This window comes from Lissotriton vulgaris, chromosome 3_1 (genome assembly GCF_964263255.1).
Source record: "Lissotriton vulgaris chromosome 3_1, aLisVul1.2, whole genome shotgun sequence".
Classification (NCBI taxonomy): Eukaryota; Metazoa; Chordata; class Amphibia; order Caudata; family Salamandridae; genus Lissotriton; species Lissotriton vulgaris.
Window position 1 is genome coordinate 624971556 of NC_141689.1, and position 72089 is coordinate 625043644.

Genomic DNA, 72089 nt, shown 5'->3' on the forward strand with positions numbered 1-72089 from the left:
CCACTCAAAATTGGAGAATACAGCACACTGCTGAAACAGCTGTAGGCAACCCAGCTCAAGGGGAACACTGGTGGGACTCACTGGCTACTAACCTGGAGAAGGGCCCAGACTGCCATCTTCCCAATGCCTTAGCTTTCCAGCTTCTCTAGAAGAAGTGGAGGCTTTAGGAGGTACAGGGCCTAGCTCGAACTCTAGGTAACGTGACAAAAGAGCTATTGAGCCATGTGACAATCTCTAATCATGCCCCAATGTCCTCATCAACGAATTTACAACCCTCTGTATCTTCATCTCTATTGGACCTCATTTTATTAATGCAGAAATTGTTGCACTGAATTCTGGAGTTTCTTATGGTGGTCAGTTCCATCAAGTTCAGCAATCCAACCATCTGAAGGAAATCCATTCTGAACTTTGTACGGTTAACAACTGTTTGCCATCTGTAATGGGCCCTGCAAAGCCTAATCTGGAAGCCGTAAGTACCCCGGTCTCCGGTCTACACCCCTGAGCTCTTCTTGCCAGGTTCATTGCAACACCCCTAACTTAGTTTTCATTTTTAAATGTCCTGTGCTTGTTAGGAAAATATCTTATGCTTACAGTTGTTTGAAATTTGTTGTAAGCTCTGATTGGATTACTGACAGTGATTTCAGTATTAAAATATGTACACACGTGTTCAAAGTTGAGCAATATGAGGCTATTATAATGCTTCCAGAATGCTCTCTGATTTGATGCAAAAATTTGCAGAAGCTTGAAAGCAAGATTGATAATTCTCTGCATTTCTATTGGGTGCTGTTTATTCTACTTACCACATGTTATATTTCTGCAGGTTTAATTGCTCTGATTTATGTTGCTTGTTAAGTGCTTGCCCATATTTTGTTAATGTTTTGACTTTGCTGACTGGGAAACACACGTGTTTTCATTGAATTGCATTCTTTTTTTGTTACATTGCTTTTATTGAGAATTCCTAAATTTAGACTAAAATCCTTTACTAATTTTTCATGACATATGGTATACATCTCGGGTTGTGGACTGGAAAAAGGAGGACATATTACTGAAAATAATATTGTTGTAATAAAGCGCAGGTGGGTATACTTCTATTATCTAATAAAGATAATGTTAGACTAATGTTCTGATTTGTTACCTTTGCCTCAAATTGTAAAGTCCTTCGGGATCAAGTTCGCGCTATATAAAACTTTATAAATAAATAAATAAATGAATCTTTTGTCTGTCACTGTGTAGGAGGACACGTAAAAGAGTTAGGAAGTCGGGTAAGAGGGCTAGCTATAGGGACACACAGAAGGCTGAAGAGAGACAGCTGCAGTTGAGCTCTGGGAGACATAATTGGGTTTATCCTCAGCTTGATTGTATCCCTCCCCTAATTGCAAACCGGGTGGTGGAAGCAGAACAAGATCTATCTGGGGTTGGGGTAGGAATAAAGACCCCATCAAATGGTAGGTGTACTAAAAGTGGTATTGGCTCTACTTCTAGCCCCAGCATCCATAGAAGGAGGTAGGGATAGTCAGTGGGTGTTAATTTCGCCCCTTTGACCATGGAGTACCCCAGAGGCTGGCACGCAGGAATTTGGAACAACTTTTTAGCATATGGATCATTTGAGAATTGTATTTATGAATGACAGGGCTTTAGAGCAAATAGAACCTTCCCATAGAATTACACTAAATAACCGATGTACTCCTTTGTTACACTTTCAGGGTTTGCTAGATGGGGAAAGCTGGGTAAATGATTTATGGAATGAGGAATCCTCTTGTAGTCTGAGAATCCTAATTTGGAATTTTCATGGGTTTGACCGACTTTTGAAATTAGGCTACTTGATTGGGTAATTAAGACAGCACTAAATAGTGTTTCTACAGCAGTCCTGGTTACGAGCGAGAGAACAAAGCTATTGATTGCTTTATTGCAGTTATTTGTATGGGTAGTAAATGGGGTAAGCGTAGGGTCACTGATGGAGTCCCTACTAAGATAGTTAAGAAAGGTTTGGTTACGATTTCTCCCATCAGTAGAGTACAAATCCTTGCAGCTGAGCTATGGGTGAAGATGAACGTTTATAGGCAGTTTGTTTTGATCAATGTATATATGCATAAAGAGGAGCAGCACAAAATGAATAATTGGGTTGAAACCCTTGATTGCTCCTTTAGGAAAGTGATGGGGAAATTATCAAACGGTATGTTAAATACCTTTTGGGATTTTAAAAACTCATCTATATCCAAACTACACAGATGAACTATTGTATGAGGTTTTAGAGCACTACAATATGCCCATTGTTTTTTTTCTATAGGCCCACTCAAGAAAGAGCTACAGATAATGTGTAACTGATTAGTAGATAATGGAGTTTTGTGTTTGAGTGGAAGCTTTGAGAAGAATACGTCAGCTGCCCAGGCATTTTGTTTTGGTTTCCATGGTTGCCTGATCAATTATATGTTCGTTTCAGCATGGCAGTTTGGTCTTTCAGGGAATTGATCATTGGTCTCTTTCTGCTCTCTATGCTGTTAGGAATCGGCAGGGGCTTACAGGTTTTTACCTCTGGGCATAGGTTATCCGCAAAGGTTCATCACATGCTTGGACCCACCCTATCTAAGCCATCAGGCTGTGTACCAAGTGTTAGATACTGCTGTTGTATTGGATGAGTCAATTCAGCTATCCATATATACTATTTTGGTATAATAGGGTTTTAGAAAATGTGCTAACATGTATCTGAGTGAATTTGAACAATCATTGGGCATGGGGGGAAGTCCATGTTAGAGCTGTAGTTTGGGGTGATGCATCCAGTTAGAATTTGAAATCTCACCTGAGAAAGATTACTCATCAGCATGAATTACGGTTTACAGCTCTTTCCATGGAAGATTTGAGGTGACTAAGGAACCAGTGTAGACAACTGGTGAGAGAGAAATAAACTTACTTTTTCCATAAGCATTGATCAGGTATGCTTGAGATATTTCAGCAAGGGGACCACCAGAGAGCCTTCTGGCAAAAGGTTAACAAACTCAGTAATGTGCTACATGGAGCGCTTCCCTGTATGATCTTTGAAGATGTCTGGATATCTTACTTGGAAGACCTTTATGGCTCATACCAACGCCAACAAATTCAGAACTCTGCCCAAATTTTTGTTTGGTCTGCCATTGGTTTTCAGCTAAAGAGATCCAGCTGACAATTGATTGCCTTAAATTAATTAGGGCTGCAAGGCCAGACAACATTCCCACAGTGCTGATTAAGATAAACAGCGACTGGTGTGCAACGGTCTATGCACACCTATTGGGTTGGATAGTTACAACAGGGTCCTGTCCTCTTTCATGGAAAGCATCGGTAGTGAAGCCTATTCGAAAAACAGGAAATGGTAATCTCCCCTCGAATTATAGACTAATGAGCCTCCTTGATATCTCACAGAAGGTTTTTTCTAAAATACTTTTAACACATTTGGAAGAATGGGCCCAAGTAAATAGGATCATTCCCATCGAGCGGGGGGGTTTGGGAAGCTAACTCCACAGTGGATCACTGCTTTGCCTTATTGGCCATTATTAAGAAATCTGTGGTGATAAATATAGGGCTATGTTGCTGTCTCATAGATTTTCTTACAGCCTTTGACACAGTTGATAAGGGAATACTTTTGGGAAAAGGTCACTGCTTGGAAAATGCCAAGTGAGCTTCTTTGTATGATCCAGTCATTACATAATAATAATTTGGCACAGGTTGATCTGGTTAGCTCTGGGAATTTGCCCAGGGGTGTGTTTTGGCCCCAACTTTATTTAGCCTATTTGTAGTGGATTTACCCTCAATCTTAAAATCATCTAATTTATTTTCTGCTAATGTAGGGGTCATATACATCCCTTCTCTGCTGCATGCAGGAGAATTAATTTTGTTAGACTACACACCGTTGAAGTGGTAGATAAATATCAATATCTGTAGCTTATATTTTCTCAGGTGCACAGACAGAATATCGATGAAAAAATATCGAGTTGCACAAATATCAAGTTGCAAATATTGTGGGTCAGAAATATGGACATACAGATTCTCGTGGCCAAGAATATTGATGTTAGGTATGTAATATCAATGTTAAAAAAATCGAAGTGTTATATATTGTTTGCAAAAATATGTTTGTTAAAAATATTGTTTGTTTATTAATGTTATGTATTTTAGTATATATTTTATATGTATGTGTTGTATGTTTTTTGTATAAAATGATTTGTATATTAATATATGTTTTAAATTGTTAGTAGTTATTAATTATTTTTTTTAATTAGAATTTTGCATTTTTAGTTTTGTAGCGGGTTGTGGGTTTATAGGGTGTGAAGTAATTTAACTATATTAAATGTTTGATTTTTTTAAAATGTATTAATACTTGTTTAACTGAGATGCATTAGTGTTAAATGTGTGAAGTAATGTATTATTAACTAATTAATTGATTGGTGATTTATTATGGTAATTGTGTAATTATTTTTAGGCGTCTGTTTTGGTGTTTATAGGAGTAAAGGGTGTGAAGTAATTTGTATTTAATTAATTGATATATAGTTCTAATTAATTGTTTATTTTTTGTCTGTTTTTACTTTTAAAGGGGTAAAGGGTGGATATTAAATACATTTTAATTACTTTATTATTATTTGTTAAAAGTAATCGTTTTTAATTTATAAATACGTTTTAATTGTGTTTTATTATTTTAGAGTTCAATTTAGATGTAGGTTGTGGATATCATAGTGGTAAAGTATATGTAGTCAATTAATGTTTATTAGATTTTTGTATTAATAATATTTTTTACATTGATTATTAATTATGTTCATTTTGGAAAAAAATATAATTTAAAATGTTGAAGTGTTTTGTTATTGGTGTGGTGTTATACAATAAATACATTTATGTATTAATTAGTTAATTTATTTGTACATATTCTCTAGTTTAAAATACTTTTATTTTAAAAATTTATTTATTATTTTCTATATTATTTGTAGTTTTTTTCTATGCAATTAATATTATAATATTTTTAATTTAATATTACATTGATTTCCATTTCTAAAGATTGTTTTTTGATTTTTTATAATTTTTAATGCTTTTTATTTTTGTTTTAACTCTTTGAGTGTGAATAGTAATTGCTGTCTCTTAACTATCTAACACTTTCCCTACTGTTGCACTCACTGGGGTGGGAATAGTAAGTTTTACCCCTCCGCTATCCAACATTTTCCCTACTGTTGCACTGATTGGAGTGGGAATTGTCATTTTTACGCATCCACTAAAATACTTTCCCTACTGTTGTACTCACGGGAGATGGAATAGTAATTTTTACACCTCCGCTAGCCAACACTTTCCCTACCGTTGCATTTACTGGAGTGGGAATAACATTTTTACCCCTCTGCTATCCAATAGTTATTCTACTGTTGCATTCTGTGCAGTGGGGATAGTAATTTTTACCCCTCTTCAATCCAACACTTTCCCTACTGTTGCACTAATAGTTAATATATTTAATATATCTTTTTTTTATTTTATTTTATATATATATTTAAATATTTTTTACATCTATATTTTTACATTGATATTTTTGATTCAATATTTGAAATCTAAAGAGGGATGCTCATATGAGGAGCATAAGATCCACAGCTCTGTAACAAACCAAGTGTTTGGTTACGTTTAATAAGATGTATGTGGGCATGTCTTTTGCTCCCCTCATGACAACTTATGAAGGGAAAACTGCACCTCTTACCCTGAACTGTGATGAAATTCATGGACTTGGCCCTTCCCTCAATTGTAATGTGTGGAAAGTACAGTCTTTAAGGGTCTGAAATGGTCCAGGGTATAAGAAGCTAATTAAATTTGGTCCCCTGGTATGTATTGGGCCATTTACAGTTTGTTGAAGCTTTTAAATAAGTTAGGGCAGGATGGAGATGTATTGAAAATATCTAAATTATGCTGAGAAGAGATCCTTGCCAGTGCAGGGGAGTGGACCTGGGACGTTCCTCATAGGATACAGGATCTTAAATCCCCTTTACATATCATAGGGCATAACCAAAAGTTGGTCACCCTTTCCTACCAAACAGGCACTGAGAGAATAGGCTCTAAAAATTGGATACATGAGGTATATGACCTTCCTACTGGAGAAACCCTCAATAACATTTATGTTGCACGTTAGATCGGGGTGATGTATTCCCATATCTGTCTCAGTTCTCGGATCCCAAGTTTCATGTGGAAGTTTTGAATATTAGACTGGGATGCAACCCCATCTTCTCTAGCCCTGATTGGTATAATGAGGCATGAAGGGAAAATGGTGTTTGTGCATGCCCTCTTCATGTAAATTGCTCTATATGTCATACCTTCTTGGATTGTACGTTTTATAGGTCAACTTGTGTTAGGTTCTTAAGACCCTTATTTTTAAAATATCAGATACGCCACAGGCGGAAGTGAATGGCTCTATTGTCTAACATGTGGTTGTGTAGCGTTGCATTCGGAACTGCCCGTTTTTATATTATTGATTAAGTAGGGCTTTTAATAACCTTATTGTTACTATAAAAAATTGCAATATTAGATTGCGATAATCTGGTGTGCAGATGTCAAAAGCGCACACTTTCGAGGTCAGACAAACGGACACGTGGCTACTCTAAGTCCATGTTGATTGGGGAAAATGGGGCATTGGAGCATGCACTATTGTTTTTCGTTTGCAGTTTTTTTGCTGTATTAATTTGAAAAAGATGTGGACTCTGCAACGACTTTGGCTGCTCTTGTTATGCTGTTTGCAGAACCTCTGCTGCACGCCTTAATGGATACAAATCTCTCCAACTTTCTTAAGTTCCACGTCAGTATCAATTGCAAAGCTTACTGAGCTGAGCTTGTCAGATATTAAAATAGGTTTTGACAAGTGCTGTGCTTCCCAGAAATCACTTCTTTCAGAGTCCTTTTCATTTGTTGTCAGAGTTTTTTTTTACTAGTATTATTTTTTTAAGGAGCATTCTCCCATATAATGGGCATGTAGAGAAATCCTCAGGGTATACTGCATTGCTGCCAATTGACCCTGCAATGCCTGTTTGCTGGGGACGCTATTAGCATCCCCTGGAGTCAGAGAAGGAAAACGTATGTTTCAGCACCCACTTTGAAAAAGCCTTGAGCATTTTCTCACTCATAATGATGTCTTCAGCTAGAATGCTAAAGCATTTCCACATCTCTTTTTTGACAGGCAAGCTGGCTATAAAATATACATAAAATTAAAGGAAGAGCAACATTAAAACAAAGATTTAAAATCTGATGACATCTGTTTTTTAACTATCACCAAATGCACATGAATCTAAATACAGATGAAGATGCATTAGGAAATGAAATGAGAGCTCCTCCCATCCAAACAAAGCCACTAAATATATTTAGGTTTATGCTGGCTGGCTTTTAAAAATAGAAAAATCCCCTGTTCATGATTGACTGAGCTAATTTTGATTAGCCACAGATATTTTAAGTGTCGAGACATTAAATTGTCTGCCATATCAGTTTGATTGTAGTAAAACATGAAAACATTGACTTTTGTCTAGTTAGAGAAATTTATTTTTCCCTGAATGACAATTCTTTAAGTAGAACCAGGCACTCTGCCAACATCTCATGTCATACATTTCAGTTTGCAAATGCAGCCCATATTTTCTAGTGTTTTCTTTTTTTAGGATCGCTGAATGCTGCATGGGTCTTTTGAAATCCTGTTGTAATATACAGGATTCTGTGCATTGGTGTAGGCTTTTCTAAGCCGTGTAGAATAGTTTTCACTTAGTTCGAACAAATGAATGCCATTTAGCAGGCTGCATTCAAGTGTCTGTGTTCAGTCAGCTCCATTCATTTATGCAGCATATTTCTTTTATGCAAAGAAACAGTAGCCTTCTTTGGACCGTGGCTTTCTGAGCAAGTTTGATTAATGTGTTTTACAAGCCTGAAGTAAATGTTCATCAAAACTGTCAGCGGTCTGACAGCTCTCAAAAAGGCTCTTTGTTCCCAGAATGAGTAATTTGTGTGATCCTCTTTAAGATACTATATTCAAAACCATAGCTGGAGAAGTTACAGTATTACAACATTCAAGGGAATTCCACTCAGAATGTAATAGCAGCCGAGGCAGCTCTGAGTTCTGCAATCGTAATAGCTAGAATAGCTTGGAGATCCTTAGAAGCAGAGGAGGGAAAATAATGATGTGTGCATCTCTTAATTGGGCTATAAGACACTTGACGTCTGGTGGTGATGAGAAATATGGCAGTGCTCTCCAGTAAAAGCAATAGGGCAAAGTAGGGTGCTAAAGCAATGCCAAAGTGCAAGACTATTTATAATTATTTCCTATTTTCTTAAAGGAATCTCATTTTTCTCACTAAGATATAAAAAAAATGAGGAGATGAGCAGTGTAGCTGGAAAGATCAGCATTTGCTTAGAAGGCGGGTTCTTTCCATCCTGCTCTGTGGATGCATGCCGTCATAAATCTTCCAAAGAATAAAATCATTAATACTTCACCTTTTTGCATTTTTATAATGTGCACAAAATTTAAATGTAAGGCTAGTGATCATGTTGTAGCACAAAATAACTATTTATGGCATCCTAGCAATCAATCAGCCTTCTCTACACACCAGAGATGCCTGCAGGAATAAAGAAAGTCCAGAAATGAAAATGGATTTAATGTAATGGATAATGCATAGTATCAGTGGTACAGAGACTGTGCCCTATGGGACCAAGATGTTTTCATTATGTACTTCCTACTTTCCTACTGTATATCAGACAGTTTACGCTTCCACACATCTTTTATTTTGATTGGCTCTTAGCCAGTCGATAAACACACAGGAGCTTCATGGCTAGCACCTGAAACAAATGCAGAACAATGTCATACATTCACCCCAGTGCACAGATCTGGGCCTAAATCCATTGTATGTTTGCTCCTCATGCCATTTGTTGTGTTTGCATTGTGCCCCCTCAGTTTGCAAGGGTATTCCCAGACATGTGTTTCTTGCTCACTTTGTCACTAGATTCAAGCTAGCTTGGTTGATGAGGGGTGTTCCCCAAAACCGGTCCCAGGATGCTTGTTTCCGGTTCAGGGCAGACCTGGCTTGGCAGTTCAGGCTGGACTGATCCCATGAAGCACAGGTTCAAGACTGATTTGTAAATAGCTGGGTATGAACTGAGGTGACAAAGTGAGTTAAAGAATGATGATGGATTCAACCCAGATCTGTGACTGGGGGGAAGTTTCAGCGCTCCATCCATCATCTCCTTGTGTTTGCTAGCACATGAGACAAGGCACATTAGAAAACTGCAATGTTGAGTGCTCCATTGAATACAAGGCTTATAATGGGTGATATGAGCCCGCCGCTCCAACATTCCAATGTTCATCTTCATGTTGCTCCATTTTTTATTTAGAACATTCTGCCCTTAGTGGGTGGAATGTTCTAATAGCGTTATAGCCCTTCTGCCTCGAACTATACCGGTTGTTAAAGGCCCTCCCCTAGTTATAAGGCCTCGCCTGCAGCTCAGGCCTACAACTCTGGTTCAGGGCCTTTAACAACCGGTAGAGCTATTTTGTTGTTAGATGTATAGCCTTATAGCCCATAAGGCTACACATCAGACAACAAAATAGAATGTTCACCCTGCTGACAGAAAGTGCCTCACTGGGAGACATGCTACTGGAGAAAGAAGTTTTAGAATCATTCAGTGACCAGTGCAGGAGCCTGAATATGTACATAAAGTGTTTCTTACTTCCGCTGTTATACGTTTCTGGTACAGGTACATCAAAACTAGTCCTTTCCATGCATTTATATGTTTAAACGTTTCTCAGTCTCTGAAAATTGTGAAGTCCATGATAGTTTTCACTGTTTTAAAATTGGATCTTCATTTTTCTGATTACAGGTACCTAGAAAGGCAAGAAATATCAAAGGAAATAAAACATTTCTAGGGGAAGGTCTTATGTTTCTCCAAGAAGAAAAACTCAAGGGAATTCTGGCAGTTAGTTAATGGCTTGAATCAAGCACCAGCCCCAGTAATCAGCTCAAACCTAAAAGAGGCCAGCTGGGTAAAGTACTTGAAGGAGCACTTTAAACTCTCTTCTAAACTAACTAAATCCCACACACAGAGTTATGGAACAAGGGAACTGCCTCGCATACAGGAACATGCCCCATATCAGGTCTCGGAGGACCAAACATGTAAGGTAATACAAAGATGCAGGAAGGATTTGCCCCCCCCCCCCCGACTGAACGGGCTACCGGAAGCTCTTTTTTAGTCAGATTTATTAAATAAGCTAATTCCGGTATACAACTGTGCGCTCTATCTGTGCTACATGGATTATAAGTTTGCCTTTGACTGCGTGAGTCATAACCTTTTGTGGCTAAAGCTATCACTCTGGGGTATCCCGGTCTATCTTCTGAAACCAATCCAGTTGCTGTATATGAATACCTGGGTGAGGGTAAGAATTGAAATGGATGTATGCGATCAATGAAAATACTAACATTTCAGAGACTAAAGCAAGGTTGTGTTCTTGCGCCATATTTATTTAGATTGTTTTTAGCTGATCCTTCGACTGAGCTGGATGTAGTAAATTCTCATGCATCAAAAATAGGATCCATGGTCAATTTGAATGTACTTTATGCGGACAGTGTTATATTGATTAGCCAGACAAAGAAAGACAGACTTTGCGCATTTTGTCAACAAACGGCATGACAATCAACTCAAAGAAAACAAAGGTTATGGAAGTGAGCTGTAGAATATACAAAAGGCATAAATGACAGAAGTAATGAGTTTAGATATCAACCATGGGGTTAAGTGGATATCTAATGTCAAGAAACTAATGGCAACTCTCAGCCTAAAAGACTCTTGGGAGAACCAACCACCCCCCCAACCCCCCTCGAGCAAGTCTGAGTTAAAACATTTCTATTGGGCCTGGATTGACACCACAGATCTTAGTAACCCAAATGTGGGAAGGCTAATGGAAGAGTTCTTCCAGCATAAACAATGTAGAAGCCTTGAACCATATTAGGATACAATCTAGATACCAAGAGATAGGGCGCTCTATAGCCAATTCTTATTTAGGTCGCTCCCGGTCCACGAACTGACTGCTAAATGGCGCCCCCCAAAACAGACAACAGAAGACTGTCTTTGCTGTAGGGCATCGAAGGAGAGTATCGCTCACTTCATGTTTGCCTGTCCGGCGTACGTAAGGGCAAGGTCTAGATGGTTAACCCCAATCTGCAAGCAATTAGGTACTCTCGATCATCATATTGCTCTACGCATTTTAAAATCTGATGTGAAAACCAACTTCTTGAGCTGTGCCTGGATAGTCAGACATAAAGCTCTTTGTAGTGAGACCTAACTTCACAATACAAGCTGTATGAAGAACACATTAAAGCATAAGATGAATGACTAAGTATTGCTCGAACTAATATGTTTGCACTGCCACCCATGCAATGTATTTTGGGTTTTTACTCTTTAACACAAAAATTTCTATCTTAAATCTTATTTTTATCATATTGAAATACTTTTATCATGATAAAATGATGTGTCATTAAGTCTTGATGCTCAAATATTATGTACTTGTCATGTCTTTTTATGATAATTTTTATCTGTGTATAGCCCATCTTTATAATGGTTTTCTAATTCTTTTATGATATCTGTTTTCGAAATAAAGCAATTTTGACTTGACTTAAATGATAACTAGGCGAATAACCTGAAATAGATAACAACTTAGAGATACCTGGGTGTTCTTTTAAATGACAGGGACAATTTTAAATAGCACAGGAAGGATTTGAAGAATTTCCTTGACCCTGGCCTTGTGTACTTTACAAAAAACTCTGGATGGTCCAACCTTCACACCTCTACTGAAAGTTATTGCAGCAAGACTTATTCTGAGTGTTTCATATGGTAGTGTACTACTTCGTGGCAGAGATGCAGCACTCATAAACATATTCTCATCGAACATGTTCAGATCACTGTTCTACCTTCCTCCAAATGCATCTTCAGCCCAAATAAGATTGGAGTTTGGTGCTTGTTGGCCAATCGCTAGTGAGGAAAGGGGCCTATGTAAAAACCTGGAACAGAATACGGTCAGCTCCTGAAAGTCAGCTATGCAAAGCTCGGTGGCAGGGGATAGAAAGGAATGAAGCAGTGCCTGCCCTCCTTTATCTTTATTCAGCAATTAAAGATCTAGGAATCTAGGCAATATAGGCAAACTTCCCTTTTCAGTAGCTTTTTAAAAATGTGTTACTATTACAGTAAAGAAATTATCCCTTCTCAACTATAAAAAGACGTCAGCTTGCATGCCTGGTCTGTGATCAATGAATATAAAATACTCAAGTGTCAATGGAATTTAGAGGCTGCGTGGTCAAGCAATTTAAAAGAGTCCATTAATTACGGATTTGACCTTAAGTGGAGTAAGGTGCCCACAAAAGACCTTTGTAGGCTGTGTAACTTTGGGGAAGAAAACATTACACAAATTGCATGTTTATGCCCGGCCTTACTACAAGAAAGAAGGTGGCTGAAAGCTTCATTTAATGAGCGGGTAAAACTGACCTGAAGGCAGGCAGTTATTACACGTTTAAAAACTACTGATCCTAAGATAAACTGTTGATACCCAAAATTTCTAGGGAGTGCTGTGAAAAAACTATTCAAGATGGCTGTTTGCTAGTGATAACTAGAAACTTCTAGATTCAGGTAAGTGACATTGTATAGATCCAGGCTGGTTTAATCCACTGCATTTTGTGCACACTATACAGCAAAAAGTTTTATGTTAAGAATGTGTTTTTTTAGAAATAGTAGGAAAAAGTGTCCCAGAATGCCAGAATTTATTTTATCCTGAATGTCTGAAATAATACTGTATAAAAAAAATTGGATAGCGAGGTGGAAGAATTTTTATGTAGGTGCACTGAGTTAACCTTTCAAATTTATTGGAGTTCATGGCGGAATTGTGCACGGCATGTGTGCACTTTAGAAAACACACAGGATAAAGAGGTCGTGAGAGGTTGGCAATGTTCCTGTCTTTCATATATGGAATGGGACCTCTTATTTTATAATATTATAATGCTACTTTGTAAAATTTTAACCCTGAGCAAAGCCAGACACACCATACTGCATAGATGGTTATTTCTCATCCTTCTTATCTTTTTTTAATGTTTATACTTGTAATTATTTTATGATAGTAACGTGTATCAATTGCAATGTAAAAACACTGATTTGATTTTAATTAACTATGCATGAATAAACTTACTTACTAATTTGTCTATTTTACAACGTCACCTATTTTAGAATCTGTTTTAATACATTAATCTTGAATGCAGTCAATCATAAGTTATCAGATCAACATTTTTGTAGACAACAAATATATATTTTTAAATGTGTCTTAAAATGTAACTCACAATATTTTGAAGCCAGTGCAAAGTCATGCAGGTAACTGCAACTGCTGACACGAAGCAATGGGGTAAAGCTAAAAGGAAAAAATTAAATGTCCAAAGAGCAACTCATTTGGAGGGGCTCACTACCCACTGGAGTACAAATCTATTTGTTTCCAATATGAACACTGTTGCTGGTAACTAGCTTACAGTGCTTCTAAAAAGTCTACTAACATACATTTAAATAGAAGATTAAATAAACCTTTCATATCTACCACCAAAATGTTGTCATTTTAAATTTTGGGGTTATTAAGTGACAGAGAATATGAGTAGCCTGAGTAAACATATGTGGAAAGGGGATGGTGGGCGTAGGTATGATCTCTCTCTCTCTCTCTCTCTCTCTCTCTCTGTGTCAGAAAAAAACAACTGCTGGTAAGAGAACTAAGGAGTTTTTTAAAACAGTATTTGGAAAAATGAAAAGTATGGAAAAATATGTCAATAAAAAGAAATCTTTACCAACAACTCGGAAACGAATAGAAGTGAGTGATGTTCAAAGTGAAAAATGACCTCTTAAAGCACAGCTCATCTGACAACAAGGCAAAAACTATTCAAAGAAATAATAAGAAGAATTTTTACATGCAGGGTAAATAAGAATGTGGTAAGCAATATAAAGCCGTATAAGAGAAGAACAGCAGCATTTAAGCAAAATGTACACATAGAAAGTGTAGTAGATAAAGCATTTGCCTCAAAGTATAAAGTATTTATCTTAATACTAAACAGAATGAGAACACTGGATAAAACAGTGCTGACTACGAAGAGAAAAAGACAGAAAAAATGACTTGTTAATTAAACACTTTTTAATAAAATCTACAGAGATAAATTGAAACATACATCTAGTACAGAGGCTTTCTTTAATAAAGAAACTACTTCCAAAAGAACATATTAGTGCATGCAGTTGAAACAACTGATGATGCTATGAGGTAAAGATGATGCTCCCATCGCAAAAGAGGAGATGGTTTATAGAAATATACAGGAGAAAATAGCTGAAGAGGATCAGTGGAGGTATAGACATGCTCCTGTGTATAACTGTGACTGCAATAGTATTTGTAATGTTCGCCAGCAATCAATTGATATATTAAGAACTTTTCTACATGAATTTCCAGGTAAAATTGTGAAGCGAAAAATTGCAATGTTGCAGGGTTTGGATCCATGCAAATTGAGGACACTGACTAATTTACAAGGACACTCTTTGGTGTGTCTATCCAGAAACACCTTTCACCATTTTTGAATGTTAGTTGTTTATCATTATAAAATGTGAAATTTAGTTAGAAAACTTTAAAAATGTAACTCCTGCATTGTGTTTAGGGCAATTAAACCAACCACTTTTGTACGGTACAGTATCAGAGGTTGAAAAAGTTTGTGATGGCATTCAAATCCTATTCTTTGGTCCTGAATAAAAGTCTGGAGAAAATGAGAAGTTGGTGTGTCCAGGCGTGGAAGAACAGAACACAGATATTAGTACTATTAAGTTTGCACAAGAAATAATGTTTACTGCAGGTCCTACAGAGAAACCAAACTTTCTTAATAAATTTTTCCGAAACTCTCAAATTCAAAAAGTAGATGTATTCTCAAAAACTGAGTAAGACAACAGTGATAAGTGGCTAGAATTTGCTGTGCATTTATTTGTGGAGGAACGGTTTGATTTGTCAATCCGACAGTTTATCTGTAAACATTGCTATGATAAATTAGAGGACTACAAATTGACAGGGAGAGCAATACATAAAAAGTTAGAATTTATTCGAATTCCAGAGGAACTTCATCATCTAAATGTTCAAGAAACAATACTAATAAAATCTATACACCCATTTCAAGCAATAGTATGTATGGAACCAAAAACTGGAAAACTGCAGACTGAGCTGCAGATAGGTAGAGTTGTGTGGGGGCGTGGCCGAACAGCCACAATGGCTAACGGCTTCTTCTAGAGCTCCGTGCCCGGCCGGGCTTTATCCTGAAAAATACAGTCTTGCGGGGTCCATCGGACTGTGGAGAGAGGTGGCATGGAGGCGGAATCCTGTGAGGAATAAGAGACAAGAGGCGGCGGCGGGATAACGCACTGGAAAGGCTCCCGGAGCAGAGTGAGTCGGAGATCCGGCGGCGGCCCTCCGGGACTTGCGTCCTGTCCGGAGGTGGGCGCCGGGTTTTCTGGGCAGGGTCGATGCCCGGAGGACACTGACGGCGGAGGCCTGGGAAACAGCTCAGGGAGGGGGAAACGGTCCTAAAAGTCAAGCGCACCATGGTCCGGAAGGGCCTGAGACACGTGGAAGGCCCGGGGGAGCTGACGGGGGCCGGGCCACAGCCGGGTGCGGGAGCAAGCGGTGGCGACCCTGGCCTGGGCGACCGGATGGGATCGAGTGCCCAACAACCTGATAAACTGGACCTTATCCTTCAGGAGATCCGAGACTCCTGACAAGCGCTGGAACACCAGTTGGGAACCCTCACTAATAACCTATCCCTCCTAAAAGCGGACCACGGTAAGCTGGCGGACAAGGTCAAGGACCACGGGCTTGCTATCGCGGACCTCACACCCAAGGTGACTGAACACAAACACATCCATCCGGGACATCCAGGGTCAGGTGACAGCGTTGGTGGAGCGAGTTGAGGACGCGGAGGGCCGCAATCGGAGGAACAATATACGGGTCATCGGTCTTCCGGAGATTTGTGAGGAACCGCGGGCCGAGGAGTTCATGGAGCAGTGGTTCAGAGAACATGTGGCGACAGCTGGACTCTCCCCGTACTTCTGTGTGGAACGAGCGCATAGGATCCCGACGGGACAACCTCGGCCGGGGCGCCCTCCTCGCCCTCTCATTGTCCGTATCCTCAACTACCGAGATAGGGACGCACTACTGAGGAAAGCCCGAGAGAGGTCCACCATCCATTTCGAAAACCAGAGGGTATCACTCTATCCAGACTACACGAACATGGTGCAGAAACAGAGAGCCTCCTATATGGAGGTGAAGAAGAAACTGAGAAGCGCGCAACTGAAATATGCCTTGCTCTTGCCGGCCCGCCTGAAAGTCATCCACGGGAAGAAATCTCACTTCTTTGAGAGCCCAGCGGACGCCGAAGAATGGCTAGAGGTGATGGGACTGGACGGCAGCCAAGAGGCATCCCAGGAAGAGATGGGGAGAGCATTGGACGGAAATTCGAGAGGCAGCCGCCACTCCTCGTCTGGATCTGGAAAGGGAAGCACGGAACACGGTCCGTCGCGGACTCACCAGCGGGATGAACGACGGGAGGCCATCCCCCTCGCCGGCGCCTTCAGGGACGACCCGACGAGAATAACCACAGACTCTGAGGATGCCACAGGACACTCAGACTCTGAAAACAGTGTGGTACTCTTCCCAACAATCACTCCTAGAGCTGCGGACGATCTCATAGACACCGATGCAGCAGTTCACACATGGTATCCTTTTTGTTATGCTGGCTTATAGCCCTGGACACCGGGGTGGGGAGGGAGCGGGGGTGAGGGGCGATAAACAGACACTGGCCCAACCCCCGAAACGCCCCATATTCATTGCAAACAACACTGTATTGGATGCCACGGGGTGTGGATTGAGGCTGCCTATTGACAAGTATATTAGCTCTGTATGTCACTACACTGCACTTCCCTTTTAGAATTAAGCGCCCAGCCAGGCTACCGTTGAGCCGGTGGAGACCGGACCTAGTAACACAATGACTACAAGTGTGCTGGACCTACCCCCCCACGGCGAAGGCACAAATGTTTGGTTTTTTTGTTCATAATGTTAACGTTAGGCTCTGCTATGTCCTATGGCTGCGCCAAGTTTGTTTTAGAAATGTTAAAAGTCTTTCTAGGTGCACTCTCCTTGGTTCAGCTCCCTGGTGTTCTAGACACGAGACCACCCCTGGGAATGGCTCTATCGCCCGATGATCATGGCTGAACACTCTGGAACGTACAGGGTTATCACCTGGAATGTGTGAGGGCTGGGAGCGGTGCAGAAAAGACATAGGGTCCACTCTTACCTCCTCAGGCAGCAGACACACGTCGCCTTCTTACAAGAAATGCACCTCACGGCCTCGGAGGCACAAAAGCTGCGGAAGAAGTGGAGAGGGGCTGTATATTCCACGTCATACTCAGCATTTTTCAGAGGGGCCACTATCTGGGTGCGTCACGGGACTCCATTTACTGCAAAAGAGCAGAAAATAGATGAACAGGGCAGATATATCCTGGTCAAAGGGACCCTAGACGGCCAACTGATTGTTCTGGGCTGTATCTACGCCCCGAATTACGATCAGGAATCATTCATACGGACAGTTGGTAGAGCCATATCCCCGTGGGCGGACATACCATGGGTGCTCGGAGGGGACTGGAACGCGGTGTTAGACGTGGCCCTGGATAGATCACAACCACCCCTACAGGCCGCCGGCGCAGCCAAGCTCACTGAAACATTCGGGCGTGGGTGGAAGGCTGGAGACTTAGTGACATATGGCGAGAGGTACACCCCACACACAAAGAGTACTCCTTTTACTCCCCCTTACACGGCTTGCACACACGTGTTGACCGTTTCCTATCCACCCGCTCGCTGACCCCACTGATGAGTGCCCCAGAATACTTAGCAAAGACTTTCTTGGACCACAGGCCCCTCAAATGCACGATTACTTGGGGTAGAGTCCCGACCCCAGTACCTACGTTGCGGCTCGACCCCCAGCACTTGGAAGACGGCCCATTCAAGGCGACTATCCTGGAGGCCCTGACACAATACTGGGAGGTTAACTGGGACACTGCCTCTTCCAACTTGGTGGTTTGGGATGCAATGAAAGTGGTTGTACGGGGAGTAGCGATTGGGAAGCTGGTGGGCGCTAGGCAGGAGATCCACCGGAAACTGTGTGAGGTAGAGAACCGTCTAGCAGAGCTTGAGCGGGAGGCGGTGGAAGATCCAGGGAAAAAACAGGCTCTACAAGAACAGAATATCACACACGCCGAGACGCTAGAAACACTGCGCAACATTGATTATAAGGCCTACTTACAACGGCAACACACAGAGGCGGACCGTTCTGGGGCATTGCTGGCCCGAATAATCCGCGACAAGCCGGACGCCCCAGTCATTACCCAAATCCGAAACCACAGAGGTGACCTAGTGAATATCCAATCTGACATTAATCGGGCATTCCACGACCACTTACAGGCTCTGTACGCCCATAAGGAGACGGACGACCCTACACATACACCTGACTTCATGAGGGACCTCTCCTTCCCCCAATTGACTGCGGAGGTACAGGAATCTATAGAGGGCCCCATCACCCAACACGAGATACACGCGGCGATCACACACCTAAATAAAAACAAGACTCCGGGCATGGATGGACTCCCGGTGGAGTTCTATTCAACTTATGCCGACATACTAGTACCGGTACTGGAACGGATCTACAGGGAGGCCTTCGAGAGGGGTCATCTGCCGCACACAACCATGCAAGCCATAGTAATTTTGATCCCTAAGCCAGACAGAGACAACCTGGAGATTGAACTATAGACCCTTATCTATGCTGGCCACGGAATATATATATATTTATTTCTTTATTTCGGCCAGTTGGCCATAAAAGACACACATATACACATACATAAAAAAGAGGATCATAGCAATATACATACATCAATACTTTTAAAAACAATTGAGTTTTTAAAATACAGTACAGAATTAATTTTTAGTCAACCTCTTTAAAACATATTTCATTTAGCAGCAGAAGTATAAGCTTGTAAAGGAGTCCTACTCAAAGCATCTGACCAGATTTCCTGCGAACAATATACACAGAATGGAGGAACCTACTGATACTGAATACAATAAACTGGGCAGTATTAGTTTTTAAGATCCTATATGCTGTCAGACAAGATCTAGTTCCTAGGAGCGCACACATGGGTTTTAGCCATCTTTTTCGGGCTTTCGAATACGCTTTGCATATAAATAACATGTGGACCTCGTTCTCCGTACAAAAAACTGAGCACATAGGACATCTCCCACTTTTGCTATTCAGACATTCCAATTTTTTCTTTGACCAACGTTTGACCAACGTTCTATATTAGAGTTCAACATAAGATTCCCATACCTGAATTTCAGAAAAAGAGACTTCGCAACAGGGGGCTCTATTTCGTCCAAAAAGGATTCAAAACAGGGTTCATCTTTAAAAGATAAGAATTCTTGTATTAGGGTCCCAGTTCTACTTTCATGTGAAAGCCTATTAGTCATGTAAGACCAAAAGGCTCTCTTTACTATGGATTTGTAATGTAAATGTAATGTATGTAATGTATAGGCATTTATATAGCGCACTACTTACCCGTAGGGTCCCAAGGCGCTTCGACCGCTGCGAAACCCTTCCTGGCTTCCCTGAGAGATGGTCCCTTAATGGGTATCTCCAGGGTGAGACCAGGCATCCCCGGCGGTCTGGTGGGGCCGTTAGTGAAGATGAGGCAAGCTAATGCCCAGAGTTGCCGAGTGTGATCACTGATCAGAGTGGGCACCGAGGCGAGAGAATTATCGAGTCCGCTGACCCTGGTCCAGAAACCTGCCGCGCCGGGAATCGAACCCTGGTCCCGGGCCGTCCTCTGCTCTCGGGTCTGCCGCCTCTAACCAGTGAGCCACACTACCTTGGCAAAGGGTGGTAGATTCTCTGGATTTTCCCACAACGAATACAAGCCCAGCTTTGTGAGCCATTTTCTAATATGCCCAAACCATAGGATGGAGTTAAAAGAGTCTAGATTCAGTAACTCTCGAAGGCCATTCCTGTAATCTAGCAATTCTGGGGTGGACCAAATCCTTATCCAAAACATTAATGGTCTTAAGATGGTCAGATAATCAGTTCGTTTAAAATTCAGATCAAGTTGGAGGGGAATTAATGGTGTACTGGTGGGAACCCTTACAATTGTTCTCATGAATTTGTTGTCCAGGCCTTGAAAGCTCTCCCTTGCCCAAGGTCCCCATATCTAAGCCCCATATAGGGCGGCAGATTGGATTTTAAATTTAAAGAGTTCAAGCACAGGGGTTACGCTCTTACTTGTACTGGCATTCAATTTATTAATTATTGGTTTGACATTGTGGGCGTATAACACCTTCATTTTCTCGATTTGGGCCTTCCATGTTAGTTTTGAATCGAGTACTACCCCCAGATAGGAAAAATTGTCCACAGTTCCTAAAGTTTGGCCATTCAAGGTCAAATTCCCTCTGTCCGGTCTACTAGGGTTCAATGCCATACATTTAGTTTTGTCAACGTTTATTTCTAGTCCTTTGGTCACACAGTAGCTACTAAAGGAGTTTAAGAGTGCCTAGAGGCCCTTCTTGGTTTGGGATATTAAGATGGTATCATCCGCGAAGAGCAACGCAGGCACCCTCTCTCCATTAAGCTGTGATGAGTCATTGCTACAAGCATTCAAGTGATCAGGAACATCATTGACAAATATAGAAAATAGGGTAGGGGCCAAGACGCATCCTTGCCGGACACCACGCTCAATTGGAATGTTACGCGTCAGTTCACCATTTGGACCCCATCTAATGTTGGCATGATTTCTAGCGTGCAACTCAATTATTTGTACCAAGAGACTCCCTGGCAGGCCGGCTTCATTTAAGGATCTCCAGAGCAGGCTGCGAGGGACAAGGTCAAATGCCGCTCTCAAGTCAACGAAAGCTACATACAAATGACCTTTCCTGATGTGCACATATTTCCAATATATACAGCAAAATCTGAAGACCTGATCTATGGTACTGGTCTTGCTCCTAAAGCCTGCTTGAAATTTAGAAAGTATTGTTGACTCCTCTAGCCAATCATTTATCCGAAATAGTAAATGTTTGGCATAGAGTTTTTGCAGGGTGTCCATTAAAGTAATAGGTCTGTAATTTGAAGGAACAGATCTATTTCCCTTTTTGAAAATTAAAACAACTTCTGCTGCACGCCAGCTATCAGGGAATTAACAATTTTTGGACAAAGCATTAAACAAGCGATTTATATAAGGAGCCCAAACTTCAATTTCGTGCTTGTTGAGGTCGCCCGGTATTTTATCAGGGCCAGGAGCTTTACTATTTTTTTGGTTCATTGATTGCCCTTTTTGTTTCGTCCAGAGTGAAATCAAGACATTCAGAAGGTGGAGGTAGCCATGGAATCTCATCGACACCACTATCATATTGTTTGTACAGAGATGTAAAGTGTGTCACCCATGTCAATTCATCTAGGAACGTGTCCTTCACAGCTCTGCCTGCGTGCCCCCCATTTGCAACCAACCTCCAAAAGCCAACATTATCATTTAATTTAGCAGCAGTCAACATATCAGCCCAGATCGACTCTTCCCATGATTTTTTCGAGATTTTTGGGACATGTTTATACTCTTCCCTTGCAAGTCTGACATCTTCTTTTGAATTGTTTTTAATAGCATTTAAGAGCTTCCTCTTAGCCATCCTGCATGAGTGGTCGTACCAGAGTTTTCCGTGGCATCCCACTCGTACATTTTGTTGCTTTTTCCAGGGCATTTTGGACATATAGGTTCTTAGTTCATTAAAAAAATCCTTATGTAGTTCAACAAAATGATCATAGTGATCAGGTGAGAAGGGTTGTCCAACTATAGGAGCGAACATCGTACCAAAAAGTGAGTAGACCGATGCTAAGGTCTTACCTTCAGATAAGATGTGCGGCCATTTTAAGGCGCGTCTATTATTATTAATGTGTACCTGTTCGCACATTTTACCAGAGGCAATCTCAGTCGATATAGGGGCAGGGATGTCGCTGAGCATGTATGCATCAATATAAAGTTCCAGAGGATAGTGATCACTTTCATCCCTGTTTACCACTTTAAAATCAATCATAAAGTGCCAAATACTTAATGAGACAAGAATGAAGTCTAAACAACTTTTGGATTTCGCAAAGGTTGGCTGTTTGGTTAGGTCGGATGGAAGGCGGCCGTTACATGCTCTGAGACCGTGATCAGCAGTTAGCCTCAGTAATTGGACCGCCAGAGTAGTGCATTGAACGTAGTTTGAAGAATCAAGCTGGGGAATATTATATGCTTGATCTTCATCCTCAAAGACATCAGTAATCCCAAGGATCGGTTCAAAATTACAATTTAAATCGCCTCCCAGAATTACAGGGACGTCACCAACCACCCTTTTCAGGAAGGAGTCCAAGGTTTCCAGAGTGGGTGAAACCTTGGAACGACCAAGAGGTCTATTGTAAACATTAACAATATAATATTCATCCCCCTTTACGGTTACAATTTTTAAGGCCAAAATATCAGGGGTTCCTGTATCTATAGGTTCAACCCTTATTGCTAAGGTGATTTTGAGCCATATGATCAATCCCCCGGATGGTCTCCCCCTGTTGGACTGAGCTGCCTCGTTACCAAAGGTTTTATATCCCATCCTGTGTGGAATGTCCATTGCCCATGTTTCTTGCAATAGGCAGAAATCACTGGAGTCTACATAATCTGCCCATTCTGGGTCTTTCAGATTTTTGCCTACTCCAGCAATGTTCCATGACATGAAAAGCAACTTTTGAGTTGGCCTACTACCAGAAAAATTACAATCAACAATGGGCGACACTGGTACCGACAGAGGATCTACTCTTTCTAGCTGTAGGTTGGCTGTTTGTTTCCCTTCTTCACTGATCAAAGCCCCTACTACAGTACTAGTTTCTTCACCAAAACAGCCCTCATGCATGTCGTGGCATACTAGATTTGCTACTGAAAAGCTTTCCATGTTCTGAGTGCTATTTCTAGAACTAGGATAAATGCACCCAACACCCAGTGTACAATAGGTGTCATATAACTTTGAGATACAGGTTGGCATGGTCTCAAGTCAGTCAACTGCATCTAGGCAGCTGAACCTGTTGAGAGTGGGAATTCCCATCCACATATTTCGGTCAACCTGTCTGGCCGGATTTGGCGCATAACCATAGTGTTGTTTAACAGTATTCCAGTTAGACCCGTAGTTTAAAGGCCTGGGTGGGGGGTAAAAAAACGATAAGGGTCTAGCTACAATAGATGATGTGTCTCCATATGATTTCCATGCGCAAATCTGGTCAGCACTATGGGGTTCCTCGAATGAAATGACTATACAGTCACCCGGAATTGACTTTCCTATGGGACCGACCCATGGTACCCTGCGAACCATAAGAATTTTACTTTTCATATGGTTTGGAATTGGTTTGTTTGAGTTTAACCAGTAGATCACCTTATTTTTTAGGGATGAAAAGTTCTCTTCATATTGGTTTTCCAATTCAGGTACCCCAGTAAGAACAATTACAAAAGGACTGGCATCAGGGGGCAGGTCAATATATCCTCCCTTGAAGTTGTTGTAAGCGTGGGCTGATTGATAGTTATGTGTATTTGTTCTGTTGGCAAAAGATCTATCAGCCAAGGGTTTATTGAAGCCCTGGGTAGTGTGGTTGTTAGGAGGTATATTAGATGAGAACTTCTGCAAGACGGGAGTCTTGGGGGCAGAAGAATGAGTGACAGCAACATTTGCTAACTGTGATTTTTTACTTTGTACAGGACCTTTCGACAAAGGTTTACTAGTGGTGTTGACAGATGGCAGGTTCGAAGGTGTAGCATTAGGTTTTATTTGGGTATTTGCTGTCAAATTTGTACTTATGTTTTTTACTACTCCCTCTTTTTGATGCTGTACACTAGGTGGATTTGTGTTCGAGGATACCACAGAGGCCATGATCGGAGCATGTGTGGGGATGTCACTACCATTAAGGCTTAAGCTTGCTAACGTTATAACACTTTTTTCCACCTCAAGTAGTTGATTTTCAATGCCAGTTAGCCTAACTTCTAACGGCCTGAGAAGTTTTTTAAGCGTTTCCCATACTAATTTCAAAAACTCTTCCCTGTCCCCTTGTAGGTCATCCATGGATATGGAAGTTTTCTCACCCTCATCTACAGAATGGTCGGCCCTTAAATCCGAGTTAAGTGCCTCTATATTGTCATTACTACTTTGTGCATTTCGGAGCGTCTGAATAGACCCATTAGTAGCAATAGCAATAGATTGTTGAGGGGCCCCCCCTGAGATGCATTGGCTTGAGGCTACCTTAGCCTTTTTCCTAGCGTACACAGATAGATGTTTAAGTTTTCTCTTTTGTTTGGGTATTGCCTTAGCGGCTACCTGAATCTTATTCAGAGCCGCTTCCCCCGACACCTTTTCCCCCTCAATGATCTCAATCAGTGGATCCGAAGATGGAATACTTTCAGATACAACACTGACGGATAGCCTTGAGGGGTCTACTTCATGGTTGACCGCGGGAGCTGACTCCTCGGGAATAGGATGTACCTCGGCCAAGGTGATAATTGATACGGGGCCAGAGGTGCGCTCAGGAGTTTTCGAAGAGGCAATGCTACCTAACGAGGATTTTTTCCTTAGTGCTAGTTCAGTTGACAGCCTTCTTGCAGACTCTAACTCCAGGCAGACTCTGTGCTGAAGTTTAGTAATCTCATTGTCAATAGATAGACTAGTCCTTGTGATAAAGTCATCAAGGGTCCCTGTAGCCTTTTTCCCAGTTTTAGTGGCCCTGCTCCGTGTTTCACGAACGGACATGATTTAAAAGGTGGGTATGGATTAATCAAACACTAATAATTTAGGGTACCGTGACAAATACACCCAAGGGAGATGGCCCGGTCCGGTCTTGTTCGGTCTGGAACGGCCTGAAACGGCCCGGTCTTTGCCCGGTCTTCGCCCCGAGCTGCGCCCCGCGCTGCGGGAGTTTGAAGTTGTAATATAGGGGGCGTGATGGGCAGGGGGCGGGCCAGCAGGGAGAGCGGACCGGAAGCTGGCCGTCGGTCTTGCAGGGACTTCTGGGTATTGAAGTCCCCGCACGCTCGCAGCCCCGCTGATGCCTCACACCCGGTGCCGCCTTGCCGCCTTAGTCAGTGCTCCTTTGGTAATCCAGCCCCGTACCCCACAAGCAAAGCGGCACCCGCGGAGCGGGTGCGGCGAGGGGTAAACTGATGCGCTGAAGAAAATGCTGTTATGCCTCTGTGGTAGAACCAAGGACCTCCGTAGTGCAAACGAGTAAGTGTGGAATATAAAATCCTAAGCAAGGCTATTGCCCTACGCATTCAACCCTACTTGACTACACTTATTCACTGCGACCAGTGCGGCTTCCTCCCGGGGCGCAGTACTTCCCTCAACACGAGGCACCTGCATACTATCATGACAGCGTCACCTGTCGAGTTGACGCGGGCAAGATGTGCATCGCATTAGACCTCAGACAAGCGTTTGACTCACTCTCTTGGCCCTTCATGTTCGAAGCCCTGTCCCGCTTTGGTTTTCCAGCCCCGCTGATGCGGTGGATTAGGCTGCTACACTCTGGTCCTACGGCCAGGGCAAGAACCGGACGCCATGTGTCAGCTGAGTACCCGGTCCATCGGGGCACCAGGCAGGGATGCCCCTTGTCCCCGCTGTTGTTGGTGTTGGCGCTGGAACCACTAGCCATTGCACTTCGTCAACATGCGGTGGCCCTGGGAATTCCCGTGGCAGGGACATCCCACATTCTATCTGTATATGCAGATGATATGTTACTATACCTCCGAGATCTGGAGGCCGACCACACGCGATTAAGTGACACCTTCCGCCGATTTGAGACAGCATCGGGACTGGCCATTAACCCGGACAAATCTGTGGGGTTTTATTTCCGCGAGGGGCCTAGTCTGCTCTCTCTGCAGTTCGGCACTTACTCGATCCCGGTAGCCCAAACCAGCTTTAAATATCTGGGAATCCGCATGTACCGGAGATTGGAGGACCAACTGGACGGTAATATTTCTATGGCCATTACTGGCCTTCGGGGTAGTGTTGGCTTTTGGACATCGCTCCCATTGTCTGTTATGGGACGCATTGCAATAGAAAAGATGGTAATGCTACCACGTCTGCTATATTATTTCGTGAACCTGCCCATATACATTCCGCACCGTACCTTTGAATCCCTCAACTCCCTATTGATCACCCTTATCTGGGGGGTGGGCAGACAGCGGATTAGCCTGCAGAAACTACAACTCAGCACATCCCGGGGAGGACTGGGAGCCCCGGACTTCAAGGGCTACTTCTACGCCAGTCAACTCCAATGGCTGTCTTATTGGCTGGCCGGGAGGAATCTCCAAGAAATTGGATGGACAGCAAGCCAGCTTGCACGGGGCGACCTACATGCCCTATTGTTACCCAGGAGCAGAATCCCGCCAGAGTGCCACCCATTGCTCCGTACTGCTCTTCTATGTTGGAGAAAGGCTTTAGCCTACACGTCCATGACCAAGCCATATGCAGATAACATTTCACTGCTGGGCATATCGGCTCCACAGGGCCGACTAACCGAACGCGCCCTCAGGGACTGGACGGCGAACGGGATTGAAGGCGTGGGCAGTTTCTACGGGGACGACCTATTGTTAGACTACCTCGCCTTCGTGCACGTGACAGGGACCTCGGACAGACATTACATGCTACATGCCTCTGTCTCTCATTACATCCAAACGATCTGGGCGCCACAACGCATCCACTCACAACAACATGAACTAGTACACCTGATGCACTACATGGAGGACGGTGGTCACTTGGTAAGATGGCTGTACACCGGGATTAGGACGCACGCTGCACTCTCCCTCGATGCGCCGCGGGAGTCCTGGTCGCGGGACACGGGGGAGGACTTCACGGACACAACTTGCCGGGAGGCCCTGGAACACCCAAAGAGAGTCTATCGAAATGTGAGATTTAAATACATACAGGCCATGATTCTTCACAGGGCATACCTTACCCCGGTCAGACTTCACAAGATGTTCCCCACTGCCTCCCACCAGTGCCCACGATGTAGAGCGGACGAGGCAGAATTCCTCCACATGCTTTGGTCGTGCCCACGGCTAAGTGGGTACTGGAACGAGGTGTGCCAGACGCTACGAGAGGTGACCCAGATACAAGGTGCGCTGTTTTGCCTGACAGGTGCGTGGCCTCGCCCTAAACCTTTAAAACCTAAGCTGAGATTTGTGGACTTGGGCCTCCTTTTAGCAATTAGAAAAATCACAATGCAGTGGAAGTCCCCGAGAGCGCCTGGAATAGAGACATGGCGTACAGACGTAGTGAAATGGGGCAGAATAGAATGTGTAGCCCTTAAAAAGGAGGAAGAAGGTGGGAGTCGTAAAATCCCGATGGCACTGGACTGGGAGGTCATGCTACTAGAATTAGAGGGTACGGACTAGCCGCTGTCCCAGGACGCCTGACTGCACTAAGACCCTGAGAGTAGGTTGAGGAACGTACCGGGCCCAGGGGTGGAACAGGGGTGGTTGGAAGAACTTCAACTCCATAATCCTGGGAGAGAATGAATAACGTTAGGGAGCAAACGCTAGACCTGTTAGGAGAGATGGAGCACCACAGTTGGTAGGGTGGGGGAGGGATAGTTGGGGAGCGAGTGGGTGGGTATAAATACATGTCCTGCCGAGAACAGAGACATTCCCTACGGCACGTAAAACTGGAGAGTTATGGTCTAGAGATTGACGCTACGTTCAATATGTGGGGTTGGGGAGAAAAATGAAAAGCGTGATGTATTGTATATCTGTCGTAAATAATGCATAATAATGTGATGACTGTACATTCACGAATAAAGTTAAAAAAAAAAGGTAGAGTTGTGTACTCACCTTTAGATTTCAAATGTAATATTGACACTGTGGGTGTAGAGAGAGATATAGATGAGCCACTTATTATTCTAGTGAATGGCGTGCCCACAGTAAACAAAACAATCTGGCAAGTACTAGTGGATGTGAATAAGGTGAAGAATGCTATACTCTACCTGAAACAAAATAATGTGTATTACAAAGATGTAGATGTTCTCACAGATGGAAGTTGCATTGAGGAAGAAATGTCGCATTCAAGTGGACAGTTTGGAAAAGTGGATAGAACTAAGACTAATGAAATATATAGGCCCACTACAGCATCCGTCTAGTGCATTCAAAAGAAGTTATGAAAGATGCCAATTAACTCTATCAGATGAAACAAGCTAAAGGCTCTCTAATGAGGTCCTGGGAGAAAGGTTTAGAGGCTCTCTGTTTTCTACAACTATTTTTACCTGGAGTAGGCCAATGGTATGATGACCGCCCAGTGCAAATACCAGCAGCTGAGTCTAGATCGGCCAGATTATATTCCCAGAACTCTAGATTTCATCAAAGTATTCCGTACATATTCCATCTGCTATTTGAAATATTTTAAAGTGATTTGTCTGGAATATCGCACACTGTTAACCATACTCATAAGTCAGGAGTTAATCGATAAATTATGTCCACAAGAGATTTTGTCAAAAAATTCATGAAGAGGATGACAAGTTGGAATACAGATTGATACATTTTATGGCATGCCTATGTGGCACGAACGAATATTGGTATAATCATCATTAAGAACCTAAATGCATGTTATGAAATTTACGTACATCAACTTGATTTGTGACCTTAAGTTATGCAGAGTATGCATGGGATGACTTACATGATTTTTTTAGAGAAGCAAACTATAATACTAAGGACATCAATCTGAATACACCAGGAGAACTTTGCTCTTTGGATCCTGCAAATATTTGTAGGTATTTTAAACACTGATTTCAAGCCATTCTTCCATTCATGTAGCACCAAAAAAAATCCACCTCTTGGAGAGGTTACTGATTTCTTTTAAAGTAAAGAATACCCAGCAAGAGGTGCTCTTCATATTCATATGTTGTTATGGATCAATGATGCACCAAAAGATGGAACAGATGCAGATGAGTCTGTACTTTTGTTTTATAGAGCAGTATGTTACATGTTCCATCCCAAAAGACAAGGGCAAAAAAGTCCTCAAACAGCAAGTTCCACATTTTCAAACACATAAATGTGGGAAGTACTGTCAATGGAAGTTGAGAGCAAAAGGGACATTTTACACTAAATGTTGTTTTGGAATTCGAAGGCCTGTTATTTCCAAAGGAATAGTCAACAGCTTTTGTCTGCAGTCAGGCATACGATTAGTTGAAAATCATCCAAAAATAACTACAACCTGATGAGAACAGAAGCTCCAATATAGATCAACTACTACAATCCTGTCATTCTGAAAATATGGAATGCGAATATGGATATTTAGTTTGTGGCGCAAAACTCCATAACTGTTGCTTGATATGTTACTTCATACATAACAAAATCTGAAAAGAGAGAGATATAGGATATGTGAGAAGAGATTTCAGCTGATAAGTCTTTAACCGAGAAACTGTACAGCTTCAGTTTGAAGATGCTTTCACGTAGGTAAATTGCATCATACGCATTCAGTGATAGGTTGAGTTTGGCTAGTAAGTTTAGAGGAATTGTTTAGGTGAGTCTAGGCCTAGCATGCAAGCAAAATAGTGTATTGAAGTATTTTCCTAAAATTCTGTACCTTGCAGAATTTGACACTGAAAGTACAGATATTGTCAAAACAAATGTGCTGAACACCTTTTATCCCAAAAGGAGTCCACATCTTGTGGTGAAGTGTGGCTCACTGGTTAGAGCAGGCAGACCCTGAAGCAGAGGTCAGACCCGGGACCAGGGTTCAATTCCTGACGCGGCAGGGTCTTGAGCTCAAATGTCCACGGACTCGATAATTCTTGCTTCGGTGCCTGACCTAATCATGGGTTCACACTCTGCAACTCTGGGCATTAAGCTTGCTTAATCTCCACAATGGCCCCCCGCGGCGGGATGCCTGGCTTTCACCTTGGGGATGCCTGTTAGGGGCTATCTCAGAGGGAAAAGCCATGATGGGTTCCCAAGGCAAGCGCCGAGATGCCCCCGGGTAGTCGAGCGCTATATAAGAACATACAAAAAAAAAAAGGTATGTCTTCATGAAATACTTCAAAATTAAAGAGAGAGACAAGGTGACAGAAGATTTATATGAAAGTAAATGTGTAGTAGTTGGTTGTGATGGTTGTTTGGTACGACACACAACAGGCATTTTAATTAATAATAGAAAATTGAGTTGTCAATCTCCTAAAAAAAATAAGTTCTTCTTTTTGGCACTTCTACAACTGTTTACGCCTTGGCATTCCGAATCAGAATCACTCAGGGACTTGGACTCCTACAAAGATTGTTTCAATGTCGTAAAGGATATAATTGAGTTTTCGGTATTTCCAATCTATTTGAAAATATTAAATGATGAGATTGAAGAGGAAGAAACAATTGCAGCTGATATAGCTAAAGACAGTTCCCAAAGCAGCCAAAGTTCAGGTCCTGTAAGTCAAGATCCTCTTAGGCAGTCAATAATTGAAAATGAAGCTGCCATTGCTATGAATGAGGTTGAGACTGTAATGCAAAAAGCAAGACAGAAAACTATTGATTTGGAAGTGTTAGTTGCACAACTAAAAAATGAGTACAATGAAATATATATGTAGGTAAAAGACAGATTTCAGCATGGATATCTCCATGATAAGAGAGAGTGTACATGCACATCATTTAAGTCAGAACTGTTGTATGTCAGCGATCAAGTTGGCACCGGCAAAATATTTTTAATACAAGTTCTCACTGCCCTCTTGCAGAACAATACAGAGTGTAATTTGTCATGTGTATTAACAGCATCCACTGGATTGGCTTCACACAACAATAACAGCATTTCTTTACATCGACTTCTCATGCTGCCTGTGGAACATGACAACAAAATGGAGTACCAAAATGTATCTGGTGAAGCAAGAGTACTGAAGAAGATTAATCTTTTAATCATTGATGAGGTGAGTTTGGTCTCAAACTTAATGCTTGCCTTTGTATACTTAATAATATATCAGATACTAAGAACAGACTATGATAAACTATTTGGAGGAAAACATTTGATTGTGTTCGGTGATCTACTATAACTTACACCAGTCAAAGGACAGTCTGTGTTCAAAACACTGCTCCACAAAGAAACTCAGAATTCTTCGGGAAGTATTGGAAATGACAATATTTGGTTATAAAATGAATACAAAGAATTGCTTAGGCATATGCGACAAGCATCTGACATTGAATACAGGAATATTATGAATACAGGAATATGCTGACGGATATTCTGAATGCCGGGATATTCTGAAGGAATATTCAGAATACAGGAATATTTGGAATACAGGAATATTCTAAAGGATATTAGAGTAAGTGTTCTTTCAAAAGAGGGAAAGTGTCTCCTACAATGTCATCTTCTTAAAAAACGATTTCAAATTGCCAAGACACAAACAGAGATAATGTACACTTTCATTCAAGAAGATTAACCAGTTGTTTGCCTAATGCTGACACTAGTGAAGTGTGTCTCTTTCAAAAAAGATTTGCTTGAGTTAGAGAAAGGACAAAGTTTGGAACTGACAGCCATAGACAAAATGGAACACCAGGGGGTCATACTATTGCTAAATGAAAGATTGCCAACAAAATTTGATTCATTGGAAAAGTTTAAGTGTTTGCAAGAACTGAAGAGTCATTTTGCATCAAAATGTAAATGTTGAGGAAGGATTAGTCAATGGTGAGATGGGTAAAATTATTGATTTCATTAGCTTTCCTAATAGCAGTGAGATAGAGTTCCTAGCAATTAAAACTGATTAGATTGGTAGTGTAAAGCAGATTTGAAGGCCCACTGCAGGTTTTTTGCTTGTGAAAGACATGTACGTGCGACGGAAACCGTGTCCAGTTTCTCTGGCATACGCTATAAGTATTCATACATTTCAAGGTTTGAGTATAGATTCAGCATTGATTAATGTTGGTAGTAAAGTCTTTAAGGAGGCCATATTCAGCCTTATCTCGAGTTAGAGCATTGTCCGGTTTGTATTTGCTTGCGTACAATGATAGCAAAGTAAGTGTTGATTCAAGTTGTGTTAAAGAGTCCAATTGATTAAGAAGGTGTTATGCTCCTCATTTAGGACAGTATCCCTTTCATGAAAAGCACATCCTCTGCCCAAAGTGAAAACGTACAAAGGACAGTAGTGATTTGTTGAAAAGAAGAAAAAGATGGAGACCAAGGAAGCTGGTAAAAACAAAACATCATGTCAACTGCTGTTCAAATGTTGTTCTAGATGTGCTTTTTCAAATGTCTCATCTTATACATGCAATTGAACAGGAACCAGGGAAGGGATTGTGCTCTGCACTGTGCTATTTGTTGCAAAATATACATAGTGATAGGCTTATAACACAATGTGCTTCACACATTCGAGACCTTGTAGATATATGTAGAGGATCTGTGCAGTTTACTCCAAACACTCCACCCGATGCACAGACGTTTTTAATGGTGATGTTTGAAGTTTTAGATAAGAAGAAATGCAATATGATGATTTATTTGAACTTACTCGCTCCTGGACCCATGAGTTGAAGATGGTTCATTTACACCAAGCCCAGAAGTAGATTCAGGGTAATGTCTGTATTTAACTCTAAAAGATTGCAAAACTGTATCTTTTGACAGATTATTCAAACAAGCTACACAAAATGATTCCTGCCGAAATTGTCAATAAGATCTCATGTAAACATTTGATCTACGAAGAAATGGTAAATATCCTATTTTAATGCTACAACGATGCAGAGCAGATGAAAGTAAAATGGAAACAGAGATTTAAAAGTAGGACAAATATATATTTCTGGAAGAACAAAAAATACCATGGCTATTATATTTCATGGACAACTTACTGTCACATCTGGTCACACTGTCTATGTAAAAAGTAAAAGTGGGTAGAAAAAATGTAATGATGGCAAGCTCAAATTTAATCAAAGACTGTGTTATAAGCTACCAACGTCTTACCTGTTATTTCTGGAAACGAAGTTCTAAGTAGGGAATACAATTCTAAAAGTGGAATGATCTAGTTGCAGGAGATACATTATCAGGATTTATGACATCAGATAAAGTTCTCATTTACATGATATATTTCTTAACATTAGTAGAAGATGTATAGGTACAATTATTGCTTAATAAATTGTAGCGAGTACAGTGCACAGTGCGGATTAATTGCAGTGACATAGCGTGCAGTTTGTTTCTATCTATCTATATGATTGTTTTTTCCCCACTGTTCAAGGATGATTCTTCATACAGTACATCATTTATGGTATACAAGTATAGAACCTGAGAACAGTAAAAAAGGGAAAATGAAAAGCTTAACTTTAATGTAGATTGTATTACAGCATAAGACATGTCTACTGTTTTCTTAATATTATGAACATATGTAGTGACAAATGTAAAGTTTTATTTTATAAATTTATAAAGCATAATATGAGCTTATATTCATGTTTTTTTCTTTTTATACAGATCAATGCAACCATTTATTGAAGTAATATAGGTTAGTAATTAGTTATTTATATTTCCAAGGTACACACCAAGGCATACAGTGATATAGGTACTCACATCACCATCTCCACACCAATACAGCCACTGACACACCCAGTCACACATCGATACAGACACTGACACACCCATTCAAGCATTGATACAACCACTGACACACCCAGCCAAACACTGATACACCCCTCAAACACCCAAGCATACACCAATAGAGGCACTGTAAGATTCAGCCACACACCGATACAGTCACTGACACACATCGTCAAACGTCATTTACTTACCCAACCAAACACTGATATACACTCTCAAACATCCATGCACACAGTCATATACACAGTAATATACCCACCACACGCCATTACTGGCACTGACAGACCCAGGCACACACTGATACAGACACTGATGAACCCAGGCATACACCAATACTGACACATCCAGGCACATACCGATGCAGCTACTGACATACCCAATCAAACACTTAATGCAGCCACTGACACACCCAAGCACACACTATTCAGACACACCCAGCCAAATACTAATGCAGCTACCAAAATACCCAGACTAACACAGATATTGACACAAAAGGTTCAAAATAAGCTTTATTCGATATTCAAACAAATATCATATAAGCATACATTGTTATACAGATTTGTAAAGCATTAAAAATAAGAGAGATAAAAAATCATCCAATGCTCGAAAACAAATTAAAAAGCATTAGTACGAAGACTATTAAAAATGAGTAAAAAACGACCGTTAAAACCAAAACTGATTGTTTTCTCCGATATCAGTCTAAAGTATTCCTGAATTTTATCAATAATTTTAAAAACTGCTCCATTTTTGTTATCACCTCCCTGTCTTCGAGTTCCTGTAAACGCTCAAAGGCAAGTTTACACGACCTGAGATTCCATCTTTTGAGCAGGGGTAATAATAGAGCTTTTCTCAATAACCCATAGTATTTACAGAAAAGAATGGTATGGATATTAGTTTGTTGAGATATGTTATCACAGGGGCAGGAGCAAAGAGTCCGAGACCAATCATTACATAATGGGAATGTTACATAACGGAAAAAAGAACCCAGTCTGAATCTGGTAAGCAGCATCCTTGAATAACACGAGAAGTCTGTTGAAAGGTAAAGCTGAAGGCCCTTGTGTGGTGTCACCCTTTGATATGCCAGAATAGTATCACAGTGCTTCTGTTTGTTCCATCTGGCTGTTTCCAGGTGGGCCATTAGCGTCTTTCTTAGGCCTTTCCGTGAGATGTTTTCTAATGAAGAAGGATCTGTAAACCATTCTTGGCGCCCAATTTCCAGAAAGAACTTTTTCACGTAGGCCAACCATTTTGGTAGAGAATGTTTAGCCCCTTCCAATTTTAAAATGTCTTGTATCACCTCTCTATTAAAATCAGTCTCGGGCGTGGTCCAAATTTTGTGCCAAAGAAGGGGAGGTTCAGATTTTATGACATCTGATATATACGGTAGATCCAATTCGATGTGCATCTGATACACCGAAGTTGCCTTTGAGGAGGCCAGGAGATACCTAACGAAATTATTTTCCACAATTTGTATTGGCGAGCTGTTTTTGTCAATTCCCCAAAGGCCTGCCCCATATGTAGCAGTGCTAACACATTTTGCTTTATATACCGTTAATAATTGTTTCACCGGTCTTCCCCCTATTTTACTTGCGAAATCACGGAGCCCGCCAATTGCACTCACAAAAGCAAGTTTCCTCTTGTCTATTGCCGCCTTCCAGGATAACTTTCTATGAAGGCAGATACCCAAGTAAGTGAATACCTCTACTGTTTCCAATTTTTGGCCCTCGATGTCGATGTAGATAGGGCAGGGGATTTTTTTGTGGCCTTTATTGCTTAGCATGGAGTAAGATTTACCTATGTTCACTTTGAGACCCTTGATCTTCATGAAAACCGTAAACTCTGAGACTGCCTTTTGTAGGCCCATTCTAGTCTGGGAGAGGATTGCGGCATCGTCTGCATATAGCAGGATTGGAATCGGTTGTCCTCCTATTTTTGGGAAATCACACTCGATGTTTTTGAGATGCTCGCCAATCGCATTTATATAGAGGGAGAAGAGCAGAGGTGCCAGAATGCACCCCTGTCTGACCCCTCTATTGATATTAAAACGTGGCGAGCACTCTCCCCTCAGGCCAAATCTAACTCTGGCTCCGGCTTCTCTGTACAGAGCCTTAATGAATAGTAGGATTGATGGATCTATCCCAAGTTGATGTAATGTGTCCCATAGTAGGTCATGCTGGACGCAGTCAAATGCTGACGTAAGATCTATGTACGTTATGTACAGACTGCGTTTTTTAATATCGATGTATTTGGATTTAATTAGATGTAGATTGAGGACCTGTTCAATCGTCCCTCTGCCTGTCCGAAAGCCAAATTGTAATTGCGACAATACGTTTTTTTCCTCCAGCCAGATGGTGAGTCTTTTCAGAATTATTCGTCCGACAATTTTCATCAGGGTATCAAGGAGGGATATAGGCCGATAACATGATGGCGAGTGTCTGTCTCCTTTTTTAAAAATTGGAATTACAATTGCCTCTCCCCAAGTTGGAAGGAGATCGACAATATTTATCGAGTTTAGGACAGAGGTCAGAAGAGGTACCCAAAATTCCATTTCCGCCTTGTAGACGTCTGCAGGAATTGCATCCGGTCCAGGTGCCTTCCCTGCGGGACTTTCTGCGATCGCCAGTTCCACCTCCTCAAGTGAAAAAGGGGTTATCCGGGGACTTTCTTGCTGCGGGTTTGACTTTAATAAGGAGAGGCATTCTAATTCCATAGTATTCAGACATGTGGGATTCGAATATAACTTCTGGAAGTGTTCCACCCACGTCTCTCCACTTATTGCCATATCCAAGTTCCTTTCAGGTATTTTCACCCATGGTAAGGGGGAATTAATGAGTCTCCAGAAGGCTGACATATCACCCATTTCTGATGTTATGACCAAGTTCTGCCATGCTTCCTGTTTTAGTGTCCTTTTCCTATTTTTTATGGCTAAACGGTATTGAATCCTTGCCAGACGTATTTCTGTTTGGGGTTTGGGTATGACATGCAGCAAGTTTTTTAGATATTTCAAAGCCTTCGAACAATTTGCATCAAACCATCCTTTATATTCAATGGGACCTGGTTTAAACTGTCTTGTCAAAAGTTCTTTCAGGGTATCCTGAATTTTAATGAAGGCTTTACAGATGTCATCGGGGTTGTTATTAATAGTAAGACAGGTATAGATCTCCTCCTTCCTCTTGTCGACTAAGTTTTTAAGAAGGTTATTTGGATTGATTTTGGACCATTTAACACAATATCCATTTGTAGCTCCCATTTTAATAGGTTGTTGATAGTTAACCTTGTGTGGGCTTTGATTTTTTATAGATCCCGGTAGCTCGATGGACATGGACAAAGGATAGTGGTCACTGTATAGATGGTCGAGGGTGTTCCAGTTTTGTATTAACGTTGCGTGTGTTTTTGAGAATAGAATAAAATCTATGGTGGTATTCAAACCTCTGCCATGAAAGGTTGATTTGTGAGGTCGTGGGGTGTGAAGAAGCTCATTTATAAAAGATTAAATGAGGTCACAAATTTATTGAAAAGATCCCCAGATATTGTGTGCAAGAAATGGTTAAAAGTAGCGTTGCCAGAGTCTGAATCATATGTCACGAAGATGTCACAATCGTCTCTAACAATGTGTGGGCAAATATGGCAATTTAGATCGCCCAAGAAGGCTATTGCACACTCTCGGCCAGATGATTCTTTAAGATTTTGCAACGCTTGATGGAGATCTTCCAAGTCAGCCCCCAATTTTTCTACCGTGAGATTGTTGTAGAAGTTGACAATTAACAATGACAGTGACGGGGCAATGTCCATTACAATTACCTGGAAAGAGTCTCTCAGTATTGTTTTCCTGATCCTGTGACCGACTGCTACGCTAATATAAGAGCATAGCCCCCCTTTATGTCTGCCCTGTTTACTCATGGCAGCCGGGGAGTGAAATGTCTGAAAACCTTGGAGATGAATGGGAGAAATCGCCCAGGTTTCCTGAAAACACAAGATGGAGTACTGGTTAACAACCTGTAGCCAGTCCGGTATTGTAGTTTTTGAAGAAAGTCCTGCCAAATTCCATGAAAGGAATTGGAGGTTGAGCGTATTGTCTCGGTCTGCCTTGTGGGTGGAGATTGGGTTGTCAGATGTATTTAAGGAAAGACAGGATAGACTTCTGGGATTGCCCCTTTCTGGAATTGTTACTCTGTTTCTAGACTCGTTTTCGGTAAGGTTTTTAATGGACCCATCTACTGGATCGTCCTGTATGGCATCAGTATGAGTAATTATATGATCCCGACTCCCCCTATCATGATTTACTTCCTTGTCTTGATTGAGTCATTCTACGTCGTCCAGCCCGTAAAGTGTCTCATAGTAGTTATGGCAAGGTAAGTTCCATGTTGGATTAACGAACGGGGGGGTTGAAGGAACCCCTCTGGATAATGCCGTGGAGTCGGCAGATGCGTGTAGTCAATCAGAGGAAAAAATGGCTGTTCTCTTATTCTATTCCTTCGGTTGTAATTCCTGTAATGCACAGACGTGGGGTTATCGTAGTAAGGTTTTGATTGGTGTAATTTAGGGTGCATTAACGCCTCAGGATAAAAATAGGCTAGGGGTTTTGGTGAAATTGGACCCCTGTTAAAACCCGAAAACCAGTCTATAATGTGCGTGATGACCCTCGGATCTTTGAAGGTAACGATTACTACGTCCCCTTCAATATCTTTGGGGCGGATCCCAATCCAATGGGTTCTTTTGACCATTATTATGTCGCCATTTATGTGAGGGGGTAGGGGCCTATTTTCTCTAAGCCAAAAAATCACCTTATTTTTTAGGCTGTGATGGTTTTCATAGCCTCCTGTAGGAGGTAATGGTAACACTCCCGTCAGAACGATAACGTTCTGTGCTGCGGCAGGGGATAAGTCAACATATCTTTTGGGTGGACGTTTTTCCTGTGGTGCTGCGGGCTGCATTTTTTCAGGAGTGGTTTGTGCCTTGCCCATTTTTGCTGAGGCTATGAGGGAATTAATTTGTGTTGGGTAAGTATCAGAAGACACTTTTGGAGGGGGAACAGGATTATGAGTGGTTCCTGTCTTTTTTGTTGGGGCTGGGGGGTGGGTTTTTTGCTGATTTGAAACCGTAGATTGCTTGTTAGGTTTCTGTGCTTTGGACATTTTTCCTACTTTTGAATTTGTTCCCCCATCAGCCGATGTAGTGGGTTTTGTATTTGGAGTTTTACATTCTGGATCATGACTAGGTTTGTTACCAACTGTTAAGTTTGAGACAGCATTTGCGGCCCCCTTAGTTGGTTGTTTTTGGGTCAGAGATTCTGAGAGAGTGTCAAGTTGGGTAGCTATTCTTTTGACTCTCTCGTGTATGGGTATTAGCAATGCCTTAACAAGGTGTTCCATGGCGTCCACAAAATCTTTAATCGTAGGGGGCACGCAGGAAGTAAAGATTTCCCTAGATGGTCTGGATGTTCCTTCCGCAATTTGTAGAAGTTCTTTGGTTAATAATTCTTTAGCCGATGTTTGGGTTTTAGGAATACTTTTCATGGCGACTTTCTTGCGTCGTTTTTTAGGTGGAGATCTAATAGTAACCTGTTTCTTGTTGGGTTGATTTTTTGAAAGTGGGGGTTTGTCTAACTTTAAAACAAGTGGCAAAGGTTGAAACATGGTTACTTTTTGGGTGACCAAAGAAGAAGGGATTTCAATTATTTCGGGAGGGACGAACTCTGCAATTTTTGGCAAATTTGGAGTAACCAAATCGATGAGATCAGGGGGTGCAGAGGTAGTATTGTGAGCGGATTTTAATGGGGATGGGAGAGAAGGTCCATTTTTTGGTGGAAAATAGGATCGGAACACTGAGGGAACATTGTCCGTGTTCATTAGATCTTCATCTATATTTTTTAGGGTCGAGTTAAGAGGAAGGGGCTCAGGAATAAGAGTCGGATCTGGTAGTTGAGTGATGTTTTTTAATAGCTCTATGGATTGACGCCGTGCAATACGACGCTCTGCCAGGGCCAGGTCTCTGTCAATTTCACCTGTTGCCTTGAAGAAGAATTTATCAAGGGGTCCGAGGATAGGGGTCTCTGCTGCAGGTATTTGAACATCAGATCCTGATGTAGGCATGATCCTAGCTGCAAAGGAATATGGCCCAGCCCGGCCTTATCTGGCCTTTGAGGGCCGTAGAGGGCCCGCCCTTTGCCCGGGCTTCGCCCCGGGCGTCCCGCTCGCGTCCCGCGACGCTGAGGGCTTACAGATTTGTAGTGCCCCTCCCGGCGCTTTTGCCGCGTCGGGGAACGCGCCGCCGCTGAGCCTGATGGGAAACGTAGTCCCGAGGCGGCGGCGCGACTGGTGGCAACACTTTGCGGACCAGCCAACAACACCGGATTCCCAGATATTGACACTGACACACCATACATAAAAATAGAGGTGCACACACAGCCACAGAGGCACCATACAGCCACTCACATACCAAACCAGTCACTCATACAGATACTCACACTGTCACTCACCCACACATCTACTCACATAGCCACTCACTCTCCCATACACTCACTGACAAACTCAGTCACTCACTGATACAGCCACTCACACAGCTACTCACACGCTTAGTCACTTACTAATACAGCCACTTGCAGAATCACAACACCCATACAGCCACTCACACAGCCTCTCACTCACACATACAGCTACTCACATAGTCGGTCACTCATGCATACTCAATCATTAACCCATAAAGCCAATAATACACCGAGTCACTCACCCATACAGCCACTCACAGACCGAGTCAATCACTCACCCATTCACTCACTCATGCAGCCAATCACATACCAATCACTCACCCATTTACACAGATAGTCTTCTTTTATTCCTTTTGTTCAAATCCAATCCCAACCAGGGATTGGGATTGGATTTGAACAAAAGGAATAAAAGAAGATAATCCTCATGAAAAACTCTTTTGGATGTTTCTATATGAACTAAGCTAAATTTTGGCGATTATAAGTGGAGTGCTTCAATCTGTGTAAATTTTATTGTGCCTAATCGTATGATTACGCAGGGAGGAGTTGGGTGTTTTTCTCCCCTCAACTTTGTAAGCACCCTTATTGCATTTGTGGTAGAGTGACAAAATACAAGGTGTACTACTTCTTGAGCGCTGGTAAACTCCAATAGCACCCAAGGTTTAATTCAATCACTCACCCATGCAGTCACTTATACACCATCACTCACTCATATAATCGCATACCCAGTCTCTCACCTATCAGCCACTCACTCACACATAAAACCACTCACTCACCCAATCACTCACATATATATCCACTCATATACCCAGTCACTCACTAATGCAGCCACTCACACAGCCAATCACCCTGCATTGTCAGGGACTCATGGGTAGCCACCATCCTTGCCACCAACGAATCCCACTGGTGGGCTTGGTCTACAAACCTGCAGTTCTCTTGGCATCTTCTTTGGCACTCTGATCTCTCATCCACACCGTAAGCACTTGCACCCATGTGACCTTCTGTGCACACTTTCAGTTCATCATGGTATTGGGTATGTAGGGTATGGACCTCAACAAATCACAATAAAAGCTTCTCCCTAATATAACTTTTTTAACTTGGTAATACATCCAAGATTATAAAAATCCCATAGACCACTTAATTATCAAAAAAGTATATAGCATGTGCATCATTATATTTTCAAATATCACAAATACAATAAATACTTCATCATGACCGGAGCCCCACAATTATTGTCGATTTTTTAAAATCAGAATAAATGCTTCTAACAACAACCGTTTTAGAATTTTGTTTTTGTTTTTTGATAAAGAACTGTGAAAAAATTATCTTTGAAGACAAAACGCCCAAAAGTTGTGCAACAAGTGCTTTTATGCCAATTTTTTTTAACACTTATTGGTGTTGCAAATCAGAACAAGAGCAGGGTTTGACTGTTAGCCCTTACTGAGCACCTTCGTGCATTTCAGGCAAATTTGTCCCAACATTACACACTCTGGAACAGTAGCAGTTATCTGCTGTGAGACTCCAGTAGCTGTACGATTCCTGAAACTACTTCTTCCACCCAAGATGTAGAGAGAGTATTTCCATACGCTCTCTTTCAGCACAAGCAAGGTGTCATCAATGCATGGTCTTCAAGTGCTTCAGCATGCTTGCTGTTCCACAAGAGTACTTTTCTGAAGTTCATCTCGAGATCACTTTTTCGCACAGGGTGCAGTTCACTTTCTGCCCAACTACCTCCTTCTAACCCAAAGGTATTGTAAGGAATGTCCTTGTGGTGTTTTCCTGTTTAAGAGCAGGTTCTTCAATAGATGACGAGCTTCCAATCTGGTGCTGAGAATATTCACGAGCAGTTACCATATTTCTATTTAGAATAACAGAAAAAAACACCAACTGCAAAACAAACCAGTTGATAAAGATCTGGAAGTGTACATTTTCACAGCCAAACCTAAAGCATGAAAGAACTGGGAGAGGGATTCCTCTATAAATGATTGAAAGGTCTTTCAACCGGTAAAATATATTTGTTCCTGTGTCACATGGGAGTCATGATGATGTCATGATGTTGTTGCGATGTCATCGCAAGTCTGGAAAATATATTTAAACAACGTTTACATTTTCTTTCCTTATTACTATATACATTTCGTTATTCTTTTAGTTAATCACTTACCTCATTCATTAATGTTACACTGTCTATATATGTCTTTGAGTGCTGTCAAAAAACACACTGGCTTCACAGATGTCCTGCTGTTCCAGAAAATACATGTCAGAAGTGTTCAGGACATAACGCAAAACAAAAAAAAATAATTAAAAAAAACTGTAGTTACAAAACAGCGAGAAAATACCAACCAAGTAAACCATCCTCATGAATCCAAAGTATGGACTTTAGCACATGCTTCTGAAGCACACACCAAGGATTGGTGTGTGTCCTTAATATCATGTAGAGAGCATTGGTATTCATTAATTTTTGAAGCCATAAAATCAAGTTTAGAAATTTTGGCAGGTAAGTACAAATACATTTATTTTTTATGCTTAACTTCACATATATGTACCTTAACTACAAATGTACATATACAAATTCACTAAATGAACAAAAGGTTACATAAATGTTAGAGTTAGGAAATGTAAATTGAAATAACCTTTCAAAAACAAAGGCTACTTGGATATTATAGTAAGGCTCAAATTTTACATGCATAAAACCATAGAAATTTAGCAGTTATAATTACCTGAGGTAACTGCAACTTATGCCCCCACAATGCAGTACTTATTACCTCACATTTTACATGACTCATAACATGGTCAGTGACATCACTGATGAGATCCCTCATGACATGCCAAATGATATAACTGATGACATCATTGATGACATCATCCACAGAAGCAGTCACACATCTACTCACACACCCACACAACTACTCACACACCTATACAATCACTCACACACCCACTCACATACCTATACAATCACTCACATACCCACTCATAGATCCATACAACTACTCATACACCCAGTCACACACCCCTATAACAACTCACATACATACCCATACAGCCACTCACATACCCATAAAACCAGTCCACACCCAATCACAGACCCATACAATCCCACACATATCTACTTACATGCCTATCACAATGGCTCAAACACCAATCGAACCACTCATACACCAATGAAACCTCTCACACACCCACGTAGCTACTCAGACACCCATTGAACTATTTACACACCCATACAATCACTCACACATCCTTAGAACTACTCCCACATGTACTCACACACCGAGAAAACCACTTATAAACCCATTCACATACCCATACAGCCACACAAATATCCACTGGCAGACTTATACAGCCACGCACAACCACTGACAGATCCATACAGCCACTCACACACCCATACAGCCACTCAGACACTCAGTCATTAACTAATACAGACAGTCGCACAGCCAGGTGAGCTATCTTAGAAATAGTATCACTCATTAGTAGTACAGAAAGAATAGTAACTTAACTTAATCCATAGTTTAGTATCCACAGAAGCAGTCACAAATCCAATCCCACACCCACAAAACCACTCATATAACTATACAATCACTCATACACCCACTCACACAGCCACATAATCACTCACACACCTACTCACAGATCCATACAACTACTCACACACCCAGTCACACGTCCATACACCAACTCACACACTCACTTATAGACCCATACAACCACTCACACACCCAGTCACACATCCATACAACTACTCACATACCCACAGAAACAGTCACACACCCACTCACAGAACTATATAACTACTCACACACCCTCTTACACACCCATCACAACAACTCACACACCCATTCACATACAAATAAAACCACTCACACACCCATGCAACCACTCACATACCCACTCACACACCCACACAGCTATTCATATACCTACTCATACCCATACAACCTCTCACACACCCATACCAACCCTCACACTCCCATACAACCACTTCCACACTGATACAACCACTGACACAACCCCTCACACACCCATACAACCACTCACACAGGTACGCACACACCCAGAAAACCACTTACAAACCCATTCACAGACCGATACAGCCACTCACATACCCACTGACAGACCTATACAGCCAAGCCTCACAACCACTGACAGATCCATACAACCACTCACAAACGCATATAGCCACTCAGACACTCACTCACACACTGATACAGACAGTCATCAGCCACTCAGATGAGATATCTTAGAAATACTATCACTCAGTAGTGGTACAGAAAAAAGAGTATTTTAACTAATGTTGTAGACAACACAATAGCTCTGCACACTTCTAAGTATCGAATATAAACAATCCACAATAAGATAGATTTTTAGTTCAGTTGTTTTCCCCCAAAAAAGAGTCGATGTATTCTTTCAGTGTTGAAACTCATCCTTTATTCAAACTTTGTTTGCAACCACCAACGTGTTTCGTCCACAATCGGACTTCTTCAGAGATCACAGTATAAGCTTTGTGCCTTTTCATTTATCCATTGGCAATGAGAACTTCTTTTGGACCCGGCGATTGCCATGAGATGGGTGCACTTATCCACCGCAACACTTTTTAACTGAATCTTTTGAATATACATTTATACTGAACTTGGATATACTCATTCTCAAATCGAATTGGGAGGAAACATTGTCAATGGAAAAATGAAAAGGCACAAAACTTATGCTGTGAGCCCTGAAGAAGTCCGATTGAACTATAAATCTATCTTATTGTGGATTGTTTATATTTGATACTTAGAAGTGTGCAGAGCTATTGTGTTGTTTGGTATTAGAGGAACCAGCTCTGTTGCATCTGGTCTCCCTATATTGGGACCTAGGGGATTGTGTCCCAAGCTCTTTGCACCTTTATTTTGTGATTAACACTATAGGGATTTTAAGACTGGTGCAGATTTTTTATGCTTTGATCCCCATTTCTTTGTGAAATATAACTTATGTTAAAGCTTAGTATCTATCTTCAAGTCTCAGAAAGGTTTACAAAACACTTAAGCTCACTGAATGATGTCCTCAGTTATGTAAATTGAGATGTCATCATCAAGGATGTCACTGACAATGTTATGAGTGATGTAACATATGAGGTCACAAGTAGTACATTGCAGGTTCGTAAGTTATGGTTAGCTCAGGTAACTATAACTGCTATATGTCTATGGTTTTGTGTGTGTAAAATCTAAGCCAAACTATAGCGTCCCTGTAACATATTTTTTCCAGTGAATTTTTAAGGGTTTTTTACTTCGATTTCCTAACTATAACATCCCAAGAACATGAAAGCTAGGCTCAGATTTCACTTGTACAAAACCATAGAATTTCAGCAATTATAGTTAGCATAGCTAACTTTAACTTAAGCCCCGGCAATGCACTGCTTATGACCTCAAATATCACCATTCACAGAACCACTCACAACCCATATAACTTGTTGTAAGTCTATTCGCACACTCACATACCTGCACAACCACTCTTATACCCATTCACAGACCCATACCAGTACTCACACATCCACTCACTCCTCAATAGAGTCGCTCACACACCCACTCACTCACTCATACAGTCACTCACACAACCATTCACTCACCCATGCAGCAACTCATACAACCAGTCACTCATCCATACAGCCAGTCACATACCCACCCACTCATCCATACAAGTACTCACACACCCACATAATTACCTACAAAGTCACTCACACATCTACCCACTCAACCAATTAGCCTCTCAACACAGCCACTCACTCACCTGGACATGACTCACACACTCAACCACACAACCACTTGCATACCCATTCACACATCCATTCAAACACTCACACATTTGCTTACTCAGTCATAAAGCATTCACACAAACATTCACTATCTAATACAGCCCTTCACACACAAGCTAGCTACCCTTTTTTCCCCCATGAGAAAGTGCATAGTGCATTACATAATAGGAAAGTGACATGTGTACTGCGCTGCTTCTTCTTTTCTTTTTTTTCCAACTTCATATTCCTACCCTGTCTCTTGTCAAATACTCCTTCTACCTTGCTTACAATGTTTCTAATTCCAAATGGGACAACTTCTTTTAACCATAACCAATCTCCCTTTTTTTAAATTACAGACTTTCAACTCTCCCTTTTTACCCTTGCATTACCCCAATAACTCTGAAGGCTATGACCCCGAACCCATGAATCCAACATTGGAAGGATTTCCCACACCTCCTTCCTCCCCCTTAATGTTGCCATGGGTGCCATTGGAATGCTCAAACCTTCCAACCTCTAGAATAAAAATCCAGAGGACCTCCTCCCCCTTCTCAGCATGATTAGATTTTTGCCAGATAGTGGCCCATTGTTAAGGAACTTCCAGAATCCTTTAAACGTTTCCTAGTAATGGCCTAGCGGTGGCCTCATTGCAGGTACTTAATAACAGCCTAAAAAGACAATTTCATAAGAAGAGCCTGGGCATCACCGACATCACTGAATAAAAGTAATTAGCCTTTTGCCAAAACCTTAAACTTGCCCTGTCGAACAATGGATGCCTGTGCGCCCGAATCAATAACTTTTACAAATTCTCTTTGTCTCCGTGCTGTGATTGCAGACATATCCAAAAGGATTTTAAATTGAGGCACTTCTGAAGCTGAAAGAGCCCTCTTTGCAATGGCCTTAGATAAAATGTGTTCCTTGATTCGGTAATCTGCAATATCGTACGGGGATACTGGGCATTTGCATGCTACTGGACTGTTACCCTATGTGCTCTGGTAATAGTCAAGTCTCCAACCAACTCCACCATTGTTTTCTTCAAGAGTGTCTCTGACCATTCCAATACTTGAGCATCGTCACTCCCATCCAGGACACCAACTAAGTGGAGGTTGGAGCGTCTATTAATTTCTACGTCCTGCAATTTGTTCTCAATCAGACTTTTACTTTTCTCCAGTTGATTAACCTCCTGCATACTCGAAACCTTGTCTTCCAAGTCCGAAATTCAGGTTTCTGCTTCTTTCAGGAATGAGGGTCATACTTTTCTCAATTTTTGTAAGTCTTTCACGGAGCACTGCTATTTCTTGCGTTTGTGTTGCTTTCATGTCCCTGATCTCTGCGAGTATGATGACAGGCAAATTTTATGATTAGCTTTGCGGACTCCTCCCCCTCTTCCATTTCTTGTAATAAGTCTTTATTCTCTCCATTAACCTCAACCTCTGGGAATGGTCCTTGTATACATTATCCCCTCACCTCCATCCTCCTCATCCCAGTCCTAACTTGTGAGGCGTTTATGCCTCTGAAAGAGATTTACACGCTAGGAATCATAGATTCCTGCAGCCTAAAGTTGTCTTCTACCTCTATGGTAGAAGCATAACGCCCCACCTCTCCCACCCATCCTCCTGTTTCAACCTACTTGTTTTTAGTTTTAATGTGTTTTCAGTTAAATACTTACCTGTACCCCAGTTTTACTGGGTATTGTTTGTTTATTCTGTTCCGTCGTCGCTGGGCGCAACGGACTGGGTGCACTGCAGGTGATGCGCTCCCTGTATATGTGCTGGGCTGGGACAGGGAGCTTGGAGTCTTATAGCTGTATCAGTCCTAATGCCGTTAACGAGCCGCTGTACCGGTATCTGAACCCAGGGCCGTGTCGGGTGACGCGCTGTTCCGGGCGCCTGCACATATTTTACCTGGTTGGAATCTTGCTGGAGTTTGCTTTTTTTACGGGGCACCTGTACTTAATCAGGGAGTACATATCTGTAGCACGTTTGTTTTCCCTGCAGTCAACATGAAGCTCTCAGGCAAGGAGCACCATGTAGAGGCCCTGCCTGATGATGAGGTGGAAGAGGTGCTCCAAATTTTACGCTCAGAGCTGAAGACTGAAGACGGAGCTGAAGGCAGTAGACTCAGCTGTGGGGGACTCCTCTGTCGCCAAACGTCCTCGGCTGGATGGAGCTGAGGACTTTGTTGAGGCTGAACTTCATGGAAAATACATTCTAGGCACCCACCAGAAGGCGCTCTTGTGCCACTTTAGGGATGTGCTGGGATTGGTGAGAACCCCCGATGGAAGATGGGTTTTATTCTCTGTATAGTGCAGCTGATCGTGATGATTTGCTGTTTCATGATGTGCTGAAGGCTCTGCTGTCTACGGAGTGGAAGGACCTTGATACACAATCTATTCCAAGTTTTTGGTGAAAACATTATGTGTTGCAGGACTTTGTTGAGCTGTTTCCACAATCTCCTAAGGTGAACACTATGTTGGCTATCATGGCGTCTTTTTCTAGTTTGGCTTCGGAGGATTCCTCATTGTCTGATGAGGTTGACAAGAAGGTTGAGGCCTTAAGGGGTCATATACAGCTGCTAACTTCTCCATACGGGCAAGTACATATGCAACTTATGCATCTCAAGCCCTGCTAAAGGATTTTCAGACTTTACATGAGATAATGCTGACTGACGAGCACCCCTGTCTTGGCTAATATGGAGTTGCTCTCCCAGTTCTTGTTGGATATACGTTTTGGTAGCCTTTGCGTGGCTTCCTTATTGGCTGGGCTGTCTATTACTGGTCAGAGGTTGTTATGGTTGAAGTCATGGAAACTAGAGGCTAGCCATCTTGTCCTGGTTATGAAGCTTCCTTTCACCTTCCATCACAGAAGCTTTTTGGGCCTGAGATGGATGGTCTTGTGCATAAAGCTGCATAAGAAGGTTTTCAAACCTTTCCAATTGCATGTGGGCAGACACTCTTTTGTTCAGAAGAAACCTGCTTCTGCGCCTCTGGGCTAACGTTCCATTTGTGGCTGGACCATGGACGGGGCTGCATTTGCAGGAAAATCCCAACAGAACTTCCAGGCTGGTGATGAATAGCCACTGAAATGACTATCACAGGGAAGGTGCTCGCCTCCATCTCTTTTATCATTAGTGGCATGCCTCAATTTCCGACGTATGGGTCCAACAGGCTGTCAGTCAGGGCTATTAGATTCCCTTCTGGGCATCCCCTTCCCGGGTTCGGTTCCTTGCTACACGATTGCCAAGGGGCGAATTAAAAAATTGGTCATGCTCCAGGGGGTTCAGTCTCTGCTAGACAAGGGGGCCTTATAAAGGAGAAAAGGTTTTTATTCACTTCTGTTTTTGGTTTCAAAACACGATGGACACTTCAGACCTGTTCTTGACCTCAAATTGCTGAACAACGATCTGGTGGTGGAACACTTCAAGATCTTTTTGGTCCAGTCTATGTTTCCTTTGCTAGTGTAGGGCGACTTCCTGATGACTTTAGACATTCAAGATGCATACTTTCATGTTCCCGTTTATCAGTCGAGCCAGAAGTATGTTCAATTTTCTGTTGGCGATGACCACTTTCAGTTCCAGGTCTTGCCCTTTGGTCTGGCTACCTCTCCAAGAGTCTTTATCAAGGTGTTGGCCCCAGTTCACTTGCAAGGTATTTCTGTTTTTCCATACCTTGATGACTGGCTCCTATCTGCTCCTTCTTTTTTTAAGGCTCAGGAAATCCTTCAACTGGTCCTTCAGACTCTGGGGGACTTGGGTTTTCTTGTCAACTTTCTGAAAACCCAGTTGGCACCAACTCAGACCAAGCTGTTCATTGGGGTCCTGTTCAACATGGTGCAGGGTTGGCTCCCCTTCCTGCACAGAAGATATCAGCAATTTGTGCCTCTGTGAATCATCTTCTGGGACAGTCCTCCATGTCGGCCAGGGCTTGGATGAGGATTCAGGGCCTGATTGTGGCTTCCACAGTGGTGGTCCTGTGGGCACGATTTCATCTCAAGCCCTTGGTGAATCATGTCCTTTGCTTTTGGAGTCCTGGCTCATGCAACTACGACCATCTAATTCCAGTGACGCCTTCTGTCAGGAATGCTTTGAATTGGTGGCTGTTGAAGTCAAATCTGACGTGAGGCATAACGTTCTGCTCCACCTCCTTTATATCTCACAACAGATACCAGCATGTGGGGCTGGTGGGCTGTGTGGAGAGACCAGGAGAGGCAGGGGGCCTGGTCTCTATGGGAGGCATGTCAGTCCTTCAATTGGAGGGAGTTGTCAGTGGTCTAGCAGACCCTGAGGGTTTTTCCACTCTGTTGGTTGGACATCATGTGGTGGTTCGTATGGACAATCAGGTTTCCAGTTCTTATCTGAGCAGGTAAAGGGGGATCTTATGTCGGAGTCTGAATGTAATTGCAGCTCGAATCTTTGCTTGGGTGGAAGCCCATCTTCTTTCTCTTTCTGCTGTGTATGTTCTGGGGTCCCTCAACATTCAGGCCGACTGTCGGAGCAGAAACATGTCATCTTCTGTTCATTTGTGTGTGTGTGGGGCGTACGTGGATCCCTGGCTGGATCTCTTTGTGTCTCCCCACAATGTAAAGCTTCCTCTTTTCTGCTTGGAGACTCCTGTTCCCAGGGTTTGGGCGGTCGATGTCCTCTCAGTCCCGTGGCCCAAGGGGATTCTCTATGCTTTCCCTCCCATTCCCCTTCTCCCGAGGGTGTCTGCAGAAAATTCAGGAGGAGATGGCATAGGTTATTCTGATTGCTCCTTTTTGGCCTCGGAGTAATTGATTCCCTCTGCTGTTGCTTCTTTCTCAGGGGGTGTTTCTTCCTCAGTCCCTTTGACTGTCTCCACTCTAGTTTCCCTTGCTACCTGTCTCACACCTTTGGCATCTTCGGCTGATGGCCTGGGTTGTGAAAGGGCCGGTTTGATGGGTCTGGGGTGTTCTAGTGTTGTGACTCTTGAGATTCAGGAATCGCATAAACCTTCGACCTTGAAGTCTTACAAGAAATATCGAAGTTCTTTTAAAAAATTGTGTTTGGATTTGGATCCACTGATTGTGGATAGTTTTTCTATTCTAGACTGTTAGTGGGATGGGTTTCTGAAGGGCTCCGTCCACTCTTTGTGCCCCGTCTACTCTTTATGCCCAGTGAGGCACTGTCCGGGCATTTCATGTGCAAGGGAATTTATGCAAGGTTTCTCCCTTGGTGTCATGCTCCTGAAGAGTTTCAGATTTAAGAGTCCGGTAATTCTAAAATCTGTTCCTTCTTGGGATTAGTCAGTGGTCCTTCAGGGTCTCCAGCAGGCCCCATTTAAGCCTTTGGATTCCTGTCCCCTGTATTGGTTATCTGCTAATACTGCTTTTCTGGTTGCCATCACATCTGCTCTGTATTTGGGTGGTCTGGGGGCTCTTCTGTCCTCTTTTTCCTTCTTACACTTCTTTCTGGACAAGGTGGTGCTTTGCTGAATCCTACTTTTCTTCCCAAAGTCTCCTCTACTTTCCATCTGAATCAAGAGCTTGTTTTGCCAGTTTTTTCCTCGGATGTGGAGTAGGTTCCATCCCCCTAGGACGTGGGTCGCTCCCTGTAAATTTATTTGTCTAGGACCCATGAGTTTTGGAAGCCTTTGAGTTTGTATGTCTCCTTTGATTCCGGTGCAAGGTTTCTTCCCAATCTATTGGCAGATGGGTGAAGCAGGCTATCCTTCAAGTTTATGCTTCTGCTGATGTGTAATCCTCATTCTGAGGTTCAGGGGCATTCTACTCGCACAGTTGCTGCTTCCTGGGCCGTGGGCTTTTCTATTCATGAGATCTGTTGTTCTGTGACTTGTTCTTCGCTGCTGATGTTTGCCCGTTATTATTGTCTGGATTTGTCTGGGGCTGTGCGTTCCTTTGGGACATCTGTTTTGCAAACAGCAATGGTGTAATTGTCATTCTCTAACATAGATTTGCTGTATCAAGTTTTGGTGTTGTGCTTCTTGCTTGTATGTCCTCACAAGTCAGGCCTGGGATGAGGAGGATGGAGGTGAGGGGGTAATGTCCTATTACCTCGAACCAGAGTCCTCCTCCTCTACTCCACATCCCTCCCTCCCCTCCTTTTTTTGTTCACCGCCATGGGATTTTCTAGGACTTGTTATTATACAGGAGGATGGGGGGGAGAGTTGACAATTGTATGCTTCTATCATAGAGATAGAAGACAGCTTTAGTTTAAAAGAATCTAGGATTCCTAGCATGGAAATCTCTGTTGGAGGTGGAAATGCCTCACAACTCAGGACTGGGACATGAGGACTCTGGTTCAGGGTAATTAAGATTACCAGTAAGTAATAGGACTTCCTGTAACAGTATCCTCCATGCCAGTAGTAGCCACCCCAAGGTCTTAAAATGGAGTGTCACTTATGAAGAGGTGCTATGAGCAAAATGGAACTGTTATTAACCTGAGGATCTATAGACTCAAATTCTAGAGATGAAGGATACATTCATACAAAGGGGTTACCCAATGGAAATACTGACAGATGCAATTAAAAATATTAAAAAACTATCAAGAAAGAACTGCATGTAACTTACAGAAAAACATCAGAAAGAGAAGATCAAATATGCATGATCATGGATTTCAACTCCAAGAATAAATAACTGAAATAAATATTTCATAGAAATGAGAAAATTCTGAACTCAGATGATGAATTAAAATCTGCTTTAACCAAACATCCTAGCATAACTTATAAAAAAATCACATCATTGGGAGACCTCCTCACACAATGTCACTTTACATCTGAGGAAGCAAAGACAACAACAATCAACTGGCTTTTTCAACCAGGCTTTGAGAGGTGTACAAAATATAAATCCTGCACAAATGGCATCAACAAAACCACCTACGGACTGTACAATGGCAAACTGGAGAAAATCAAAAATCATATTACCCGTGAAACCAAGTCTGTTGTTTATGTTTTAGAGTACCTTTGTGATAAACTATACGTAGAAAGCACAGTTAACAAAACCAAACTCAGGCTCCTACATCACTAATGAGCTATTAGAAAAACCAAGACTTCTCGTATCTAGTAGTTAAACACTTCTGGGAACATCATGGAGGCAATATAAGCGGTCTCAAATACTATGGAATCAGACACATCAGACAAAATGAAAGAGGTGGAAATTGGGAATTAATATTACAGCGAATGGAATCTACAATGATCATCTCATTGGGGACAGAAAAACTAATGGGACATAACTGTAAAACAGAGCTACATGTACATCTTTAATGATCAAATAAGAATATGGTGACATGTTGATTCACCTTCATGTGCCAAGAAGTCATGAACAAATTAGATGAAAATTATGTAACATAACTTAATTGATTGTCCTTGCAGAAAAAGAGACTCAAACCATTTCTTCTTGGATAATACTTTTTGCTTTTATAGATGGCTGGGGTTTTTAAACATATATGATCATCTAGACTATATGCACATTGCACTTTACTTTAATTTACTTCTGATTATGTGTATAGATACATACTGTTTGAGGCTAGGGTATCTTTTGTATAAAATCTGTACTTTACTTTGAAATATTTGTTTCATACCGGCTTGCACTTGTTACCTGTTTGATACATTGTTCTTAATGTTTTGCATCTATTTATATCATGTATGATATTTTATTGCACGTGCACTTTAATATCGACTATTGACAGTGATATTTTCATTTCAATGATTATAGATACTATCTAGATTATGTTAAAAGCAGTAGCTACAGCGGAGGTTTTTTCTAAACTTTCCGACCCAGCAGTTATTCGCAGCAAACCATGAGACCTGGTTACCATGTATAGGGGTGATATAATAAAGTAATATAATATTCCTGGCAGTGATAAGCCTTTGCCCTCCCTAGGCAGCATCCATAAACTTATTTTGTCTATCTAACTGAACCCGCTAAAGACTCTCTTTTCATGTTTACACATTTTTGTACCTTAGGGCCCAACTGTGAATTCAATAGCGCCGGGAGATTAGGGGATATTCCCCGCCTCTCAGATTCACACACTCTTTTTTTAATATTTTTTAGCACTTGCACGGTGGTATATATATTTTTTGTGTGTTTAGGCACACTCAGCCTCCCGTGTTGTTAGCCATAGGTCTACACAATGTTTTTATGATCAGGAGCATTCCGTATTGTTGTTACAAATGGAGGAATGTTTTTACACTATATGTATATTATTGTATTACATGTGTTAAATTGGAGAAGTATTTCTTTCACCAGTTGATGATGATGTCTGTTCCTGATCACAGTAGTATGTTTTTCATTTTCATTGTGTAATGCTATTGGCTGATTAGGGAGGAGGGTGCTCTGTGAGATATTTAATGGAACATTGGATCTTAGCGTGTCATGTGATCAAGGTCGTGGAAACACGACCGAAACGCGTCATGTCAAGTTGCACGGAATAAAGTTGCACTGAAAACTGGATATCAGCAGCACGTTGTGGTATGTACCTGTGTGTCTCCTTGTGAATTTGGAGAGTGGGACGGTGCATATATATATATATATATATATATATATATATATATATATATATATATATATATATAGATATATATATAAATATATATCTTCCTCCACCAGTACCGGTAAAGAGATCCTCTGCTGTCACAGGCGGTCCGAGTCAGGTAACCGGTATCCCATTAAATTTGCTCCAACACACCTACTGATAAGGACGAGGCTCGGACACCCGGGTTGACTTGCAAGTAAAATTTATTAGGCAAGTAGAAAAACTACGCGTTTCGCCATTACGGCTTGCTCACGCTCACCAAACATTTAAAATCGCCATCTTAAATACGTAAACATGTAAAGTCACCACAGTGTACAAAGTTAATAATGGCGGACATTTTGGCATGGACCCCTGGCAATAGTATTTCTATTCCAACCCAACAATCGCCACATATAACGTACATATGATTGTATATTCATTTATAATTCACCCACTGGCACCGGAAAGGCCTCCTAGACCAGTGGTGGCACGCTTGCTACACTATAAAGACAGGGACCTCCTACTACAAAAAGGTCGCTCTTTGGACCCCTACATGGTAGAAAATAACAAAGTGTCATTATTACCAGACTACACCCTTGAGGTACAACGCTGTCGAGCTTCTTTCTTGGCGGTCAAGAAGGCTCTATGGGATGAAGTCCTACAATACTCGCTGATGTTTCCCGCGTGCCTGCGGATAATCCTGGATGAAAAAACACACTTTTGTGAGAACCCTGAGGAAGCATGGACCTGGCTGAAGTCTTATCGAGCTAGGAATGGAGGGGCAGGGCACCGCGTGAGACTACCTGTGGAAGGTCTGCGGTCTCGAAGATCAAAACGTGTGAGGCGTCGACGAGCTGTTCTGCAGGGGCCCACGGCATCCCAAATGGAGATGGAGAGATTGGCTGCTCTACAGGGACTGAAACGGACTGTGTTGCAGTGCTGCACACCACGCCAGTAACAGCTGATGAGATTGTCTGATTCTAATTTAGGTTGGTTTTAACCTTGAGATCGTTTGTGATGGGCTGGTTCCTCCCTTTTCACTCCTTCTTTCTTGATTTAGCCTTGTAGCTGATCTGGAGGTATGATGTTGACATCAAAGTTATTGAGATCTGGATTGAGATTGCTCTCTCAGGGATGTGAGCCCCCGGTTGTGGGGCTTCGTTGTTACTTGGGGTATGGCAACATATATGGGGCAGCACTGTTGACCCGGTCTTCTTGGTTCGAAGCTGCCTTCCCTCCTTTCTTTTTTGATCCTCTGTAGCTACCAAAGGATATAGTATGTTCTTCGGTTTGGAAGGGAACTGGTGTTTTAGTACCTGTTCTGGGGTGGGGATTTTGGGGGGATTTCTGGGTTTGTTTTGGGGTAGTTGGGGCCGCCGGTGTGTCCTGCTGGGAAGCGCTTTTGGTTGTAGGATTACAATTGCAGCATGGGAGCATTCCTTGAATTGAAGTGCATATGCTAGAATGTTAGAGGGATACATAAAATTTTGATCGTCAACATTAGCACCACAGAGGGAGAAAACTATGTTATAACCATGTACATGTGTTTTTTATGCTTCCATAATATTGGAATGTGACGGCCTTTGGCACCTTTCTACATATGAAAGACCATTCTTGGATAAAGAAATACAGAATGGGATGTGTATATACCTTGTGTCCCTGCATGCTACCAATTCACATAATCATTGCAGCCGGCTTTTGTCTCTCTCTCTACGTGGCTCACTGATCTCTAGAATGTCTGTGCTGGTTCATCCCCCACGCTATTATCCTGTAGGAATCATGGTGTAATAAAAACATGATCCAAGGTGGACAAACCCTCTTTTTTAGCACAGTTAGTGGTTTCCACATACACCAATTATTCGGTCAGTTTATCAGATGATCACATGCAGGGTGGGGTTCTGTGCTCCTCAATAGCTTTGAAAAGTTCTAAGAGCAGCATTTGATTTGACCGGATCACTGAAATAATATCGACTACCAAAATATCGACTACCCAAAATATCGAGGAAAAAATATCTACAACCAAAATATCGAGTTTGTATGTACAAACAGGTAAGTACAAAAATATCGAGTACAAAATATCGTTGTAAAAAATATCGTTGTAAAAAATATCGACTTTACTAAAAACAATGTTTAATTACATTAATATAAAAAATGTATTACTAAAATATAATTAACAATACTTAAAATAACTTTTAATAATTAAATAATTAATGAAAGTAAAAAAATAATATTTTTTTAATCATATTTCTTAAAACATATATATATATATAGTAACAAAATTTAATTAAATAATACGCAATATTGTATATGTACCCCAAAAACCCAAAAATGACCCTGAACCCTAAAAATACCCCTTTACCCAAAAACTAAAAACTGACCCTGAACCCTAAAAATACCCCTTTACCCAAAAACTGAAAACTGACCCTGAACCCTAAAAATACCCCTTTACCCAAAAACTAAAAACTGACCCTGAACCCTAAAAATACCCCTTTACCCAAAAACTAAAAACTGACCCTGAACCCTAAAAATACCCCTTTACCCAAAAACTAAAAACTGACCCTGAACCCTAAAAATACCCCTTTACCCAAAAACTAAAAACTGACCCTGAACCCTAAAAATACCCCTTTACCCAAAAACTAAAAACTGACCCTGAACCCTAAAAATACCCCTTTACCCAAAAACTAAAAACTGACCCTGAACCCTAAAAATACCCCTTTACCCAAAAACTAAAAACTGACCCTGAACCCTAAAAATACCCCTTTACCCAAAAACTGAAAACTGACCCTGAACCCTAAAAATACCCCTTTACCCAAAAACTAAAAACTGACCCTGAACCCTAAAAATACCCCTTTAATTTAACATAATTAGCAATTAATCTATTAAATTAAATTAATTACCAATTACATTTTAATTAAAGACCATATATTATTTAATTACCAATTAATTAATTATTACTACCAATTAATAAATTTACATATTTAATTAATTATAATTAAATTACTTCCCACCCTATTCCCCTATAAACCCACAACCCGCTACAGAAAATACATTATTTTAATTTACATAATTAGAAATTAATCAATTAAATTAAATTAATTACCAATTAAATTTTAAATAATTAACATATATTATTTAATTACCAATTAATTAATTATTACTACCAATTAATGAATTTACATATTTAATTAATTATAATTAAATTACTTCCCACCCTATTCCCCTATAAACCCACAACCCGCTACATAATAAAATTACACAATAATTAAAAAAATCATTAACTAAAAATACTTATGAAATAAAATGACACTTTTCACACATATTATTACATAAAAACACTATAAATAATTAAATATTATTTTAAAAACTATATTTTTTACTATCTAGATTATATACTTGGATATTTTCACTGTCTATATTATTTACAGTCGATATTACTTCACTTACCTTAAAAACGATATTTTGGCTGTCGATATTCTGTCTAGTCGATATTTTGTCCAAACGATATTTAAAACTCGATATTCTGTCCAAACGATATTTTGGAGTCGATATTATGTCTGTGCACCGATTTGACCTTCTTTTGGTTCCACACAATAGGGGACGTAAGCCACCTGTGTAGTAGTTTGATGCTAACTGCACCCAGGCACTGAACCGAAAAAAACTCTTAGAGAACAAGATGCAGTGCAGAGATGCAGAACTCTGTATCAAGAAGCCCTTAATATCAGGAAGAACACAATCAGAGAGGCCGCTTTTTCATCACTGGTTCAGGCTAGTGAATTTAGGGATTTTAAGGCATTCTTGGTGACCGTGAATCTCAGTTTCTTTGAGGCCAAAAATAAGACTGGTATTGGCACTGTTATTCCATCCGATACCTAGATTGTCAATTTTATCAATCTTTATTCTGACCCTTTCTTAGGGATCCCAGAGGGCCTCGATTATATCCCTTTAGTTTCTTCTCAGCTGTCACTCTGACTGTGTCCCAGCGTTGCGATAATTCCTCTGCGGGCTTAGCAATTGAATTGGAAGAGGTTATGCGGGCTGCCGCTAATAGTTCGGTTGGGCATGTTTAAATCTAACATCCTACTGTGGGCCCCTCTACTGACAAACTTCCTCAAAGCCGCCTTAGCCGCTGGCCCCCCAAGGACTGATCCCATGCGACTATTGTTCCTGTTTTCAAAAAGGGCTCACAAAAAAGACCCCAACTGCTATTGTCCCATCTCACTGATTAATTCCACTGCAGAGATTATGGGACGAATTCGGTTGGACCCTTTACAGCTATGGGCCGAGGAACATAACACACTCTTGGATCTCCAATTCGGCTTCCACGCTGGCCTAGACACTGCCAAGCAGTCCTTAATTCAATATTTGCCAAATATACTGTGGCCAGGTGTGGCAAGCTGTATTTGGCTTTTATGGGTTGGAGTTCTGCCTTTGACTCTGCCAATAGGTCTAAATTGTGGGGTATCATGACCGATATGGAAAGGGGCGTACGCCAAGGTTGTGTCCGGGCTCCCTTTCTGTTTTCCATTTATATAAACAGCTTGGAGGACAACCTGGTAAACCTCAGGGCAGATTGTCCTCGTGTAGGTTCTCATAGTATCCCCACATTAATCCATGTAGACAACACTGTCCTAATTGCCAGGAATGCAAATGGCTTACACCTGCTGGACTGTTTCTGTGAGTTTATGGCAAGTATAGATCTTATGGTTAACCAAAATAAGATTCACATAATGATCTTTGGGGGAAGGAAGAGGGATACTGTCTCTTTTGAAGTGATCAGCAAGAAAGTTGGTCCTGTTCCTACTTTTTCCTACATTGGCATCCCCTTTGGCACATGCCTCTCATGGGGACCTTTGAAGACCAGCAGAGCTGTTGCCTTCTCCAAAAAATCAGTGGAGGCCGTTCTCAATTTTGCCCCCAATTTTGGCCAAAAACCCATAAATGAACTCTTGACTGCACATAAAGCCAAATGCTGTGCCATCACCTCACATGGGCCAGGGGTTTGGGGCATTGAAGATCACGGGGACCTTGAAAATACTGAGAATGGTTTAATCAAGAGATTGTTAGCTGTCCCACAAAGCACTAGCTCCTTCCTCTGCCACACTGAGGTAGGGATTGGCTACATAAGCGATCTCATCAAAATTCAAACCCTCTTCCTGTGGCTCAGAATTTGGTCCAAAAGTCAGAATTCCTTTAATTAGGCTGTGCTTGCTTAAAACTCGACCACTGTTCGAGTATTCCTTAGTTAAAGGATATTCAGTATATTTCTTGTAGTATGGGACACAAGGACTTGTTTACCTCTCCTAGCAATGCACTAGCCAGTTCTATCAGGACTCTGAAGAATGTGTTTCTAGAGGGGTGCCTGGAGAATAGAATGCAGAGTGCTGTAGATAATCAACGATACAGACCTATATGGGGTTTTGTCCGATTGTTAGTCCTGCGCCTTACTTAGTATAGGTGGGAAATATGCATTATAAATTCCTATTACTAAACTCAGGCTATGCACGTTGCACTTTCTTGCTGCTTTTCTGTCACAAGACATGTATTTTTCCTCAACTTCCCATAAGTCCTTGTGATGATCACTCATCACAAACGACACCACATTTTATTGTATTCTGTAAATTTTATTTGTTGCTGAGGAAACGCTACTTGCTGCCCATCCTCAGGGCGACCAATATTCGCTATTCCAGAACCGCTCTTATCTACCTGCTATCCTTGCCCACAACCAAGATCTGCTTTTCTGTTGCCATATACATTGAACGTGCCATTAAACAGAGGGCTACTGTTTTTATTTGATGTTTTAGGAGTTTTAGGTGGATATTTCATTGATTTTGTGTATATTGATTGTTGTGCCTTTTATCTTTGTATTGATTGTCTTTTATATATTTGATATCTCACTCAGACAACTGGGGGACATGACGGACCCCTAATTAGCCCACTCCTGAGGACTCTTTAGGAGGTTTTTATTCCTTTGGCTTTTGTCTGAGCACTGTGGTTGCTTCTTTGACAACTGATGTTATACAATTGTTTTACATATTGTCATGTGTTTAGTTTGTATTTATAATGTTTTTAAGTATATATATATATACTGTCTTGCACTGTGTACTTTTATGGTTCATTGAGCCGAAATAAAGTGTATTGATTGATTGAGTAATTACCCAGGGCTTTTACAAAGAAGTGATCCACCACAGTGCAACAGCCAAAGTTGCTGCTCTGCATCAAAAAGGATTGAGCAGAGCGGTGCCATATCTAAGGTATGGTGCTGTTTCTCTTTTCCACTGCACTGTATGCCTTACACCATGCACACTCCGATGCACCACAGTACAAGGGTGTGTGCTTGATGTACACTTCCAATACAAAATACTGGGTTTCAACATAGTTTAATACTTTTCCAAGCGTGCATCTGTCCTGTACAGTGCAGCACTCATGCAAAGTTGGAAACGTTTAGAGAAAAGAAAAATGTTGTCCAACGTTACTCCTGATGCGAGAAGGCATATCTTTTTTACACAAATAGATGTCTTCCAACGTTAGCAGGCGGGTATTTGCAACAAATCCCACTAGAGGTTTTATGGGAACACTCATGTACCACACATAGGGGGGTCATTAGGATGGCGGGCGGACCTATCGTGAAATGGGACTGCCCGCCATAAGGGCGGGGGTCCCGTGGGGGCCATTAGGATGTGCCCGCCACAGTGGTGGGCGCATCCTGCATTCCTGACATTGTGGCGGGCGGTGCACTCAGCCCCGCCCTCCAAAATGTGCACCCCCCAGAGTCCCTGGGAGCCCGCAACCGGCCCCCCGCAAGCAATTCCCGCATGATTTTTGTTGGCGGCAATGCCGGCACGGAAGGGCATGTCTCCGCCCCATACTAATATGACTGGCGGTGTCTAACAGACACTGCCACCATATTAAACTCTTTTCCGCCCGGTCGAATTGTCGACGGTGCGGAAAAGCGGCGGACGGTCTTTCTGTCCGCCGTGGTCCCCCGCCATAGTAATATGTCGGGAGGAAATGGGTGTCAGGCGGTGTCGGATCTCGGGCATATCGCCACTGCCATGCGGGTAGTGGCGATCCACCCGAGATCCTAATGGGCCCCTTAGTACTCTCCTTTGACAGAAAGTAGTGCACAGTAGCACTCAGCGCTGCTTTGCTTTAATTTAGGGCTACTTTATGGATACTATCCAGAGCAAAATATGTTTTGTGCTGGAAAGTACAACCCTTTGCTCTAGTTTGCATTACTTTTGTGATGCAAACCCAGCTCAAATTATGCTTTTATGGTATATTTGAATCTAAACAGTGGTTTTTGCACTTCTCTCTGTATTAAATCACCACACCGCTCATCAACTTTCTATTAGTCTTTATGTATTCAAAATGGTATTGGGCCTGAGTTGCTAACCGCACTTTGTAGACTATAAATTAGTACTACAGTATTGCTACTCACATACTGCAAAATACAATTCACAAACCTACAGCTGGAGGCCTCCTCTGCCAGCGGGGATCTCTGCACATGTAGGTATATGAATTAGTAGTGAATGTTGGAGGGAGAGTGGTGACAAAATGGCAAATAATTACTACTCAATGGGAGGAAATTAGGGATATTTAGGGAGTGATTTGAGGGTATGCTAATATTGCTAATGCTAATACAGACCAAACAGCAACAAAAGAGCAAAACTATTGTAAGTTACAAAATGCACTTCTACCGTTAGTATAGCCCTGAAGATGTCAAAGGTGGGTCAAATGTACTCCAACTCCCCTTGGAGCAAGGCAAGTACCACAGTGGACCAACCAGTAGTATTGCAGCACACTCACATAGAAAACAATGAAGGCATGACATTAAATCTATAACACAATAACAAAAAATCTGCTCAGATTCAAAAAATACTTTTCAACAAAGCACTGTAGTTATCAATGTAATACATGTTATAGCTTACCTGACTCTCCAATGGATGCAGGGTTTCCAATAGATGCAGGGGTCTTAAATGGATGCAGGGTCTCCAATGGATGCAGGGGTCTTAAATGGATGCAGGGTCTCCAATGGATGCAGGGGTCTTAAATGGATGCAGGGTTTCCCTAAACACTTTAGAGTCCAGTGTCCAAGCGGCACCGCTAGTGTGCATTATTAAATGCGCACAACAAATTCACAGCCCCATTTTGTCAATGCGGTTTCTAGTAAGGCAATAAGCAAATTAATAGTTTTGGTGCAAAGTACTTTGTGTATTCACTTTGACACTATCAATCTGAGTTAACATATTTCTCTATGTACCTTTTAGAGTTTAAGGACTATGTTGTACCCCAAATAATAATGTTATTCGAAATGTCATAGGGTAACTGCTCCAAAATGATTCAAAGTAATACTAGCAAGAAAGGAAAACATAACAAGACTCAACCCCCTAACTCAAACTGAAAAATCAATTTGACACATCAGCTCACAACAAAAAACACCGCAAATATTACGTGGTAATGAACATATTATTGAACAAAATTTTACAGAAGATTGAACCATTTGAAAGTTTCACTGTAGATTAAGCACATATGAAACTATTTCACGAGGTGCATTCGTAATGGCACATAAATAAAGAAAACATCAAACAGAGCTCACGTCCAAGCTGTTAGAACAAGCAAAACATTTTTCCATGACAGTTGCAATACCCCAAGCCCTACAGAATATCAGCTTTACAAACAAAAAACAAACCCTATGGGGTGTTAAACAATGTAATCTACCTGGCAGTCAGCAACGCGGATGCCCTGAGGGGTCACAAGGCACTAAATACTTGCACCTGTAATGGGCACTTAAGAACGCAACATGATACACAGTAATTAATCATCCGCCCGTAAGGAGGTCTCAGCCAAGTCAGTTAAAGCCACGCAAAATGTCCTTAGACGCGAGAACAACGCCTGATATTCAAAAATGTATATCCAATGAATGACCCTGAAAATTATCAAAAGCAATAAGTGCACTTGGGCGCTTCTCATGAACTGCTGCGGAAATGCAAAGACTCGAGACAAAATATTGCATTGCAAATAGTCAGTGCTCCCCAAACAAGACAGAGCAAAAGGCGAATTCACAAACCTCTATGGGCAGCAAGTGAGAACGTTAGTGGAAGAGATGACATTAAAGTAGATTGGAAAAAATAGCACTGAATTGGGGACATAGCAATGAACGGGGGTGAAATGACTGGACGGGGTAAGATACTGGGAATGGGGTGTGATGGCAGAAAATGGGGTGAGACAGATGGACATGGAGTAGCGCTGCAGGGCAACATGTGAGGCAGCGGGTAGTATGTGATGAGAAAGAGAATATGGCAAGACTATCATTTTTACGTTCTTACTTCACGCCATCCCACTGCTCTCAGTCCATCCTTTGCACTGACCACATTCCCTTCCATGCTCCACTCCCATTACCCCCTCCCCAATCCACACCCTTGGCTGTGTCTTCCTAGCCACTGCTATTGCTCTCCACCCAGTGCGTCTCTCCCTAGACACTGCGTCAACGCCTGAGTTAACTCATCAGCTAACTTTGAAAGAGGTGAATGCTGCAGAATCACGAAGGTAACAATGAGTTCTTGAGAAGAGAAACCAACTGAAATGTCACTCTTTGCCCCTGACTCAGCCAAAAAAGACACCCACGCTACATTCTTTGCCTCTGAGCGAAAAGATTGAATGAGTTTACAATTCTAACTTCAAATCAGCAAAGTCTAAGGGGCGCGCCTGCTCAGGCACCTCCCACTCACCACCTAGAAATTAGGTCCTTGCAGGAACCGCAGCATCAGTGCTATATACATTTTAGCAGCAACACAATTCCTTAAAAAGTCAAAGGTAATGGAAAATAGTACATGGAGAAGCCTTCACGTCGCTAAGTGTAACAGGCTCCCTAAAATTATTAAGATCAGTGTGCAAAGGAGGTCTAAAGTGGTTTGGAAACACTTCATGGGCGCACCATGTGAGATAACTGTATAACAATTTGACAGGTGTAATCTGCAGACAAGAGACAGGGGGATGCGGAGTACAGTCCAATACATATACATGGAGGGACCGTACCAGTGTAGACTACTTTGTCCTTTGCTTGATCCTTTCTATGCTCCTGCCTCTTCAGTAATCAGAGGTGTTCCGACCTTATACTCAAGCCTTATGTGTGCTACCCCTAAACTAAAATGAGCTGCCACTAAGAGAATGCAAGGTATCTATACTGAGTTCTAAAAGAACTGCATAAGGCAATCACAAGAATAACTTTATTAGCAGCAGCCACCTGAAATGCATCCTGCTCAACACCCGCTCCGTCCACAGACAGCCCGTCCAGCTCTGGAACCTGCTCGACACAACTTCACCAGACGTCGCCTTCCTCACGGAAACCTGGATGAACGCCTCTTCAGCGCCCGACATCGCCATCGCCGTCCCAGACGGCTACAAGATCGTCCAAAGGGACCGCATCAAAAACACCGGAGGAGGCATTGCCATCATCCACAGGAACACCATCCGCATCACGACCAACACCGACGACACCCTCGCACCCGCCGAGCACCTGCACTTCCAGGTCCACATCAACCCCAAGACCACCCTCAGAGGCACCCTCATCTACAGACCCCCGGGACCACGCACACAATTCAGCGGAGACATCGCCGACTTCATCAGCTCGCACGCCCTCCCCTCTGCTGACTACATCCTCCTCGGGGACCTCAACTTCCACCTGGAGAACAACAACGACCGCAACACCACCACCCTGCTGGACAACCTCGCCAACCTCGGACTCAAGCAGCTGGTCACCACCCCCACCCACTACGCCGGACACACACTCGACCCCGTCTTCTCATCCAGCAAGGACATCGCCTTCAACCACGCCACCGGACTCCACTGGACGGACCACAGCTGCATCCACTTCAGCTTCAGAAGGACCACGATCCACCACCACCAGCAACAGGTTGCACGCAGAAGCTGGAACAAGATCACAGCCGACCAGCTCGCGACCGCCCTGAGCAAGAACCCACCCACCAGCGCAACGAACCCCAGCCAAGCGGCAACCAACCTCACGAAGTGGATCAGCGACTGCGTAGACGACCTCGCCCCTCTGAAGACCCCGCCTAGCGCACCCTGTAGCAAGAAAGCCCCATGGTTCACCGACGAACTCAAGAGCTCCAAGAAGAACTGCCGAGCTCTCGAGAGAACCTGGCGCAGAGACCCAACACCGGACAGCATGACTGCCCTCAAGCTCGCCACCCGAAAACACCACCAACTCATCCACGCCACCAAGAAAACCGCTTTCAAGGAACGACTGGACAACAACGCACACAACAGCAAGGAACTCTTCAACATTGTCAAAGAGTTCTCCAACCCTAACACCGGAAACAACTACATCACCCCTTTGCAAGACCTCTGCAACTCCCTCGCCTCCTACTTCCACAACAAGATCGCGGACATACACAACAGCTTCAGCACTCAACCGACGCACGCCACGACCGAACCACCGCCCCCCACCACCACCCTCCGTGCCTGGACCCCGATCAGCACCGAAGACACCGTCCGCACAATGAACTCCATCCACTCCGGATCTCCTACTGACCCCTGCCCTCACTACGTCTTCAACAAGGCCGACGCTGTCATCGCACCCCACCTGCGGGACATCATAAACAGTATGAGGAGATCACTGCTTTAGCATGATGTATGAAGGATCATCTATTGTCAAAAATTACACCCAAATATTTGCCCTTTTTGACTGGGATTGGTTGTAATTCCAAAGTATCTGGCCACCAGGCCGGAGCCCATCCTGTGGCAAGGTTTCCATAGACTATTACTTCTACCTTGGCTGAGTTTAATTTAAGACAGTGATTTGACATGCAGGCACTAATGGCCAACATGCCATCATGAAAGCTGGCCGAGACTGCGTCTCCATATTTATGCACTGCGAGCACCAATTGTGTATAATCCGCATATGACGTGAGTACCACCCTGAATGATTTTATTACTCATGCTAAGTCAGTCACGTAGATGCTGAACAAAGTCTAACTTAGCGACTATCCTTGCGGAACTCCACATGGGAATGCGAAAACTGGTGAGTTGAAGTCACTGTAACTAACTGACTGGGTGCGATGGGATAGAAATGAGGACAGAAGTGCTTCGGCATTATGCCAAATGCCTATGGCTGAGACACGATTCATCAGGGTAGCCTGATCACCGTGTCAAATGCAGTTAATAGATCCAGTAGCACCAGTACTGCAGCACCTCCTTTATCAAGCACAAACCTAATTTCATCAGACGGTTTAATGAGTGTGGTTTGGGTGCTATGGCCTTTCCTGAAGCCAAACTGTGTATCGTCCAGCAACTCAGTCTCCTCAATAAATTGAACCAGCTGAATATGCATAATCTTTTCAATGATTTTACCTGGGACAGGGAGACGTGCAATTGGCCGATAGTTTTTGGTCTCTCCTGGATCAAGATTGGATCTTTTTAACAGCGGCAGAATAGAGGCCTTTTTCCATAGGGAAGTATAGGTGCCTGAGCAGAACATAGAGTTGCAGATGCTGGCCAGGTTGGTACCTATTAGGTCTGGGATCAGTTTCAGGACTGAAGGGGAGCACGGATCAAACGGAGCCTCATTTGACCGTGTTAACCAGATTAGAGATCTGTTCCACTGAAACTGGCCTAAATTTCATGAAGTTGGGGGTGTCCCTATTCTTGCTATTTCCGACCAGCTGATTCCAGGCCTCCACGGGGCAGTGAAGTTAGAGTAAATTTGCCCCACCTTGTCCTGAAAGCAGCTGGCTAACGAATTGCAGAGTGATTGGGTTCCCCCCAACTTAGTGGAGCTATCCACTAGCCCTGCCAGCTTAGAAACTACCTGAAACAACAGTTTAGATGAATCTTGTGCAGTTTCTATTTTCCTGGTGTAGTAATTACTTTTTCTGTAATTATAAGACGTTTATAATTTGTCAGTGCCATCTTGTAGCGAGATTTGTCCTTGATGTCATATTTTTGTTGCCAGCGCCTTTCTTGTTTCCTACAGCATTGTTTTTCCAATTTCAGTGCCTCATAGAGCCAAGGAGCTGAGGGAGTGTTCCTGTATTTAGAGACAGTTGTATACAGTACTAGTCTAGTAAAAGCATTTTGGAGCCATTCCCTGTAATTTGTGGAGGACAAATCTGGGTTTGGAACATCTTCAGGCGGGGTGTCAATTAGATGTTGTTTAAGAAGGGCCTGATCTATGTCACTACAAGCCTTAAACTGTTTAGGGGTAATTGAGCTGGGGTGTAAGGAGGCAGGATCCAGTATCCTAATATCAAATAATACTGCAAAGTGATAAGACCATGTCAAAGGGAGGATCTCATTTACAGAGATCTGCTCATTATTCGTGAAAAGCCCATCCAGTGTGTGCCCAGCTGAGTGAGCAGAACTCGTAACTCTTTGAGAGAGTCCTAACATCTCTAGCTCCGAGGTAAGGGCTATAGAATCCTTATCTTCGGGGGCTTTCAGATGAAAATTAAAGTCCCCAAAGAATGGTGAAATAAAATTCACCAGCAGCGGGTTCCAGTAGGTTTCCTATTGCTGATAGAAAATCTCCCTTGGGGCCCGGTGGACAGTATATGAGGGTCCCCTTAAATGATTGATAATTAGTGAGCGTTATATTAAAATTAAATGCCTCACATACCATGGAGGGAATCGTCTCTATCTTGACGGAAAAGTCATCTCAGTATATGAGAGCCAGACCTCCCCCTCTCTTATTTACTCCATTGCATCTGTATGCAGAAAAGCCGTCAGGGGTACCGATAAAGAAAACTAGACCTGCTGAGGGGTCATCCCACGTTTCTGTGATAAATAGAAGATCAAGATGATGATTATCTAAGAATTCCGCTATTTCGTATTTGTGCTTTGGGAGAGAGCGTGCATTGATCAGGGCAGAATAAACCTTGTCCTTTTCCTTATACTTTTTTGGCTGTGTGTTACTAAGTACAGTTTCTGCCAGGTTAGTCTGTACCCTATCATGGGCCCCCCCAATCTAAACCCACAGGTAGGACACAAAACAGTGACTCTGTTAGGGAAATTCGCTGGATTTAGATGGCCATAAACCTGCTTGCACCAATTGCCATCATTATTGATAGCCCTTAGTTGCTTACTGGTATAGGACAATCCACCTCTCTGCGCTCCTAACCAACGAGGACCAGTGGTCCTGGCACTCGGCGCAGTCCAGGCACGAACGGGCGCAGCTGGGCTTGCCATTGGCGTGCCGGCTGTGCACCCGCTGCGCACGTCCACTGCGCGACGGCGCCATGCTGAGTCTTTATTGTGGAGGAGGTGGAAGAGCCCGGCGATCACAGCAGAACCCAACAACTAGAACGCCAACCTAGCTAGGTTCTGGAAGTGGAGAGCGAGAGAAGGGAAGTTATATCCGCCTTCCCTCCCTCCACTCAATCAGCCCCTTAGAGCTGTGGTGGACCGGGGAGAGAAACGCAGTTGCTGTGCCAGGTAAAAGGGCAAGTTTTAAAAACCAACGGAGGGCAGCACAGTAATTATAAAATAAAATTACAAATGTAAGAACCCTAAAAGACATACAAATACGTCAAATCAATGTAGCAGCAAAATATGTTCAGGAGAGGTGGGATAAAACAATTTAAGCAACAGCGCTAACTTTCCAGCACGCTGAGCGACGGCGCCATGCTGAGTCTTTATCTTGCAAACAAAACAGGTGATGGATCGAATGTGGATCAATGTCACACATTCACCCCAGTCCAAAGATCTGGGCCCAAATCCATCGTTTTTTTGCACTCCACACCACCCTGGGTTAGACAATGGCGATATGCAAATCAGCTCTGACCCTGTGACATTGATCCACATTCTGTCCATCACCTGTTTTGTTTGCAATTGCCGCCATAAGTGCGCTGGGGATGCTCAGAAGTGGGTCCCAGGCACTCCACACCACTGGAGTCAAGCTAGCCGGGCTGATGAGCGGTGTTACCTCGAAACCGGTCCGGTCCTCGGATGCTTGATTCCGTTCTGGGAAGGACATGGCTTTTGTAGTTTGGACTGGACTGTTCCCATGGGGCACAGGGTCAGAGCTGATTTGCATATCGCCATTGTCTAACCCAGGGTGGTGTGGAGTGCAAAAAAACGATGGATTTGGGCCCAGATCTTTGGACTGGGGTGAATGTGTGACATTGATCCACATTCTGTCCATCACCTGTTTTGTTTGCAATTGCCGCCATAAGTGCGCTGGGGATGCTCAGACGTGGGTCCCAGGCACTCCACACCACTGGAGTCAAGCTAGCCGGGCTGATGAGAGGTGTTACCTCGAAACCGGTCCGGTCCTCGGATGCTTGATTTCGTTCTGGGAAGGTATGGCTTTTGTAGTTCGGACTGGACTGTTCCCATGGGGCACAGGGTCAGAGCTGATTTGCATATCGCCATTGTCTAACCCAGGGTGATGTGGAGTGTGAAAAAACGATGGATTTGGGCCCAGATCTTTGGACTGGGGTGAATGTGTGACATTGATCCACATTCTGTCCATCACCTGTTTTGTTTGCAATTGCCGCCATAAGTGCGCTGGGGATGCTCAGACGTGGGTCCCAGGCACTCCACACCACTGGAGTCAAGCTAGCCGGGCTGATGAGAGGTGTTACCTCGAAACCGGTCCGGTCCTCGGATGCTTGATTCCGTTCTGGGAAGGACATGGCGTTTGTAGTTCGGACTGGACTGTTCCCATGGGGCACAGGGTCAGAGCTGATTTGCATATCGCCATTGTCTAACCCAGGGTGGTGTGGAGTGCAAAAAAACGATGGATTTGGGCCCAGATCTTTGGACTGGGGTGAATGTGTGACATTGATCCACATTCTGTCCATCACCTGTTTTGTTTGCAATTGCCGCCATAAGTGCGCTGGGGATGCTCAGACGTGGGTCCCAGGCACTCCACACCACTGGAGTCAAGCTAGCCGGGCTGATGAGAGGTGTTACCTCGAAACCGGTCCGGTCCTCGGATGCTTGATTCCGTTCTGGGAAGGACATGGCTTTTGTAGTTCGGACTGGACTGTTCCCATGGGGCACAGGGTCAGAGCTGATTTGCATATCGCCATTGTCTAACCCAGGGTGGTGTGGAGTGCAAAGAAACGATGGATTTGGGCCCAGATCTTTGGATTGGGGTGAATGTGTGACATTGATCCACATTCTGTCCATCACCTGTTTTGTTTGCAAGTCTTTATCTTGGTCACAAGTGCTTGTTCAGGGACATCTTTCTGAGGCTAGAATATAAATGTGATTTGAAAACACGTCTCTTTTCCCACTTGGGTTCCAGGACCCAGGGCTACAGAACAAGCTATTAAAACTTCAGCAGTGATCAGGACAGAGTGCAACACATCATTGGTCCTTACACGTTCTGTAATCCTAACATCAGTATCCATTTCCTCTATAAAGGTGGATGTTTTTTCTGCTGAGTGAGCAATTATAAAGTGCCCTCTTTGAAATTCATGTATAATCCAGCAACAAAAGAGTTCAATCAAGAAAGTTTCTCTGCTTTTTGAGGGAGTCCTGCGACAGCTTACTCCGGTCCTGCTTTGTGGATAGAAATTATTTAGCCAAGTCATTTAAATAATCTGCTAAAGAGCTATTAGGTTTTCCTAATGCGAGTCATTTTAATGGAACTTGGATTGATTCATGAACAATACACAAACTGTGCATGATTTTCACCACCAATCACTCAGCAAAATGCAATTTTGATTAAGTGTCTATGCCATGATGAATATCATATTAGGCAAATCCGTTGTGTCTCGATGCATTTTAACACTTGCTTTTCAAAGTGCAGTCCCCCAGAGTCAGCTTCTGAGAGGCCAAACTGGGCAGCAGACTTTAGCATTGCCACAGGGGATCAAGGAGCAGTGGGAGCTAAAGGATATTACCATTAAGGTACTTTTTGATTGTATGGATTCTTGCTGAGTTTAATAAGGGACCTTTTGATGTTCTATAATGACTTTATGAAATCGAAGAACTGATCTTCACCATATATTCGATGCTGCGCAATCAGAGCTTACTTCTTATTAATGAGGCCATGGCTGCACTGGAGTTTTGTCGAGTTTCACGAGCAGTTAAAAAAATAAGACTGTGCTGCATAAAATATATTCATTAATGCGTCACATCATGTCCAAACTCGGAACAAGCATGTACATGCTTTAAATAAAATCCCAAATAGGTCACACTATTTACAGACAGTAATAGACAGAGATCTCTTTAGTCGGTGCATTAGTCCAGTGAGCTTCCATCCCTGCTAAGGTCATGATTAAGAATGGGCTGGTAGAGAGTATTTACTGCACCCAGAAAATAGATATAACCTGGGGGTATTTAATGAATGTGGTAATACTCATATTTCTGAGTTTTCACATGGCAAATGGGATAGAACATGAGTAGTCGGTGTTTATCACACCAAATTCATATTTTTCCACACAATTCCCCCCAGGAAAATTATGAAGGTTTGACCTTCTTAAATATGTCGGAAGAAAATTGAGGAAATGCGGTGATTCCAACCCCTGTGTAAACCACCAATTGCATAAGGATTCATATTTACCCCATACAATTAAAACCTTAATATTATAATAAAGAGCATAGCTTAAAGCGTATAGCTATCCTGTATGCGTATACAAGTGGAATATTTAACTGAACCATTTGACAAAATTCTATAAGAAGATATTTCGTGAAATGGACAAGAAATATGGAGA